The sequence below is a fragment of the Pseudochaenichthys georgianus genome, chromosome 23, assembly GCF_902827115.2.
Source record: "Pseudochaenichthys georgianus chromosome 23, fPseGeo1.2, whole genome shotgun sequence".
Lineage (NCBI taxonomy): Eukaryota > Metazoa > Chordata > Actinopteri > Perciformes > Channichthyidae > Pseudochaenichthys > Pseudochaenichthys georgianus.
Window position 1 is genome coordinate 22449422 of NC_047525.1, and position 72089 is coordinate 22521510.

At 40.9% G+C, this 72089-nt stretch overlaps 4 protein-coding genes across 6 annotated transcripts in view; 1 reads left to right on the forward strand and 3 right to left on the reverse strand.

Moving 5' to 3' along the window:
• pus7l (pseudouridine synthase 7 like) overlaps window positions 1-883 on the reverse strand; it is a 9747-nt gene extending 8864 nt beyond the window's left edge. Inside the window, exon 1 of one of the 3 annotated variants that reach the window (XM_034075308.1) lies at window positions 794-883. The gene's annotated coding sequence lies outside the window, so the exon portion shown is untranslated. Of the gene's footprint in view, window positions 1-673 lie in introns of all 3 variants that reach the window. The other 2 variants (XM_034075309.1, XM_034075310.1) reach the window with 2 other exon arrangements.
• An 11278-nt stretch (window positions 884-12161) lies between these two features.
• LOC117439377 (tetraspanin-8-like) lies at window positions 12162-20218 on the reverse strand. The gene is made up of 9 exons (XM_034075289.2): window positions 20005-20218; window positions 18887-18952; window positions 17722-17835; window positions 17514-17588; window positions 17288-17386; window positions 16455-16541; window positions 16250-16309; window positions 15932-16015; window positions 12162-15174 (listed from the first exon to the last, which is right to left on the reverse strand). Exons 1-9 carry the CDS (start codon window positions 20083-20085, stop codon window positions 15070-15072), a joined length of 771 nt encoding a protein of 256 aa, XP_033931180.1. The 5' UTR covers window positions 20086-20218; the 3' UTR covers window positions 12162-15069.
• A 2038-nt stretch (window positions 20219-22256) lies between these two features.
• Window positions 22257-26456, forward strand: LOC117439250 (ras-related protein Rab-19-like). Its single transcript, XM_034075097.2, has 4 exons — window positions 22257-23076; window positions 24368-24551; window positions 24922-25025; window positions 25115-26456. Exons 1-4 carry the CDS (start codon window positions 22882-22884, stop codon window positions 25298-25300), a joined length of 669 nt encoding a protein of 222 aa, XP_033930988.1. The 5' UTR covers window positions 22257-22881; the 3' UTR covers window positions 25301-26456.
• A 205-nt stretch (window positions 26457-26661) lies between these two features.
• On the reverse strand, window positions 26662-58333 carry lrrc17 (leucine rich repeat containing 17). Its single transcript, XM_034075096.2, has 5 exons — window positions 58039-58333; window positions 46112-46472; window positions 43458-43953; window positions 32501-32656; window positions 26662-27591 (listed from the first exon to the last, which is right to left on the reverse strand). The coding sequence occupies exons 2-5, from the start codon at window positions 46382-46384 to the stop codon at window positions 27158-27160; spliced, it is 1359 nt and encodes a 452-aa protein (XP_033930987.1). The 5' UTR covers window positions 46385-46472; window positions 58039-58333; the 3' UTR covers window positions 26662-27157.
• Window positions 58334-72089: the final 13756 nt, after the last annotated feature.

The following is a 72089-nucleotide window of genomic DNA, read 5'->3' on the forward strand; positions in this document are numbered from 1 at the left end:
GGATTTAGAAGAGAATCTACAAATGTATACAAAAAATAGAGAGAAAGCCTTGAGAGAGGACCAACGCTTTTTAAATTGGCTTTAATTTGACTTTCTTTTCATTCTTGTCTTATTTAGTCCTGGTTTGACTTCTGTTGCTTTTAGAATCAACCCATTAGGTTTACACATACAAATAATTGAATTTAGTATATACATAACACAGTACGAGGAACTAAGTCGTAACAAGAAGAGCAAAAAAAGAACTATAATAAAAAGGAAACATCTTAAAAAACGATTTAGCGTACAAAAAACAAAGATAAATATCATTTCGGAATATACAAAAAATACAATATTAAAGTGGAGAGCTGTGTAGATTTTAAACAGGGAAGTGTGCAACATACTCGGAGGATTCCAATAATCTAGTTATTGATGTAGAATTAAGAAGAGAAAGTAAAAATATATACAAAACACACACAACGTAATGAGAATCTTGTAAATGAATATGATACATATAAGGCTGAAACGCATTAGACCGGAGCAGATAATAATATGAATATAACCCTGCCTTATTAAAGCTGTCAGGTGTTTAAAAAGATAACATATATGCTTTATTTCTGCTTAAACCTCGTTTATACATGCAAAACAGCCAGCCAATTTACAGTAATAACCCTATTTTCCTACAAACAAACCCTACCTCTGAGAGCTGTAACGTGACCTGCTACAACAAAGGAAGCAGAGCACCTACCTGTCTTTAAAACGGACATAAACATGTATCGTACAAGATGAATGATAGCTGTTTGTTTACTACACTAACCTGCACGCGGTATGTAAACGAGGAGCTGTTGATGTAAACACAACACCGCCGAAACAATTCGGTGTACTTCCGCGTCATGTGACCGTCATGTGACGTTTCTTAAAGGGACCGTAGGCACACTGTGGTTCAGGACCATCGACTGTATTTGTAGCTTACCTTTTTACACAAGTATTCTACAAATACAGAGTAAAAAATGTAAAGAAAATAAAATAAATATAAAGAAAATTGTGATTAAAAACAAAAGGAAACATTTCAAGTCAAACTTTTTACCAAAATACACATTTGGTTTTGATTGCTTTCTTATTTTTAATAGTGGTTCCATAATGTTGTAATTGTTCAGGACACGCCACAAAATCGACTACAATGTTACTAAATGAGCATAACACATGTGTGCGCTCTTAAGAAAATCTAAATTATAATTTTGTGGTTATTTACCTAATAATTTAAATGATGTTGGATTACTATTTTACTATGCTCTTAGCAAAACTACAAGACTGCAGATAGGAACTGAAATTACACAAAGGGGTAAACACTTATTTGTGTATGATTTACTGGTAATGGATATTTCACATACTTTAACCCGCTTAGTGTTCAACACCACTTACAATAATAAGTTGTTTGTGTTACAGCACTTACATTTTGTCTCATGTCTTACCATCATGTACTGCATCAAATAGTTGTCTAGTTGATTGTGAAAACAATTTGAAACTTGAGGGCAGGAAACAGCACTCGTACACAGTTCCTGATCTCCTGAATTTGTAATATGCTTCCTAGTGTACAATGTATCCACATCTTCTGGCTGATGTTGGGTAAGGAAGAAAGGAAATGTCACTTTTTGAAACAAATATGTCATTACTTATATTTTCCTTTGTGTTAAAGACAGATATTATGCATTTGATGTGTATTTTTCCATATATACCTCATTCCGTAACATTTGACTACTGTAAGTAAGACATTAGTGATCACAGATACCCAAAAGAGACTAATTTATTGTGGTATGTGAGTTGTGAGTGGAATGGAAGAATGGTAAGAGTGTTTCTCAGAAGAGAGGGTCCGTTTCCTGTTAAAATAAGTTGAAATAAAAATACTGTAGTATGGACCATTTCAGAATCATACTGTACAGTAGTTGTTGATGCATTATCGTTGTAATGATGCATCTGATAAAGGTGTGATTCATTTGTATTACTTTCTTTACTGCTTGGGGCCCTATTATGCTAATTTTTCGGTTTCATATTTTGTGCCTTTACTGTGACATGTCTCCATGCTTTTTTGTTCAAAAAGGTCTTTCTCATACTGCCTGTGCTGCAGCATCTCTTGTCACCCTCTGTCTGAAACCAGATCCCAGTCTGCTCTGATTGGTTAGCTGTCCGACTCTGTTGTGATTGGTCAACCGCTTAGAGATGTCCCGCCCCTTAGATGGGGAGGGCCTGCCTCCCCCTCTCAGCCTGTGATCAAAAACAACAGTGCTGTGGTAACTTGACCACTAAAGCTTACATCTCTGTGAAGCCTATACTGTGGAGTTATAGAACTTTAGGCTACATACAGTATATTGGCCATTAACAGCAACAAAATGAGGAGAGTGAACGCGTGGTTGAAATGGAGTTTCATCTGTGTCATCAGTTTGAATGTGGTAAGTGGTTTTCATTTGTTCAGTGTCAACTAAAACCAGGGGCTCTTATGGTTTATAAGAGCAAACTATTTGGTAAAATGTTACTGTTATCAGAAGCTTAAATCAAGTCGTTTATTTCAAATCAATTGAACAATTCCATATGTCATGTTTAAGCCCAAATGTAATACATTTTCAGGCATTATTACAGTAATTTCAGGACAATATTACACCAGCTGATGCTACTAGAAAGTCATTTAATGGATTGTGTTTCTGCCGTTGCAGATTGTTAGTGTCCTGCTGTTAACATTCAACAGTCTGACAATGCACAGATCCCTTCAAGATAAGAAGGTAACACATATTAACTATATGGATAGATATAATAGATTTCAAGGATTCTTTGAGTTTGACATTTTTTTGAAAAAATTACAAACTTTACCGTTAGAAATTACTAAAGGCAACAATCCAGAGAGTATCGCTGCTTGAATGCATGACGACACAGGACAAGTTGCTCAATGTGTTTGTGCTTGTTTTCTCCACAGACAGACCGTGAAGTCATTCATTTTATATATTCTCTGACCATCCTTTATCTGATCTTTGCCATTTTTGGTTTGTATGGGGCCTGCACAATGAAGAAATGGGCACTTATAGTGGTGGGTAAAGAAAAATACAAGTTTGTATTGTCATTGGAAGTAGAAGTAATACACGTGTGTGTGTGTGTGTGTGTGTGTGTGTGTGTGTGTGTGTGTGTGTGTGTGTGTGTGTGTGTGTGTGTGTGTGTGTGTGTGTGTGTGTGTGTGTGTGTGTGTGTGTGTGTGTGTGTGTGTGTGTGTTGTGTGTGTGTGGGTGTGTGTGTGTGTGTGTGTGTGTGTGTGTGTGTGTGTGTGTGTGTGTGTGTGTGTGTGTGTGTGTGTGTGTGTGTTTCTCAGTCTGCAGTTGGAATGTACCTGGGCAGTTTGGTTAGCGTGGTTTTCGGAATTGAAGGACTGGCTCTGCGATCATGGGTATTACAAAGATTACTTTGAAATGTTTTGGCTTTTAGTGATCTTTCTTTAAAACCCAGTGCAAAACTGACTATATATGGATATTAGGTAGCATGCTGCATCAAAACCATATAACAAAATAGGAAATTCTCTAGATATGATTTCATATTAAGTCTCTGTGCTACCACATAATATATAGACAGAGATAGAGGCAAAGTGCCGCCCCATCTACTTCCGACCCATGGGACCTTATTTCGGAAAAATTATGTATTGTAGTCAATGGGGAGAGTAAACGTATCTTTCGATCCCGTTTGAATTGTGCCACGAATAACACATATGATGTTTGTCAATCTTAAAAAATAATGTCCGTGTCAAAAAAGTCACAGTTTGTCGTAAAACTGTTGAAATATAAGACTATGAAAAATACGCAACTAGAAAGACTACAAATCCCAGAATCCCGGTACCGCATGCTGGCTCTCACGGAACCGACTAACTCCCCTTGTGTGTATGCACAGCTCTCAACACGCCCAGACTTGCAGTGATTTTCATCTCTTTTAATACTTTCCGCCTCATTCTGAAAGAAAGAAGTGAAATGTGCCAACGGGACGGCCGTCTTGGTGTGTGGTGCGTGACGGGAGATGTAGTCCATTGAGCGGTTTCACACAACAAAAAGTGTTACTTCACAGTTTTACGACACATTTAAAAAAATTTGACTTGCAAAATTATCTTATAAATTGACAAACATGTGTAATTCGTGGCACAATTCAAACGGACTTAAATACATAATTTTTCCGAAATAATGTCCCATGGAGCTCCCCCGGAAAGGGAGGGACTTCGCCTCTCTATAGCAGTAGAGGGTAAAAACTATGGTGGCAGACAGGTGAAAATGCACTATAATGGCCCAAAACATAAATAATAGTGTAATTGAAATTGCGAGTTGTCTAATTTATATATATTGCTTTGTTTTGTTGTCCAGTCGGTTGAAGACTATGGAGCTCCTCAGTTTGCTTCCGCTGAATAATGGGAGTGAGGATGATATAAAGGACTTCAGTTCTGTACATATATTTGTAAGTACACTGTAAAATATTACCATGATTTCACAATATTTAGCTGTAATATTTTACAATAAATTACTGTTTTACCACTTTACAGTCTTTATCTGTAATGTTCACAATATAATACTGTAATTTTGAATTTCACAGTGAAATCAATGCAGGCACAGTTAATTACTGTGAATGTACAGGATCAATGATTACCAGGATTTCACAACATGTTACTGTATTATTTAACAGTAAAATACTGTATTCAGACCATCCACACTCTTGTCTTGCCTGTTTTATGCTTTTACGCTGCTATATTGCCTTGTCGGTTCGATTCAATTGTGTTCCGTTTTTGTTTTAGCTGTTTTAACTTTTAAATGCACTGTAAGGCGACCTTGGGTGTCCTGAAAGGCGCCTCGAAATAAAATGTATTATTATTATTATCCTCTGTGATAACACAACAAATTAGGTGATTTTCTTGCTTTTATCGCTCTTGCTTGACTTTAAATACAAATGTCTTTCTTTGGTGCAGGTTTCACTTAAATTGAAAGGGTTCACCGCTGCATGTGCCTTAAAATAAACAATGCAACATATAAATCTATGTAAAATTGAAATTGTTGTCTTGGCTTATTGTTTTCAGGTGCTTCCTGGGCATTAATCCTGAGACGGGCTCGAAAGCCAAAAAGAGGCATGGCAATTTAAACCCCCATGTCAGCACATTCTTCAGAAAAATTCTTGATTGAGGCCCATTCCCAAACCGCCCCCTACACCCTACCCCTACACCCTACCCCTCCGTTTGCGCGTTCACGCGGAGGGTCCGCCATATTGAGGGCTGTTCCAAAGCAACGAGTGTGGAGGGGGTGTGGGCTATCAAGCCCTCAAACAGCGAGTCTGCAGCGGTGCAGACTTGAGACCGGTCTCTACCTGACCGGAGTCACGCTGTGTGTGTCCGTCAGGAAACACGCTGTTTACAAGTAGTTCCAGCAAACATCCACTGATAAATTGCGATGTTAACAACCTCATGATAACCTCATATGTTTTTAACTTAGGATCATACCTGTGTTTAGTCTAGAAAAGGTAAATGTGTGCATTTTATTATAAAGTTGTGTATATTTACAGACCGTTGCAAAAAACTAAGAAGCTTATAAACATCAGGTTTAAAACTAAAAGAGCTTTGAAACACAATGAAAGATGTTTGGAGTTTTATTTGAGTTATTCATTTAAACTTTTTGTCTAAGAGATGCTGCTTTGAAACCGTTGTTACATATAGTTATGGCATTTCCTGTTTCTGCCGGAGAGAGGGGAGGCCGTCCCAAAGCTTGCTGCTGTATTTACTCCCTCCATCTGACAGGAGGGAGCCTCGTTGAGCTGCGAGTGTGGCTACAGACGGAGTTCACTCCATCACGGAGGGGTAGGGTCGAGGGAGTGGTTTGGGATTGGGCCTTAGAGTGGTGCACCTGGTCTGCCCCTGGCTCCACCTCTGCCCAGGTGTTCCAAATTCCACTCAGCCGTGTGTATATAAAGAGAAGCTGGAGGAGAAGGATGTCTCGCCTATCCTAATGCCGGGAGACACTCTCCTTAGAATACCTCTTTGCCATTCTGAGCTGTCGGCCATATTTTTGCAGATGTGTTTATGTTTAGCCTGGAGGACCAGGGGGGTATACTGCGAAGCAGGATTTTCGCTTAGCCGGCTAAATTCAGGGAAAACTCCAGCTTTCCGGTCCTACGAAGCTGGTTCTCTTTTTAGCAGGCTAGATCTCCATGGTAATATATGCTAAGCAGCTAACCTGGTCGGGACCAGGTTAGGTTGCAGGCTAAGAGCTCAACTCAGTGAAAGCACCGCCTGCTGACCAATCAGAGCTCAGTGTGCGGAGTTTAAAGCGATCAAGTCATATTACAGGAGAAAGGAAATACAGAAAAGCTGCCGTCGCAGGAAAGACGGCCGGCAAAAATCACCGACTGTGTGAACGTGAACATTAATAGAATATCACCTCCCATCTTCAGAGCAATCTGACTATTATAACATTAGCGTTAAGAAAGCTTACTTAAATATCGGCCACAACATAAGTAACCGGATCAGAGTACATTAAGTACAGTCCGCGGCATATCACTTCATAATGTATCATATATTTTATTATCTGAGTCAGCTGAGCCGTATCTGGCCGTGCAACACTCACAGTGTCACATACTGTATGCAGAAGTATTATTTTAAGCAACACATAAGTTGACGAAACACTCGAGACAAATGTAATTGAAGTCAGATCGTGTTTTAGACGGTGCAGTGATATCATAAACCTGTTAATGTACGCATTCAAACACTTGTTCTGTTACCAGCTGTATTCACCTTGCAGGTGCAGCTATGTGGCTTTTATCCTGGATAAAGTGTTTAAGTCATGGATGTTTAAAGTTTAACTTCTTCATTTTTGTCTAGTATTAAAGTTCACTTTTCATTCAGGAAGTATGACGCTGCGCTGTCAGTGCGCTTCTCCATGGTTGTGATTGGTCGAATGCTCCAAATACCACCCCTTTCATGTGAACGCGCACCTAACTAGATAGGACACGGCTGGCTTGAGCGATCCACTTGATAACCAGCGTCGTAGTACAGTTTAGCGAGAGCGCGTATGTTTTGGATTAGGCCAACCGGCTAACTCAAACATATCCAGGTTAGGTTGAACCAGCTTCGTAGCATAGGCCCCTGGTAGTCCAGTTTTCGGCTTTATTTTGTTTCCCATTGGGTTTATAATTGAATTCTGGTTGGGGGGGAGAGCTCTGGGTCCTACGGCCCGTGGTGTGGCTGGCTCGGGTTCCCTCCTTCTGTTTGTTCCTTTTGGCCACTCCAGACCTCTTCTTGTTTCCCGTTTCGCTTGTGTGAGCAAACGGCTGATTATCAATAAATGCTCATTACCAATAACCGGTTATTGCGTGTATTCTTTCATGTTGCGGGTCTCAGCACGAGCCACTACCGCGGAGTAGAGGTTGGGGCCGTAAAAACAACATGTCCAAGACACTATGAAATGTACTTTGCACTTCAATGGAGTAATAAAAAGTTAAAATGGGCATTTTCTTTGTTGATTGAGCTGATTCATGGTAAAATCCCAGTGAACTAGTCAAATTTACAATATATTATCGTATGTTTACATTTTTATATTTACAGTAAATTACTGGCTACTGTGTTGCATTACTTCTACAGTAATAGTGTGAAAATACAGGTAATTACTGTAATTTATGTACAGCAAGGTACCATAATACCACAGCTCTGTACTGCTATATCACAGTAATTCCATGGGCATGGCAACTGTAAAGTCACAGTCCCCTCTGTTTCAGCCCTGTTTCCAAAGTGAATGAAAATAAGGAGCCCCTCCCCACGCCCCTCTGAGAGAGATTTGGTTAAAAAGAACTCAATGGTGCTCTAGGAGGAGATTCAGGTGATAAGGTGGGGGGGGTGGTTGCTGATTGGCTAATGGTTACTCAACCCAAAACATCGTTATGACATCATAAAGAGGCCAAAATCTGATCAGTTCATTTTCAGACAGGTTTTTATAGAAATGGATCAGGACAAAAAGTGAGAGAATCCTTTTTTCTGAATCTTTCAGAGTCTCTTTCCACAGAGGGGACACATGTTGATGTATAAAAGAAAAAGTGGATTTTGCATAATAGGTGACCTTTAACTTGTTGTGAAGCTTTTCATATGATATTGGATAACACAAAAAGTCTTCCAGTTGAACATAGATAAAGCTGATATTCTGGTTAATTGCAGTGACCCGCCTTTTTGTCATTCCTTCTTAGTTAGAGTGCTGTGGGCTGGACCAGGGCTACCAGGATTGGGGCTACAACACCCCAGACTCCTGCCTCTGCACTGAAGAGTCCACTAATCCATGTGTGAGTGTAAAGACCCATTTATGGCTGCATATTCTGCTTTATGGGGATTTCCCTTTCCTGTAGCATAGGTTTTGGTGCATGCTAATGGTCTGCAAAGGCTAAAATCCCAAAGGGAGTTTCTCTTCAACACACTCTAAATGCGCCCCACCTCTTCAAAACCAGTGACATTACAGCTCACAGTAAAGATGTTTTATGGATGCAAAGAAACAAGCAACTTGGCCATAGAAAGTGTCTGTGTCTTTCATAACCCTTTCCTTCCACTTCCTCCTTTGTCTTTTTCAAAAGTAATATATCACTGTATATCAATGGTAATCGTCGCTCATAACCCTTGACTCAAGACTTTTCATGGCATTGAAAACAATATATTTTAAATAACCAACTTGATTTAAGCATCTGAACAGTTGTGTAATGGCAATTTCGTTGTTCCAATGTCCTATATTCTTGTTGCCTTTACTTCACAGGAGATGGAGTGTTCCAGACGCAGACACAACAGATGATTTCCGGTCTTGAGTGCAGTTTAGAATTATGTTTATTGATCGTTTACATTACCAAGGTTTAATTATTCAGTCAATGGTTGTATCAGAGCATCTGCCGGGCTGGTGGAATCGGTGTGCTCTTCCTCCTGTGTCCTCGCTCTTCTGGTCGCCTATGACCCCTTTTATACACCCAGTGCAGCTAACCCCCGCTACCAAGTGTTCAAAAATAGTATTGCACTCTAAGTATAAATTAAATAAACTGACATGAACACCCATAAAATGGCTCGACAAGTTGTATTGAGTAATATTTCACGGAATATCTTGCTTTTACAAACCGTAAAATGAAACTCCATTTCAACCACATGTTCACTTCCCCCATTTTGTTGCTGTTAATGGCCAATATATGTAACCTAAAGTTCTCCTATGATAGAAATCCAAAGTAGAGGCTACACGGAGATGTAAGCTTTACTGTAGTCAAGTTATCACAGCACTGTTGTTTTTATACACAGGCAGAGAGGGGGCGGGACATCTCTAAGCGGTTGACCAATCACAACAGCTAACCAATCAGAGCAGACTGGGCTCTGGTTTCAGACAGAGGGTGAAAAGAGGTGCTGCAGTACAGGCAATATGAGAATGATTTCATCTTTGATTCTAAAATGTCTCAATATAGCCTAAGCTATCAACTGGGGAAGCTAGATTGTTGATAGCTCCAAAACAATATTTGCACCGGGGCCAATCACAACCTTGTTACGCCACTGATACCTTCAGTTACTTTACAGATCTGGATGAACGATGTGAAATATAATCAAGTGTTGAATCAGACTTTAGTTCCACCTGGAGTAAATTCACAAGCTACTCTGCAGTCTACAAAGTGATTCAAACTAGCTGCACCTTCACCAGCTTTGAGAACACTTTAATGATCAATCATTATAAAACATATATATTATTCTGAAACGGACCAATCTGCACAACGACTACTTTTACTGTCTTTAACTATATTTTGATGAGAATACTTTTCTACTTTTACTTAAGTAACATTCTGATTGCAGGACTTTTACTGTAACAGAGTATTCCTACACTCTGGGACTTGTACTTTTACTGAAGTACAGCATCTGAGTACTTCTCCCTCCTCTGTGTCTTTGTATTGTAGGTGGCGGTTCCTAGAAACAGCAGTCTGTTTGAGTACAACGACGATGACAAGCCCATCAAGATTTATCAGGAAGTAATACAAATATTTGTATTCAAATGATAACTTTTACATTTACAGGTTGAAAACTGTTAATGTGTTGATGGGTGTCGCCATTTAATCACCATTACAAATACAATGCAAGAAAAAGCTTGTCTCCATTTAAAGAGACAGCATATATGGAAATGCGAGGATGCAATATGCCACAATAGCTACATTGTAGAATTTCACAAGACCACTTTTAAAATCAAGATGAAACATTTAAAATGTTTGCACATTGTAAAAGATATTTTTCAAGTTGTTATAAAAGTTTCACACTGTTTTGGAATATATCTATGGAGACCAGTGGCGGTTCTAGACCAATTTGACTGGGGGGGCCAGTTATTTTCTGAGGGGGGCACAATAAATGCAGGACGAAAAAAAAAGGGGACTAGACAGTATGAAGTAATTGCGCATAAGAAAACAATGCAATACAGTTATTGGTATTTATTTCAATACACTTATTTATTTCAGATATATATTTATGTTATTATTACGGTTAGCTTCAGCTTAAGTTATAGTACAATTTTTGCACTAACACCATATCATATTTCTATCAAAATAAAGGCAATGAACAGTTACATCTCTACTTCACATCTACAATTACACGGATACAATAGTTTAACTCACCTTCAATTATCGTGGTAGTCTCTCGAAACGTAGGTTTCAATCAGTCTATCTTGGATGCAACAGCCTCTGATGATCCGAGACGAAAAGTGTTTCAGCCGGACAGTGAAAGTGAGTGCACCGCTCTAATGGGTCCTGAGTGCACCGCTCTAATGGGTCCGACTAGAATGACGAATAACGTTAGTTCCGCCTATTCCGTCATTCAATAAATCGTGTAATAAATCATACATTTTTTTCACTTTTAGGGGGGCCACAGGTCAGTGTTAGGGGCACTTGCCCCCCTGGCCCCCCTAGAACCGCCCCTGATGGAGACCCACACAATCAAACCCGCTACAACGGCCCAAAACACTTCCATTGGGAGAAACGTGCCACACTTTCAAAAACAAAACAAATATAAACACACAAATGTGCTAATTTCGTAGGGGAAAAAAGTAAGATATTTACACAACAAATTAGTTCTGTAATCTAAAACCTTTTCTTTCGTTTACTATATTATGAAGCAACGTACACGTTACTGATTGATCTGCTCAGTTTCTGCCATACCTTTCATACATTATGGAAGAATTCATGATGAGACTAAATCTTTCAATAGGCTTCGTGATGGGAATCGGAGTTTCCTTGTATAACCATCTGTATGCATTTATAATAAATATACACCACCTACATTTAACTTTGCTACGTTCTTTGTTTATTAACATATTGTCCTATGAAGCAGCTTTTTAGGGGCTATTTATCATATTGACTTTGCTTGCCCAGATGTTATGAAACTAAAAATGTTCATATTTAATTTTTGATCTCCGAAACCGACAAAACAATTTCACCTCTATGTTGTTTAGAAGCTGTTCTAGAGCTTTTTAACATTTGAACATAGAGCTGTCTCTTTGTTCTCCGTCTTGCAGATCTTTTCCACCGTGTTGTGTCTTCTCGTTTTGTGTCAGCTGAACAACAAGGAAGATGTTCCTGCTGTCGTCTACGGTCCAGAGGCAAGAAACGTCGACATCCCGGGATACGCTGCATATTACACTTGATGGGATTGAAAAAGATTACCTCGTTTTTTTTGTTTGATAATTTGCTATAAACAAGTTTATTGCATGTTGTACAGTATATGTATTATTTAGCCTTTGAAACTATTTTATCTGGTACAGCACAGGACATTTTGTAATGTATTGTCAGCGAAAGGGATCAATAGCCATTTTCTGTTTTAAGATGAAAGGATGAATAACTTAAAATTAAAAACATGTAATGCTGAGATAATTTTAGTAGACTCATAGATGATATCAAATGTATCCAACCTTCCATTTTTGGGAGACAAATTAACCCACCTATTGTGTTTTCCTTGTATAAACTGATCATTTATTGTAGAATTAGCAAAGGTTCCATATCAAAATGCTCAATAAAGAACATTTGAGTAAAAAGTACAATATTTTGGTCTAAAATAGCATAATATGGAAGCACAAGTACCACAAAACTATACAGCACTTGTGTCTAAATGTACGTTTTCAGCTTGAAGAAACATTTTTGAAATAAAAACGTCAAGAATCACATATTTTATTCCTGCTATTTACAAAATATATTACATGAGTTCATTCCATAAATAAAACACAATAAGAAAAAAAAACAGTTTATGACAGAAATAAAAAATACCATACTTTGCAAGAACATACTGATATTAGGCATTATGGTTAAAGTGCACAGGTAGACATTGGATCTGCTGTTTCAGAGGAAAATCATTCGACAGTTTATTTATTCAATGATGACATTTCCACCGCAGGCAGCTCATGCAGTCATGTTAGGAGTGATGTGGCGTAAAGGCTTCTTCGGTGAGAGCGGCATCAGTTGGGACACAAGAATCTTGGTGATGCGTTTTTCTTACAGGAGCCTCTCACAACCTTTCTGCAGCGGCCTCGCCAAAAAAAATCATATTTTGGGCGCAAAATATTTGAGGATTTACTGCATGTCTACTGAATGTGCAACCAAACAGAATCCATTTTCCTCTTAGGGGGGGTAATCCTACGGTGGCCGACAGGTGCGAACACGCGCTAACGACCCAAAACACTTTCATTCGGATAAAGAGCTGCAGCTTCAGAAACAAATGTAAAAACACAAATGTGCCAACACACATGCAAATGAAGAATCATCTTTACCAACACATGTGCAACATTTAGAAGATATTCACCAAGTTGACGAAACATGCTAGACCAGCGGTTCTCAACCTGTGGGTCGCCAAATAATTTGCAAAACATTATGATTTGTGTGGAAACATTTTCATTATTACGATTTTTTTTATTTCAACCTCCTTTCCTTTCTCTTTCTTAATCCTCCTTAGCAACGGTCATTACAGTCTTTGACAGCGATCGATCTGTACCACCGGATTAACAACGTGTCACATGTTGTGAATCGACCAATCAGAACTTTATTTAGCCTCCGTATTGCATATGGTTGTGGCCACGAATTTTTTTTAGGTTCTTACAGTAAGTAGGCCTTAAAAAGTGCAACATAAACAAAACGCTGCAAATAAAAAATGCTGCAAGGAACTCAAAACACAACGAAAACATGGGGACACTAAAGAGTGATGCACCCAGCTGGGACCGGAGCGCTTGTTGACGTTCGGAGATTATAAAGTAGGCCAACTTTCACGGTTGTCATTAAGTTACATAAAATGTGAGTTTTATCGGCTTATTTAAACAATGTGATCGCTTGATTCCTTCAGATATTATTGCTGACTGAGCAGCTGTAATATAGCTTACCTAGTAATAGAATCATCATGCAAACCACTAAAACGTACATTTATAATCCCCGAACGCCAACAAGCGCTCCAGTCCCAGCTGTGTGCATCACTTATTAGTGTCCCCCCTTTTGATTTTGCCAAATCTGTAGCGTTTTGTATTTGCAGTGCAGTACAATTCCCATATCTGTTTGTATCATAAGTGTAATACTGTGTGGAGGTTTTAACTGTCTTCCTCTTGTCAGACAGGTGCTGTGGGCCCGAGGCGGGAACCCCAATCCCTGGTGGTGGTGTTCTTCACGAGTCCTTTTGTTTGGTGTGCGGTGACACGGGTGGTTTCGAGTCAGACCCTTCCCCCTTTTTTATGTATTGCCGCCTGTTAAGCCCCAGCCCTGCCTTGTACCTCCTATGCCCCCGTATTCACTTTTAGCTGATTGTATAAATGTGTATATGGTGTTTTTTGAATAATCAATAGATTGTTATAAATAAAGTAATTGTGTTAACTCAAACTGAAACTGTCTCTGGCCGGTTATGTAAAACGAACCTGTGCTCCTTGTGGGTTAAAATCTTTTATTATTAATAGTTAGTTCCTGGGGGTGAAACTCCCTTACTGTAGGTGGCAACAAAACTTTACCTACCAAACTTGACCGACCCCACCCCGTTTTGTATTTGCAGTGCTTCGTTTAAATAGGGCTTTTAGTAAATTAGTTTTTTTTCAAGTTTGTGAAGATGGTTCTTCATTTTTCATGTATTTTTTGACACATTTGTCTTTCTATATTTCGTTTCTGAAGCTGCAGTGCATTTCTCCTAATGGTAAATATTTGTGGGCTGTTGAAGCGCGTTTGCATCTCTCGGCCACCGTACGATACACCCGGCTTAATGTGCTTTAAGAAACAGCTAAATGGAGGGATGAAGAGTCAAATATACATTGTGCATAACAAGGCATCGAGACATTCCGAGAGCTGATGCTCATTGCATTGTCTAACCTGATTATTCACCCAAGAAAATACATTGCTTGATAATAAATAAATGATTATATTTCAATCAAAGCACTTTGTAAACACTGTTGAAGAAAGGTGCTACATAAGGGTTATTAATATTATAATTTGTTCAAAGATTATTACTTGTTCTAATGCTGGAAATGTAATGTAATGTAATGACTAATAATGCAATGTAAAGACTTCTATGAATATTGAAATAGTTGGTCCAGGTGTTGAATTAAACCTAATAATTGATTAAGTTGTAGGTTCTGTAGATGCAATTAGATTATTATCTGTTCTCCGAAATGTATCCAGGTATAAAGGAAATGGAGGTAAATATCATCTCATTATCATCCAGATAAGACGTCACTTACTGTTCATGAAAAACGCTGTGGTCAACTCCAGCTACTCAAAGAAAACAAATGGCTGGTTAATGCTTGGTAAGATATTCATTTCAATTAATAACTTCAGAGATAGGACAAAAGCTTTTGAAAATGTGCTGATTATTAAATACTTCATTAAATTGCAATGTGTTTACAGCAGTAAGGCCAAATAATTGCATGTTGGTTACTTTTCAATATCAGTCACATGCATTAACAGAACATTTTAATGTCAACATATGCCTATAGCACAGCTAGGATATGGTATACAGCGTAGTGTGTTATATGTATGTGCAAATACAAATTAGGTATGCTTGATTATAGTTTGAGGTGTGTATCAAAACATACGAGGTGACTAGAAGGCCCCGGGGACATATCTGTTGGACTGGAGAAGAGCCATGAACTCCTGTTTCCTCCGAATCTGCCCCATCAGCTTGATGCTCATCACCAGTAACACCACCTGGGAGGGATGCACAGGAACCAGCATGTTATTATATTGACTTTATTAAAGAGGGACCATGCATTGAATATATTTATCTCAAAGAGAAGACATTATTTATGCAGGATTTAGCTGTTAGCTTATTTCCATCTGCAGAGCCTTTGCAGGTACACACACCAACAATTATGAAGACGGACAACTATAACATTACAATCAATTCAAAAATCAAAACTCGGTCAAGTTTATGTTAATGGCTGCCATCTGATTCTTCTCCGACTAAAACTATTGTATATTTGTATGTATTTTTTCATGAAATCAAGTAAATTATTCAACATATATGGGGAATTTCCCCCCACAAACATTTCCCATTGATATGAAATAATAATAAATATTATATATATTATTATGTATTTCTTATATTCTTGTTAAACTTTTTTTTCATTTTGGAACAGTTTAAAAAATAAGCTAATTTAAAAAGGGAAAATAGCGTTTTTGTAGTGATGAGGTTAAATAAAAACTGACAAAGAATAAGTGGATAAAATAAATGTATATATATTGTCTGTATAATTAACACATGTGTTTAGAATTAATATAAGAATGATATAAGATATGTAGTGTGACGGCCCAAGAGCCTTTGTAACAGTAGATCATTAATAAAAGTACAATCAACTAAATCGGAAAATCGAAAAATAATTGATTGATTTGTACCTTTATTACCTACTTTCTGTTTTCTCATACAAACGATTTGCCTTTAAATGTCAAATCAAAGAACACATACCCAAAATACTCCACTTCCAAATTGTACAGCCATCGCCAACGAGAACGCGAGCTTCAGTTCAGAAACATAAACGGGAAGGCAAGGCTGAAAAATAAAAACAGGTGGGGTTACAATGTAAATTAAGAACATATTGATCTGGTTATACTGGTGGCGTATACTTCCAGTGTGTCAGATTACATCTACTTATGCAAAATGTTAAACATTGGCCTCTGGGACCCCTCCAAAAAGCACACAGTGATTTAAAAAGAGAAGTCCTCATGGCTGTGATTCCAAATTAATTTAGATATAAAATCTGTGAGAAAATAAGAAATCTTTTACCTTTTGATAAACATACTGGTTCTTTGGAGCCCCGAGTGTGGCGATGCCTCGTAGTCGAATCTGGAGAGGAGAGAATAACCCCGTTACATCACGTTACATTAGTCGTATCTGACTGGACTAAGAAACAAATCTGAGACTACAGGAGCAGAAAGAGCCACCTTCAAAGCCCATATAGTGTAGTGCGTACATTAAGGGAGAGACTTACACATTTCCCTGGATAGTGACAGTTACAGGAGGCAGGGATGGTAGGGCCCCAGTCTTTGTAGCCTTCAATAAGACCACAGCACTCAAACTGGAGGCAACACACACACACACACACACACACACACACACACACACACACACACACACACACACACACACACACACACACACACACACACACACACACACACACACACACACACACACACACACACACACACACACACACACACACACACACACACACACACACACACACACACACGCACACACAAGCCAAGTAAGAAGTTAATCCGAAACACGTAAACCAGAACATAATGCCCAATACTGTAAATCTAATCACACTAATGATACAGCCCTTTTAATCCCATTACTTTTTGTGGCAAGACCCGCCCTGCATAGCGTTCAAATGATAGGATTGGCCCGAAATCAATGCTTGCACGAGGTACCTGTAACCAGATTTGTTAAAGTCCTATTTCCAGACCAATAGGTATTCCTGACATCACACCGTGAGGACAAGGCCTAACCTCAAGCAGCTAAAGGAACCCGTATGGCACACAGTCTTGTGTGGATCTGATCTAGTTGAGAGTGTGTCGTGCTTCAGGCTGTGAGGCACACCACACCACACAGGGGAGCGTTCTCTGAGTCATCTGGACACACTTCTTTTTATATATGGTGTGACTTGCACTTTCTGAGGACATCATGGGGAGATTTAGTTCCCTAGAAGTTTTTTTGTGTTTTTCAACATCCACTGCACAAGAGCAATGTTTTGGATTGTATATCATTCAACTAGGCCCACTGAAGGTTAAAATAATAATTTAAATTGCTCCTTACTTCTTGTTGAATACTGTACAGCAGGGTCCTGTTGGCTTTGTTGGTTGAACTGAGTGGCATCATGGACAATAACTTGGCCTCTTCACGGACCACGCGTTTCTGAGGAGGGAGGAATCACATTGAAAACGGTTCTTTAGATACCAAGACATACTGTTGTTGAAGTTTTGAATACTATAGGATTACAATAAATGTTGTAAAAATATAAACGTATACCGTAGTAACATACCTCATACACATCTTGGTAGCTTAGCGCTGTTCTCACAATAATCGTTTGACTGGCTGCTGCCAATCCAGTTGCATACTGCACACACAAAAACAACAAATAGTAAGTCAACGAGAAAGCTATTTTCAGAAAGAAATGTGAGACATTGTCCTACACAGGTAAATAGAAAAATCGTATAAACACAGTGATAGTATACGAAGCAGGTTTTTACCAGAATTAAACACCATCTCTTCCCTTTACAGGCTCCGATTACACCGAGCACTGAGAGCAGCAGACAGCCGATCTCCACCACGTACATTATCACCACGGAAACATTTGACACCAGCTGCGGAGAAAGAAAGCGTTGTGGCGATACATTAAATGGCAAAAAATATCATTTGATGAATTATAAAAGTCCAGTGTGTGTGATTTAGTGACATCTAGTGGTGATATTGCAGACTGCAATTAACTGAGCAACCCTCCGCTCACCCTTCCCTTTCCAACTAGCGGATACAATGTATTTTCTTGTGTTATGCACAAAGTTTTATCACAGGATCATTTGTGTTTTTTCGCAATCCTGCACACAGCTGAATGTATCTGGTTTACTGCGTTGGTTTGATCCCAAAAAACGGATTTCATTGCAGTAATCAAATTTAAAACGATGCCGAATTAACAACAACATGGTGCCTATTTGTAAAAAGTTTGATTTCATTCATAATAAGATCTGTACGCAAGACTAAATGCAAAAAATCCTTATTTTCTGAAGGGAGTTTGGCTACATGCTTTCTAGCTGCCTCAACACTCAAAATAACATTGACTAAATTAGGCATAAACATTGTGCCATTACTGTATGACTTTGAAATTATATAAACTCACAGGAATTTTAAGATAATTGTTTCGTGACACGATAGATGATATAGTGAATTTACCATTATGGAAATATAATACTGCATATTATATTCCATTTCTCTCAATACATCCCCCTAAATCCTACACACTGGTCCCACTAACGTTGATATTATTTTGTTGTCACAGATGTATTCCCAAGCTAGCCCGGCTTCAAAAGAAGTCAAAGGTCAGGGTCAGCTAGCACCTGAAGATAATTCACTGTCCTGCCCAAGGACACTTCACCGGGCAGATGCTTGCCAACATGAAGGCTTGAACTCAGGCCTCACGGTGAGGAGACAATATTTATAAAGACGCTGATGTGTTGTGTGCAGGCAATATTGATGGACCACTAACTAAATAATCCACTGATTGTCCTTGGATAACCCGGGAACTATTGTGCTCCTTTTGAAGCCTGACAGGGCGAGAGGTATTCCTGCTTTTGATAAATCATGTTATCTGCTTCGGGAGTATTTCCATCCGCTCAGAAGGTAGTCTGAAGTCTGTCTTACTTTGCCAGTCAGAAGGAGGTCTCTGTGCCAAGCTACTGTCATCGTCAGCATGAAGAAGCACAGCGCCTGTGGAGAGGGAGATAACAATGTGTGAAGATTGTGAAGTGCACAAGACATGAAAAGCGTAGATGGTGATAAAGAAAATAAAGAGGATAAGCATTTCGGTTTTATAATCAAAGTATCACCTAAAATGTTTTAATATTATTTAATCATATAAACTGAAAGTTATATTGAAGGGTTAGGGTTAGAGTTAGGGTCAGGCTAGGGTTAGGCTAACCCTATCCACGATATACACACACTCAAATTAGGATACACACAAAGAAAGTGACAAAATACAATAGTAAACAAATAGTTATAATCTTATCTTTTTAATTAAAATAAATAAATAATACCTTCCTTTTTAATATTTTAGTTTGTTTCATCGTTTTTGTTTTACATTTTAATCCACATTGAGTCTATATCTGTCATATTAAATGTGTTATATAAGAAATTGCTTCAATGCACATTCATTTTAAAATGTCCTGATCCTTTTTTTGCTTATCTTTATTATTATTATTATTATTATTATTATTATTATTATTATTATTATTATTATTATTATAGTATCAATACATTCCTATTTTTTTTTTTGTCATCCTTTTAGTTTTTTTTTTGGAAGCACATTAAGTCTGTCTTGTCATATTACATTTAGTTATATAAACACATATCCTTGAATGTACATGACTGCATACTCACAGCTGAGACAGCACATTGTAAACAGTAGCATTTATACAGACTGACAGATTTGGGGTGGAGATTACAGAGGATTATTATTCTAATGCTTTCATAAATCATTTATAACCACTATGGCGTCTTCTTCGTACAACTACCAGTTATGATAAATTCCTCATCACTTTATTTGTATATAACATTCCTTCATTCAATCTACTGCAGGAATGGCACACACTAATGTTGATGGATGGGCTTCGCTGCAGTTGTGAGACAGACAGTGTTATTCTGTTTATGCTGATCTGGGTCAAATCGCAGCACATAACAAACATTTAATCAGAGAAATAACCCATATAAGGAAATCAGGCCTCTCAGCTTAAATCCCATGCAAAGCGGTGAGAAGTACCTACCATATGCACAGCGTTTGCGAAAATAAACGGCCTTTTCAGGCTCGTTTTATCCGCCATCACGAACACGGCGCTCCGCTGCATGCTGCTGATTCTCCCAGGCTCCAGACGCCCTTTTCACATCCAGGAAATATTATTGCTATGGATCTATTATTGCAACTGTAAGGGCATCTATCTGTCTATCCGCACAGGACGTCACTGTGATGCACTGGGTGAGGGGTCTGTGACGCATTCAAGTGCAGTCGGAAATATCGGAATCGAGGTGTTTAAACGCCCAGGAATGATGTTGTTCTAACGATTATGAATAACATATATGAAAGAATGATATGCAAGAGGAAGGGTTGGGAGGGTTACTTTAAACATGTATTCCCTTACAATTACTTATAAACTGGGGGGGGGGGGGGGGGGGATCTAATCAGTTTTATCAATCAATCAATCAATGTTTATGTATATAGCCCAATATCACAAATGTTACATTTGTCTCAGTGGTCTTCACAGTGTGTACAGAATATCAGTATGACAATACGACACCCCCTGTCCTTAGACCCTCTGTCCTTAGACCCTCTGTCCTTAGACCCTCACATCCTACAAGGAAAAACTTTCGGAGAAAACCCACAGTTTAAAGGGGAATATGGGAGAAACCTCAGGGAGAGCAACAGAGGAGGGATCCCTCTCCCAGGACGTCTTATATATATTTTTATTTATATTTAATTTAATATGCCAATCATTGCACACCTAATGTAAATAATATCTTACTCTTGTATAGTGTTAGCTGTAATTTGGCCCTTCAATAGTGTTTATTTGTCAGATAGTTTACATTTTAGTTGTATCTTTCACGGTCAACTTGTATATTTTTACTCTTTTTTTCTATTTTGAGATGTCAATATGATATCTGTTTATTTTCTACTCTTTTTAATTTCTAAGTATGTGCATTGCCTTGTATGACATGCTGCTGTCACGAAAGAATGTCCAATTTGGGATCAATAAAGATATTATCCTACTGTATATATCGGTGACCTCAATTTGAAATGCAATGCAAATAAACACAAGAGAAAAAAACATCTTGCATATCAAGCATCCACTGTATTTTAGTTTCCTCTTACTGCATTAATAAAGAAGATATTTTTAAAACAAAGAATGAAATGTATAATGATATGCTAAGTAAACCTGTTCCAGGCAGTGGACTACAAAATAAAAGTTAGTGTAACAGATATAAGTTTACATATTTCAATGTAACTTTAAGGGATGCAGTTCCCTTTTTTGCATCCTGATTACGTAATTCCATCACATGTTTTCCATTAATCCCCAAGCCTGGCAATGAGTTTGTGCTTTATAAAAACGTACAAAAAATACTTATCCTCCAAACATATTGACCAGAATCCAAAAATACCTTCCTGTTTAAATCCCATCTAAAAGTACTTGACTCTCACAGTGTTGACAGATGTGCCCTACATCATTAAACACAAACTATGCTGAATGTGTAATTATTCTTTTATTTTCTTGACATTTTAAACACCTTTCCTGGTTTTTACATATATTTGTATACAAAATGTATTATTGTGCCTATGAGGTTTGATTGACCCATACATCTGTTATGAACATATTAGACGTCATATAATTTAAAGACCTCAGTGACCTCAGTTGGTACTTAATTTAAAATCTATTGGTTGGTTTATACAGCCCCTATTACAGTGGGAGGCCCAGTTCTTTCATCCATTGCTTATTCATTTAGATTCACCCACGATGTCTCTCACAATAACAACATAATGTCCCAGCTAAAAACTCACCTCTTTGCACTGGCTTTTAATACTAGTTGAGCATTACATTTTTATATTTGTATGTGTTTTTTATTTATTTATTTTTTATATGTTTCTAGTTATTGTGCTTTTTATTATGTTTTTAATTATTGTTTTTATTATCGTACTCCCATTGGGTTATTCACTATTGTCGTTACTGCCTGCCCTATACAGCACTTTGGTCAGCCGAAAGTTGTTTTAAATGCGCTATATAAATAAATAAAGATTGAGATTGAGATAATGTAAGCTAGGCATTGTTAGAATTGACATACTTCATTTTCTCGTTCTCTCAAAGCATCAAAACATCGCAAAATGTGTTTATAAGTGTGTTCATGCATTCTAATTGGCTGAATGACTGCATTTCCCAAGATCCCACAGTGCTAATGGGGCTGGGCTACACTCCAGGAACAGGTAAGGCGGGTTCCTCCTTTTGTTTCCACACACAGGTGCATTGTAGAGAGAGAGACGCAGGAGGCTAAAAGGGAGTAAGAACTGGAATAACTGATGACAGGAAGAGAACAGCAGGTGGACTGGACAGGAACCTGCATCACACACAAGGATATAACTGTTTTAATTTAAAAGGAAGTACCTGTGACAGGCAACTAACCAGAAGGAAAAAGGATGTGTACGTGTTGTTTCTTATCCTGCGGGCCACAAAGTGGGTCAACACCTGAGAGGAGCAGCAGGGACTGAGGCAGTGTGTCCTGCTGAGAGAGCTCATGAGAGAGGGGAGAGAAACTGAATTGCTGGAGAAACAAGACACAGAGAATGCAGGATTAGAAAGAAAGCACTTTTTAATTGTTAGCCACTTTGAAACAGGCCTCCAGATTGCTGTTTGTGTGCCTTACAATTAATTTTTAACTTACTGGTGTGGTAAATGGATTATCATTAACTTATGAACAGCAACTAACTTAAAACTGGTTTTACAGGCTGAATAATGTAACTAAACTAAACCGTGGAGTAACATGTTTTTGGGTGACAATATTTAACAGAAATTGATAACCCATCACCTCTTCACCTTCCAAGTGGTCTACAGTATAGGAGCGAGCACATCCACAGTTAAATACTCTACTGTGCTTCCACAATGGAGACCTCAGGACCTGAACACGATGAGTCCTTTGACTTCCTGTTTAAGATCATCCTGATTGGAGACTCTAATGTAGGGAAGACCTGCTTGGTTCAGAATTTTAAGTCTGGGATCTTCTCAGAGAGACAGCAGAACACCATCGGAGTGGATTTCACCGTGCGGACCGTGGATATCGAGGGGAAGAAAGTTAAGGTTTGTACTAAACAGAATGTGGAGTGTTTAGGGACACACATATGACAAATAATGTGATACAGGTATCATAGGTAGGTATTTCTAGGCCATGTCATCCCTACTGTAATTCAAACGTTGTCCCTGTGTGACCCCTGTATGATACCAGTATTACATTTCATTCTATGTGGGATAAAGAGTCTTACATTTAACAAGGTCAACACTGCACCAACCCTGATTATGCTCCAGGAATGGTGGCTAAATGCCTTGATCCTTATCATGGGTGTTGTAGAGCCAACTGGCTCCGACAATAACAGTACAGGCTATTGTTTTGGTAACAATATTCAATGAAAAGAAGCCGATGGCAGGATCTAGAAAATGCAACTCATATGCGGTGTGATGGACTTTTCTCAGGTTTGGGGATAAATGACACCACAGTGACAGTTGTCCTTCGGTTACAGTTGGACAGAAAAACTAGTCGGACCAGATGCTTACATGAAGGACTGGTTTTTCAGGTAGCTCTGCTCAAGCTTTGTGCAGACAAAAATACTTCTCACTGCACTGTAGGTTAGGGTGCCTAGAATGATCAAAGTTGCTACCATTTCTCCTTTGTGTATCTGTTGCTTTAGGTTTATCTGTAAATGTGCCACACACAAGGCGAAGAACAGCCTTGAATCACAACATACTGTAAGGTCACAATAAGGTCGTAAAAGTAAAGATGTCAGGGTTAAAATGAATTCAAACAATGATAGGTTTCTGTTTCCGTGTTAACTTCATCCCTCCCCCACCAACAATCCAAAGGAGGTTAAACCAAAGTGTATTTTATAGGATCATATTCAGCTTTTATTATATACAAATGATGCTGTGATTCAAAAGCAGAAGTAGGCCGTTGAAACCATAAACACTGGCATTGCAAAGGCTGTGCCAGAGAGCTCAGATTGGTTGCTATGACAGCTGTAACCGCGTAAACATGGTCTGTCAGATGCTCAGGGAATATTCTGTCGAGGGACACAACAAATCTGACACTGTTTTTTTGGTGTGTGTGTGTGTGTACGCATGTTTTACTCATGTTGTGGGGACATACGTATACACAATCACAATGTGGGGACCCGCCTTTCTTTTGGGCACACATGCACGTTAATTGTCACATTTAAGAATGACGATTTATTTTAAGTTACGGTTAAGGTTAGGTTAAGGGTAAAGTAAGGGTTATGTGAGTTGTAATTAGGATTAGGGTTATCTAAAAAAAAAACGACTGTCAGTCAATGTAGCCTAAGGTCCCCTAAAGGGATGTTAACATGTGTGTGTGTTACAGATGCAGGTGTGGGACACGGCTGGTCAAGAGAGGTTTCGGACGATCACTCAGAGCTACTACCGCAGCGCACACGGCGCCATCATCGCCTATGACATCACTCGACAGGGGACCTTTGACTCGGTGACCCACTGGATCAAAGAGGTGGAGATCTATGGAGCAAACAACGTGGTGCTGGTTCTCATAGGTGAGTGTTAGTATGTGAAGTGAATAATATGAATTCAAAAATATGGCAGCATCAAGTAAGTGGATGGTTATACGGTGAAAGTTATTGAGTTTATTTATTTTTAATTATTGAACTGCGTGATGTTGTTTGAGAAGATGGACACATTGCAATTTATAGTTTCAAATAAGCATCCTTTGTGTCAAAATGTAAGAGCGCTAACACAAAGGTACTTTACAACCCTGTTAAGTGGGTCATCCCCACTTACGTGTGTTGAAATGTTAGCCTTAGCAGACTGCAGTAATTGGGTACATTGTTAATAACATTATCAGGACTTGCTACAGACTCCTATTGGGTATTTGTATCTCTCATCTCCCTGATTGTCTCCATGTAGGTAACAAATGTGACCTGGAGAAGGAAAGGCAGGTTCAGTTCGAGGATGCCTGCAATCTATCAAAGGAGAAAGACATACTAGCTGCTCTGGAAACATCAGCCAAGGTAACGAGTGCACACATACAGTACATGTAACGATGATAAGTTGGTTACAATTGTTATCTCAACTTCTCTATCTCCTTCTTCGTTTCCAGGAGAGTCAGAATGTGGATGAAGCGTTCATCATGATGGCCAGAGAGCTGCTGTCTCGTAACGGCCTCGACGTCCAGCAGGAGGACTCGGAGAGGAACAACACGCCTCGAGTCCTCCTCCGGTCCAACTCTAGGCCGATAAATGGTTTTCATGCTCACACTCCACCAGAGAAGAAGACATGTTGCTGATCACAACGTGGAGAGGACAGGGAAGTGGGCAAGGACACTTATGGAGAGAGAAGAACAGATGCATAGATGGAATAAGGCTGGCCTCAAGAACCCTTGGATTCAGGACGTTTTTAATAACTATGGACAAATTATTTATGCTTACTTTTTGTGTAGCTTACCTAGGCATACATTATTGTTCAACTGATGCTACAGGAAAATAGTTGGCATGTTAAGCAATGGGGAATTAAGAAACAGCGGGTACAGTTACAGCAAGCCAATCTTATTTATATCAGCTATACTTGGATTGTTTCATTGTTAATCCAATGATTTTAAACAATATTGATGCAGATATCAACAAACAAACTATTCCAAGCATCCTAACAATCCGGGATAGACTATAACATGTAATAACTGCATATATGAGTGAGTATTTCACCCAAGTGACCTCTTGTGGTGCCGGTATGACGAGATGTGATCCTCTGCTGCTGCTGAGCTCCAGACGAAAACGTCCCGGAGAAGCTGCTGCGAGCCAAAAGACTGTGAATTATCAATATGTGTGACATCATGATGTCTTAAATTGTCATGGATTCATATAAAAGGCTGTGAATGTCTTCTTTAACTCTACCTGTGTACTACTAAATAGTAAACACTAGATGGCAGTGTGCTGTAACACATAGCTCCTTGCTCTAGTCTGGACAATATATAACATGTAATTTCAAACATCTGTGACTGCACTCAGAAACAATTAACTGCGTTTAAATGCAGCCCAGTAAACAGGAAGTCTTTTTAAATTACCGTTACATTTAAACGTCGCCAAAATTACTTCCTGCTAACCTTAAAGTCAAGCTTAGCTGAGGTGACAAAGGCGGACATCCAGGAAGGATTATGTGGTTGTGTCAGATGCCAAATTAGCAGGCCTGATTTATATACCAATCCAGAATTTGGTACTCATTTTTCCCCCCACTAATTTGCTTTAAGACTTTTTTTTATTAAATTGTGAGTGAAATAAGTGTAGTCACAAGCAACACATAATATCGTTTTATATTCTCAGTTTGGGTCATTAAAAGTGTGATGTATTATTCCGTATTATGATTTGAGTATTTCTACACCGTGGTATTACTGCTTTTACTTCCAGACTTCCAAAATTAAACAAAGTTGTCTGGTGTGTTTGGTCTCCAGCACACTGGGTGGCGCTAGTCGATAATCAGTGAGACGTTGTTTCCCGCCTTTATCTAGATTATTTTCATAGGTGTTAGTTATTTGTCTATGTTGGCAGTTTCAGGAGTAAGTTATTGTTATGTCAAATGCAAACAATCTTCCATCATAATGTTAAGGTCTGATATCAGGCCATAAGACTTATATTCAGAAAAAATAAACCCAATTTTATTTCCAGAAACAGGTGAACAATGCCGTACATTAATTAATACAAAAAGGTTTTCTTTTAAAAAGAGAGAAAAAAGTATATCCTAAACTCATTATTAAAATGATTGTAACAGAATAAAAAGGAGGGCTCCGATAGTCCATTGTGTGGGAAATTCAAAAAGATGTCCTGGTTGGGAGTTTTAGATCTGATACAGACTGGTTTGAAAATGTTTTGCAAAAAGATTAAACAAAAGCTCAAAGAGCATCTCCTAACTTTTGTTTAAAAGTAAACTTAGTACTTCGTTAAAGGAAATGTCGAAAGTGTCCTAAAATAAGATGGAAAAAGCTGACTACTAACAAGACAATGGATGTTATCCCAAGATTGTACTTTTACACATCATGTTTAAACATCAAATCACTGAGTCTACCTTTAATTATTAACTATTTAGCCTCTCAAAGACTGCATTTTAATCAAACACCCCTATAGCCTCCACCAGTCCGCGATCACCCTCCATTCTAACTTAGCCTGATTATCTCAATCCCTTTTTGCTTCCTCTCCTGCAGAGGCTGAGGCTGACCTTCCTCCTGCCCCTCCCCCATCTCCCCCACTGCCTCATTGTTTGTCCCCCCTTGTCCTCCCTGTTCTGTATCCCCCCCTCCAGTTTGTCTATCCTTGGGACATTCACTGTAGTAGGTCTTGACGTAATCCTCGACGCGCCATCCCCTGAACTCCGGCGGCTCAGAGCAGATCAGGCCAGAGTGGAAGACGTTGGGGTGGTGCTTGAGCCAGTAGTTCAAGTAGTGGATGTTGTAGTCGCAGATCCAGGGGTTGTTGTCCAACGACAGCTTCCGTATAAAGTAGAGGTCCTCCAGGACACCGTACTGGAAGTAGTGGAGGCTATTGTTGGAGAGGTCCAGCTCACGGAGGTGCAGCAGGCCAGAAAATGCAGCTGTGAGGGGAGGAAAAGTTCAACAAAATGAATTGACGTTACAAACGGCTCCCTGAATACTAAAAAGTCCATCCGGTCTTCCCAGACCATTCAACAGTTGTTTGAGTGAAGGATCCTGCAGACTCCTTGGAATAATGTCCCTGGTCGCCTTGCCCAATTTTCACTTAACATTCAAATGCTCCAATATATGCACAAGCTAGTTGCTAACTTTGTCATCTTGCTTTTTTGTGCTGGGCCGGGGGCGTGTCGTCTGTTTATAAGAGCTTTTCTTGTGTCAGGAAAGCCTGATCTAAAATTAGACTTTATTTGTAATTGCGTTTTAGGGATGGCTTTAGTTTTTGGCAAATCATTTCTAACCAAAGACAAGTCAACAATGACTTGTTAGGTAGTTGTTTTCAACGTTTACAAGGACGTGTTATGCTTTTGGGGGTTTTCCCTTTCCTGTAGTGTGTTATACAGGTTTCCGTGGACGTACATGGTCTGCAAAGGCTGCCGTCTCAAGGATGTAACAAGGAAACTCAACACCCTTTGATTTTAATTGTCACCTTGATAAATGATCCTTATTTCTAATTTGTCTTATAAATCTCCACAGGTGAATCTATTCAAGTCCAGTTAAAAAGGTGACTGTGCACATCCATAAAAGGTTCCAGACAACCGGCTCGAGGTACACTTTTTGTTATATTCCATGGAGTGCTCTTAACATCCCGATAGCAATGAATATCTGAAGTGCTTTGACAAAAAATCCATAAAAAAAGTCATCTGTGGAAGCCGTTGCGCTGTAAAAAGCATGACCAATCATCTGAGCCGGCCCGGCTAAACGGGTTGGATGGCCTACCTGCCTGTCAGCCTTCCATCGGGGCACAAACTTATCTCGTGCCCTCATTGGTCACGTGCGCGTTTGTGTGTGTTGGGGGAGGGGCTCTGTGAGGAAGTGGCAGATGTCTTCCGGCTGTGTATTTTCAAATTCTAGCACTCGAGCCGGTTTCTCCAAAACGACCTACCCCACCTTTAAATGAGTGTGTGTAATGGGACAGTGGAGACGGTTTCACGCTGTCCACTAGCCTTGAGCCTAGCTTTGATCTCAACAGAGCGGAAGAGAGGGGCGGGAGGAAGAAGAGGAGGAGTGTGTGGAGCATATCAATGTTGAAGAATATAGTGATGATATATAACTGAGTCAGAGACATGAAAGAAGAAGGAACATGGGCACTGGGGAGTTTATTAAATCCATTTCCCATCATGGTAACAGATGAGTTACAGTAACTGCAGCTTCATCATTCAACCATAAAGATGACGGATATGGAGGGTCCTTTAATGGAGGAAGGAAGAGCATAGAGGGATGAGGGAGGTTTTTTTGCTTACAGGAAACGCAGTGTGGTCTACTTAAGGTATTTTCAGGCAGTGAAATGTCCGAAAGTAAGTCTCACAAGTTCATCATGAGAGGAGGGACAAAAAAATGTATCTTGTGTTATTGATTTTTTTAAGTAACATTCTAACCCTGCAGTTATCCCCAATCTTTTGAAATGTAACAGCAATATTATTACATGTACCGTACTTTTCGGACTATAAACCGCGACTTTTCCCCCCATTTGTTTTGTACAGCTAACGGCCACTAGGGAACCTCCTACATCTATGGATTTTACAGGTAAAATTAACCACCTTTAACTCTATGGGCTCTATGACCGGTCCGCGCCCGCCACCTTTAAGCGGCGGGCTCCAGCAGGAAAAGCTGGAGGCCGGAAAAGAGTGAGACAGGTAGCGCGCCAAAGTAAAAGTGGAACCGAGAGACATTACGAGAGCAAGACAGACGGACAATTTAGCTGCTGCGGCTTATATGCTTTATAGTCCGAAAAGTACGGTATATACAATACAGCACACAGTTTTTTTGTATGCTGATGACATAATCCTGTTACATTTAATCCCCTACTCCTCAACATGATTGCTAAACCAACTAGATCTGTTCTTCGTTTCAGTGCATCCTTATCTCGCCAACCTTTGAGACTCGTTGTCACGGAAACCCCCTCTCCATAACTCATCTCCAAGCATTTTAATCACCCGTGAGTGATCCATGCACCACAACACCCGTTCACCCCAAAGCTCTAAAGCCTGTCATCAATTTTTCCAGCTTTGTAATGCCCATGCGTTAACATTCTTAGGACTGACAAATGAGCAGGCGGTATGGAACAAAAACACATCCAACTTCAGCAGAGGTTATCAATTATGGATTACCCCCCCCGGCTTGCCCCGCTCTCGACTGAAGTTGGCAATAAGTCTCAATAACCTACAAACACAATTTCAAAGTCTGTGGTTACCATAACGACAGATATCATGGTTACACAAGCCCCACTTTTACATATCTGTCTGCTGAGTCATTGTTGCTTCATTTACAGAGAAGAGAGGATGGTGTGAATAATCTTCTACGGGGGATTTCTTATTGCAGAGTTTTGTACGGTGGCTGACCCGTGCACGACGACCCAAAGCAGCGCTGAACTTTCGAAAACAATGCAAATGTAAAAATGGACCAAAACACACGCAAATTCAACTTCACCAACTTGACGAAACATGCGCAGCATTTAGCGACATAGCTGCATAAATCAAACGCTGCAAACACAATGGAAACGGGGACGATAAAAAGTGAAACCACGGCTGTCACTGTCACTAGAAAACGTACGTAAAATATACGTTTTATCGGCTAATTTTAACAATTTCATCACATGATTCCTTCTGATAGTATTGCAGATCTGCTGTAAGCTAGCTAACGTATAGCTAACCTAGTCATTTCAAATATACTGATACAACTTTACAATTATGAAACAGACTTACTCTACCAACAGTGATAGTTTGTTATCTTAATAATCCCATGACGTCAACAAGCGATCCAGTCCCCGCTTTTTTCGCATTTTAGTGTCCCCCCTTTCTGTTGTGTTTTAGGCTTCTTGCAGCGTTTTGAATTTGCAGCATTTTTTTTATGCAGTGCTTTAACACATGGTGCGCATGTTTCATCAAGATGGTGAAGATATTTCTTCACCTGCATGTGTTTTGGCACATTTGTGTTTTTATATTTTCATTATTTTCGAAAGTGTGTTTCACCCGTCGGCCACCGTGGTTTTCGGTTCAAGATTGAGAATTTCTAAAATGTCGTAGAAGGAAAATGGCTTCAATTGAGCTTCAAATATACCGTATTCTCTTGTGACAGTCTACTCTAAATGATTGTTTTGTCTATTTCGGGATTAGGAAAACCGCAGCAATCTGGCACAAAAATCGGCCAAAACCAACAATGAAAGACAAATGCAAATATCTATTACAAACACCCCACTCTGCCAGACAATGAGACAAGTGAAAAGGAAGCATGAGTGAAAGATAAACAACCTCTTGAAAACGATTGTAAGCTCTTTTTATTTCACTCGCATAGCTACAGTAAGGAGCAACCATGATGAAGGCCACATGTCATCACAAGCTCTCAGCATTACACAGAGTTTCTCATTCACTTTCCAAATAGTCTTGGACACACGGGGGTAGCTCCAGCAGAGTGTTTACATGTGTTGCAGGGTAATGAAGGAAACAAGGATTTAAAAAAGGATGTCCCTGGGCAGGAAGACATGAGCCAGACATCATTAGCCTGCGGAGAGTAACGAGTCTGCACTTTTTAATAGGGGTAGAGCTGAGGCAGAATCACTAATCAGAGTAGATATTCTGCTTCAGTGTGACAGATCTCTTAAACAATTATGTTCCTCGAATGAAATTCTCGCATACCTTGTCTAAATCAACCCAGCTGTTCCCAGTCTCTTTGTCTGGTGACAAAGGAAAGTCTGTGTGTTGCTCTCCATCACCAGTAGCATTTTAACTAGAAGGGCACTGCTCCTGAATTGGATCAGCTCAAAGATGTAATGGAGTCTTTCTTGGCCCATGACATTCTTAATCACGCTGACAAACAAACTAAAACCGAATCAACAGAACCAAAAACATTGTGTACTTGGCAGAAGAGAAAGGTTGGGAGTTGTATGGTGAAAAGAAGTGCTGCAGCAGGCAGTATGAAAAATACCTTTTTCAACATTAAAGCATGTACACATTTCACAGTAGAGGCACAACATACATTATGAGCCTGGAAAGGAGCAGAATGTCCTCTTTAGGTGTGTCATGCAATTTAGTTTTACTTGTGAAAAGTGAAAATAAGTCAATGGTTCACACGGCAACATCTCACTTTCTTTTACTTCACATAAGCTTCCTCCTTAGCACCTGTCATTAAAACTACAGCCACTTAAGTTGCCAGCTAGGAATACAGGTAAATATGGACGTGAAATTAAATACGGTTTATTACGGTATGACCATGGCATAATGCGTGTGTATGTGTGTGTGTGTGTGTGTGTGTGTGTGTGTGTGTGTGTGTGTGTGTGTGTGTGTGTGTGTGTGTGTGTGTGTGTGTCTGCGTGTGTGTGTGTGTGTGTGTGTGTGTGTGTGTGTGTGTGTGTGTGTGTGTGTGTGTGTGTGTGTGTGTGTGTGTGTGTGTGTGTGTGTGTGTGTGTGTGTGTGTGTGTGTGTGTGTGTGTGTGTGTGTGTGTGTGTGTGGCCTAGCATTACTATACTTGTGGGGACCTAAATCTGTTTACACTTTCACGTGTGGGGACTCGCCTCCCTTAAGGGGACAACATGGAGGTCCTCATGAGGGTTAGAGTAAGGTTAAGGGTTAGGCATGTGTTGGTTATGGTTAAGGTTAGGATAAGTCTCCAGGAAATGTGTGTGTGTGTGTGTGTGTGTGTGTGTGTGTGTGTGTGTGTGTGTGTGTGTGTGTGTGTGTGTGTGTGTGTGTGTGCGTGCGTGTGCGTGTGCGCGTGCGTGTGCGTGTGTGTGTGTGTGTGTGTGTGTGTGTGTGTGTGTGTGTGTGTGTGTGTGTGTGTGAGGTCGGTTGTGTTACCTTTGTCGATACGTTGCAGGCTGTTGCTGCTCAGGTTGAGCAGCTTGAGGTCTTTGGACAGCAGGAACTGTTTGGGCCTGAGATGTTTGATGGTGTTTCGGGACAGATCCATCTTCACCAGGTCGGACGGCAGGTCAGATGGGATGTTATTCAAATCTGCAAAGAAGAAAAAAAAGCCAGACTTAGATAAGTTCTCGTGAACTGTAAAATCAACTTTATCGCCGTGTTTTTGCAAAGATTTTGAAGTCCTGCTGCTTCACAGGATCGAGGCAGATGTGCACCACTAAGGTGCAAAACTCCAGAACCTACACAAAAGCTGAAAATCCTATTATTTTACATCATTTTCAAGATGTTGTGTGGGTTGTGTGCAACATTTAACTTGTTCAAGATGGAGTCGAGTGCGACAGCATGCATTACAGTATGTCTCTCCTGTGCCTGGGCGAGTGTGTGTTTCTAATAGCTTCCAGTGTTTTCAGCCTCACAAATATTTCCCAACATCTCACCCTAATGTATGTAACAGCCATTTCTACATGTTCCCGTGTCGATAACAGATCCTCTCTGGCGTCCCAGACTGGAACACATTTCCCAAATGCTATTCAATCATCCTGTTGAGACGGCTGGAATAAAGATTCTGTCAACACATTTGTCTCAAAGATAAAACAGAACTTGAATCTACATTATTTGGGGACAAATCGATCCAGATTCAAGCTACGACCCATCATTCCACAATTCCACTTTTGGCAGTAGCGATAAACCTTTTCAAGTAAGAAACAATAAGAGAAAAAGAAACATTTTTATGGATTTTAAATTGCCTCCCACAGTCTTTAAACTCGTTTCACCTGCAGTGTCCGTTTGTCTGAATCGGAGCCCACTTCTGTTTAAAACTGAGGATGAAAATAAACATATGGCGATCGTTTTTTAAGCGTTTCGTAGGGGTTGCAGATGAGAGGAAACACACGTGGGTGGCATGCGCTGAGGTGTTTATTTTGATGGAAAATCACTGATTTGTCTTCTAAATGAAGAAGACTGTGTGATATGTAAGTGACTGAGCTTCCATGCGTACAAGGGTTACAACGAGTTTCCTGCATGTGTTTTTTTACACAGACTGTACCACTAAGGATTCTCGTGGCACTTTTATAGCGCAGATGTCGCCGTCTTTATGCAGTTTACTGCCGCAGATGTAGTTAGTTACAAAGGAGGAGGCATGGTGCCATTAATCAACACTGACTGGAAGATAATATAATTGCACTCAGAGGACACACAGCGTGAACAGATGTAGCAATGCGCTGAGGAAATGTACTTATTGTTGTAGTCATGTAATGCCTACAAAAGCCCTTAATGGTGAGCCATCTTAAAGACCTCATACCCTACTGCGAATTGCGTTCCCAGAATGCAGCACGGTTATTAGTGGTTCTACATGGACAGTATGTCCGGATCATGAGTTGTTGTTTTTAGATAGATTGTTGACATCCACTTGGACTGTTTATCTTTTCTAACATTTGGACTGTCTTTATTGTAAGTTTATTATCTTTTCAAATCTTCACACTGGCCACCTATTGCATATCTGTATGTCTTTGGAGAGGGATCCATCCTCTTCTCACATTTCTTCCCTGTTATTTGTGGGGTTTCTTGGGAGTTTTTCCTTTTACGCCGCTGGGGTCTTGAGGCCAGAGGGTGTTGTATTCTGTACACACTGTAAAGCTGTCACGGTCGGTTTATTCTTTGTTTTCGTTTGAATTGTCACAGTCAGTCTGTTTTCCTGTTACTTTGAAAGGTGTTCACCCCCTGGCTGCAGTCGAATAGTCCAAAGATCAGCTCCTAAGTGCTAACCCTATCGTCTATTCCTTGACCTCTGAGTGAAACGTCACGGGGTTATTTCACTCCTTTAGGAAGGTTCCTGAGCTAAATGGACTATTCGACTTCAGCCCCTGTCTCAAGTCTCATTTCCCTGATTATCTGATTGTGTTCACCTGGCCCCTCGCCTTCCCAGTTGCGTCTTGCCTTTTGATTGGTCTTGTATGTATTTGAGTTCTGGTTTGCTGTTGGTGTCGATGGGTTCTTTTGTGTTTAATAATAGGGAGAGAGTTATTGTCTGTATATCAAGTCACAAATGTGTAATCTGTGATATCGGGTTAAATAATTACAATGCGATTGATTACTTGACGGAGATGGCGGATCGCTGTGCAGCAGGTAGAGACATTTGGACTTTCGAGACACTTCTTTCAAAGGTCTTCCACTATGAGAGGTCTAAAGGGATTCCCACCCTTCCCATGTGTACATGCCGGTCTACATGTGTCCGCAGCTTTGTCCAAGATTAGAAAAATGCTGGCTCTCTTTCATAAGACTGACATTTCCAGGCTCCCATGTGAGAAATCAACCAAAGACAGATCCTCTCTGTCCAAGAGAAACACATCTGTGGTCTTCTGTGTTTTACACTGATCAGGATAATCTCCTACGCTGTGTTTTCAGTGATGATGACACAAGTATCTGTGGCAGTAGTGGTGACAAAAAGTCTGGTTTGTGACTATTGTTTCTTAAATCTAAGCCACACACGGGATAAGACTTAAATCTGTGTTTTTATTCATTGCTTCCTGTAGCTTAAACGTGTGTTCAGGACGGTTTTTTAGGGGTCTTTTGGGCATCTTGTGATTTTTAACGGGGCAAATCCTTAAGATAAAGCGTTAGGCTCTTTCCTGCTTCAAGAGAGAGAGAGAGAACATGTCAGGAAAAGAGATTTATTCAAGTCATTTATTCAAAACGTGGCTTTTTTTTTCACTGAATCTGGCAGAATCATTATTGGAACATCTGTCCTCAAATATTCTGTCCAACAAAGAAGTACTTTTCTACTACCTGAGGAAATCCGTGTGTTTCGTCTAACAACACATCTGCTTTAAATGTAGTTTGGACTATATGCAGTCCCAACCATAGGCCTAACTAAATGTAGGCTGTGCATTAGTAGAACATAAGGTTTAAGCGTTGCAGTAAATGTAAAGCAAAACGTGCAAAACATTATTCTAGACATACAGTATATCTATTTATGCTTTTTTTGAAAGGGTGAACAATGCTTTTTAATCGCACGTACCCAAAATGTGTGTTTCTTTTCACCATATTTTCTATGTGACGCTCAGCTGTATAAGATATATTTCCTTTGTGCAATTGTACTGTTCTTCTGGAGCAGGTGGTGCAATATGCTTTATTCAGTTTTGACAGTGGAAAGGGAAGCAGTTAATTATTTTACTGTGCTGACATGATCACTTTATAGTGCCGTGACATTTAGTTTTAGACACACAGCTTAAAGGTGGGGTAGGTAAGTTTGAGAAACCGGCTCGAGATACACTTTTTGTTATATTCCATGGAATGCTCTTAACATCCCGATAGCAACGAATATCTGAAGTGCTTTGACAAAAAATACATAAAAAAATGTCATCTGTAGAAGCCGTAGTACTGTAAAAAGCACGACCAATCATCTGAGCCGGCCTGGCTAAAGTAACGACAACAACAACAATGGCCGATTGTATTGAAGCGCTGTTCGCTTTGGTCATCCTCTTACGAAACGAAATGGAAGGCATCGGACGACTTTACAAGGGACGACTTTACTTGGAACTTTACAAACATCACATGCGAAATGCAAGACTTCTTTGTGGTCTTCAGCATCTACTTCAACCCGCCTCGACGTAAGAGAGACGTAAGCGACGCCGCCTCTTAGCTCCGAAGCTCTTGCCTCTCGACCGACAATTAGTTGGAGCTGGAAGTGAACCGGACTCCGGAGCTAAGAGATGGCGCCTCTGCGGTGTGAACAGGAAAAACCTGTACTTTTCAGACTCCAGCTCTATATTTTCTAATTCTAACGCACTGGAACTGGTTTCTCCAAAATCACCTACCCCACCTTTAAGGTTTAAAATTATTTTCTGTTTTCTTAACAATTTAAGCCACCAGATGTGCTGCAATTAATACGTTCATATTGAATGTGTTACCCTTCTCATCCACGTTTTCTTGTGAGAGCCACTGTCCTCTTTCTCATTTCACACTCTCTACCTTTGCCACCCACTGAAATGATGGAGGATTATTATTTTTCTGCTGACTAACTGCCCGCTGGGGCCAGGGACTAACAGTAATATCAAGGGTGTTGTTTTGTGTGACTGGGAAGCAGCCAACTCACCATATACATGAGTCACTTTACTGCTGCAAGCTGGAGTTTATAGGGAGGATTTATGTTACATCGGAAACCAAGGATTTCATGACCTCCTGAACAGAGAGGCTTTTTTCAGTCATTTCATACACTAATATGACTTTATACTTTATACATTAATGTGACTTGTGTTTTAGCCTGTTTTGGCAAGTCTAGCGCTGTACAATAGCTGCCCACTGCTCCTAGTACTAGACTCCTGGTACTAGGATGGGTTAAATGCCGAGGCCACATTTCACTGTGTGTGCTGTGTGCTCTGCATGTGTGACCATTAAAGAGGGTTTCATCTTTCCCAATTCTATTTTTCTATGTTGCCTGTGATGGCGTATGGTAGTCAATATAGAAGTGGTGCAAGAATAAGTCTAAGTATTTCGGTCATAACATCTAACGTAACCCACTCCTGAACGTCTGAAGCTTCTATGTAGGTTAAAAAAAGCAGTTGCAAACGAGTGTCTTAGTGAGAATACTAAACGTCATCGGTGTTTGTATAACAGAGATTTGAACAGAAGTCATTTGAAGGCACATGTTGCCACAGCACTAAAGTCCACGTCCCATCTTTGAGTAACACAGCCCTTAAATATTCCCATATTAACTCCAGCCACTTTGTGTAGCATTGAATTCCAGTGAAAATGAGTTGGAGCTTGAAATCTGCTGTGGTTCACCTCTAATGAAAGCTTTCAAACCAGAGTGAGGGAGACGTAGGGTATGGAGACGGAGGGATAAGAATATGTTTCCACTCGGGTTTTTCATACGCCCCCCCACCCCCGTTTGTTTTTCAATCCCATCTGAAAGAGAACCATGTTTGTTCCACTCATCCTCATTGACCTTACAGATTCGTTGTGGTTTTGACCAGTGACATTCAGATGATTTTGTCAGGTTCCTTGGTGGATTTATAATCCAATCAGGTTTTACGAGCTTAATTATTTTAGTTGATATTTTGCCACCATAATAATTAGCAATCATGCTGATGATGAAGCTATATTTAATGACATTACCATCAATTAAACACAAATTATAGGTACCCTATGGAGTTTTTGACCTTTACTGTTCATGTTGTACACGCTCACATGATCAGCCATGCACATGAATGAGCTTGTGGGCAGTAGAAATGGACGTAGAATTATACCAAAGTGACAACTAATGCAAAGCAGAAGAAGTGGGATGCAAGCTATCAAATATGGATGTCACATTTGAGATCATAAGCATATTAAAGAATCCCATTTGCAAATGATTTATGCTTTCAAGTTCATGGGAACTTGGAGGCAGCAGGGTCACGCTCCATATAGTCTGAGAGAGGTGGGTGGTCTTACGAAATATTGAATAATGAAAGTTAACTAAGAGAAGGCAATTTAATATCCATTTAGATGTTATTATAAGCGATTTTAAAAGGCTATACCGTGCCAAAGCTTGGCAAACTGCTAGCATTTCTGCAAGTGGAGGAGAATGCTGAATGTGTAGGGCAATTATATAATATACCTGTGATTAGATTTCACTCTGACAGCTAAACTAAGCTGAAGTGAGCTAATGAAAACATTGGAGCTGTAAGGCAGCGCAGTGAAAACAACAAAATGGAAATACTCAACGGGCCCCGGCTTACAATGTATGTGCGAATCAAAAGCACAAAACAACACTTATCTAATGTCATGTGTAACAGCTGCAGTATGTTGAGGAAAACCCACACATCGCATATCACTTTCATGGTGGGGCATGGTTTAGGGGGCAGGATGTGGAGAGTTATTATCGTGCAAAAGAATCTCAGGGAAAGAGGTGGATGAGTTCATCAGCCTGTGTGAAAAACAGAGAAACCCTATAGTGGTTCAGATAAAGAATCGATTCAAAAGCATTACTGTAGAGAAAAATAAACTAGGAAAATATGTTAAAAGCTTCCTCGAGCATTTGCACAACACAGATGCTGCATTGTGTGTTGTTTTGGCCCTGTGGCGGATTTCTTTCAATGAAAGGCATAAGCTCTCCATTTATACGTTCATTCAATTGGTCTTTTAATCCGGGTAGCCCACTTACTCTAAAACAGGAGTTCTCAAACTTTTTGTTTATGCGGACCACTATTTATTATCAAGGGTTTTCGCGGACCACCTCATATGCAAACCATATAAATAAGTACATATATAAACGTAGTGTTAAAACGCCGATATTTTTTTATAGTTAATTATTACGGTGGCCCTGAAGTGCAAAACGCCACAGCATTTCACATTGGACGGAAAGGGTATTCCTTTAGGGAGAACACTTCTTGTTTGTGATTGGACAGAGCCAGCCAGAGAAGCACTGCTGTGATTGGTTGTTTTTGCTGCCAGTCAAGAAATGACGCTTCGTGATTGGTCAACGCCCGACAGCGCAATATGTTCCAACACATCAGCCGTTAGCACACACTCAGAGCTCACAGCTCCTCATATCTGTTCAGAAACTGGACAAAAGTTAAACATGTACACACCACAAACTGTCTATGTCATGGCGAATACAGTCACTGCTTTATTTATGTCTGTATGACGTTGTTGTGAGTGTGGACGGAGCAGCTACAGCTTAGTTTAGCCTGATGGATCCGATTCCATTCTGAAAACACGCATTTTAAAAGCTTTTCGCCTGCCGCCTGTCTGCAGACTTGTCAAAGCGTTAATTCATGGTTTTTACTAACTGTTATCAGTATGTAGTTACTTCGGCATCACTTTGAAACGTGTATTACAATTAAATCACGGTCAAATATGTTCATTTTGTTGTAGTTGGTATCTCCCATAGGATTTACATGGAGATACGCCCCGCCCCCTCTCCAGGGCCTCTTGTTTGAATGACAGGAGTAAACACAGCTGACAGTCGCGGTGAAACTCGAGCGATTAGAGCGATGCGAATATTGGGTGGTCTACCATAGTATTTACATGGAGATAAGCCCCTTAAAAACCATGAATGAATAAAGCATGAATTCTGTGTTTACTCCTGTCATTCAAACAAGACGCTGGAGAGGGGGCGGATCCATCAGGAATCGGATCCATCAGGCTAAACTAACCTGTAGCTGCTCCGTCCACGCTCACAACAACGTCATACAGACATAAATAAAGCAGCGACTGTATTCACCATGACATAGACAGTCTGTGGTTTGTACATGTTTAACTTTTGTCCAGTTTCTGAACAGATATGAGGAGCTGTGAGCTCTGAGTGTGTGCTAACGGCTAACGGCTGATGTGTTAGGCCAATCACGAAGCGTAATTTCTTGACTGGCAGCAAAAACAACCAATCACAGCAGTGCTTCTCTGGCTGGCTCTGTCCAATCACAAACAAGAAGTGTTCTCCGTAAGGAATACCCTTTCCGTCCAATGTGAAATGCTGTGGTGTTTTCTGAATTGCTGCGGTGTTTTGTGAAATGCTGTGGTGTCTTGCACTTCAGGGCCACCGTAAATTATAGACAATCAAAAGTAAATTGAAGCCTATCTGATACTTTTGTGACCGGTGTCTGTCTGCGTTGTGTATGTTTCTCAAAGAGGACGGCGGACGGTATTTTAATTAGGTCATCCCAAACAATGCCACAAGTGCGCACACGCGCAGTGCACTCACAAAACGGACAGACAGGTCTACAAAAAACTACCGGTATGCTTTAGTTACTGTGCTGCAAAAAGCAGACGGCGCTGCGTTCAACACACACAGACTCAAAACCATGGACACTAGGGCTGAACGATATACCGTGTCATGGCGATAACCGCGATATGCGCATGCGCGATATTCACACCGCAGGGACGTGTTGTTTTATTCATTATTTTTTTAAATCAGTAAAGCCTTAAATATAAATATATAAGATGGCAGACATAATTGAATGCATTTTAACTGGACAATAACTGAATTAGTTTGTTTCACTCTTAGACCAGGGGTATCAAATGTATACAGACTGCTGCAATAAGTACATTAATTAACTGTCTCATCGATGTTTGTCTCTGTCATTGTAGACCACAAATACCTTGTTCCTTCCGTCTACTTGGGTCCGGATGCTTCTCGTTTTGCGCCGTCCTGTTCAAATTATTTTGAACAGGACGGGGGAGGGGTTACAAGGCTCGTGTCTTGTGGTGCATTCACTTGCACTCGGACATTAGAGATTTTCTCTCATAAATGTCCGATGAGCCCAACGACCACTACCCCACTGCCTGATATCATTAGAAAGCTAGGAATCTCCTCTTTCCGACAGTGTATACAGCTCAAAATGTGTCTTCGGGTCAATGCGACCGAAAATCCTTAATAATAAAAAGTGGATTTTATTTAGCTTTTTTCCACGGACCACCTGCAGTACCCTCGCGGACCACCAGTGGTCCGCGGACCACAGTTTGAGAACCACTCCTCTAAAACATGGACATAGGCAATCATTCAGTTCGGTGTTGACACGGGATGCTATTTGGGTGTCAACGAAAGAAGAAGAGATGAAAGGGAGAAGATGAGAGAGCAACCAAGAATGAAAGACCCCACATTGTACCCAAGTACCCAAAAAATGATCCGTGTGCAAAAAATCAGAAACTGTCATTCATCCCTCCAGCCTGTATTTGAAAACAACACTGACACAAAGTTGTATGGAGCTCTGAGCTACAGCTGAGTTACAGCTTTTATGCTAGAAGTCACATAGAGGTATTTTTACACAATGGGAACCAGATGTGAAAACTGGAAGAGCTGCTCCCTCCTTCCCCTGACTGACTATTCCCATCTTTTCTGAAGCATTCTAGTCATACTGACTCCTTGTTAAACTGAACTAACGAACAAGTTAAGTTGCTGGTGGTAATAACTGGTGGTCAACAGTTATTCACGACAACTCACTACAACGGCCAGAAACACTCACATAACATTGTTAAAATAAACCAATAAAACTTACATTTTAGGTACGTTTCCAGTGATAATGATTCTCGGCCAACTTTATAATCGTTGTGTTTTTTTATTTGCAGCACTTTTAGTGAAGTTGGTGAAGATGTGTTTTGGTACATTTGGGCTGTTGGCCACCATAAATAACTGCCCTATTGAACACAAGAAAACCCTAACCCTAACCCTAACCCTAAAGGCCCGGACACACCAAGCTGACACCAAAGAACTGACACAGACGGACCCCGACTGTCGCGTCGCGTCTCTGCGTCCTGGCCATGTGTCGCACTGGAACACACCGTAAAGACTTCAGCCGACGGCCAAGTTGCACGTACGAACTGCGCATGCGTGAGTGGCAATACCTCTCCTAACCAGCAGGCGGCGGTAGTGTGTATTCGTCATTCAAAAGAGGCAACAACCGGAAGACAGACTGCGTGATAACCGAGAGAAGAAGAACAGACTGCGTGATATAAACAAACAACAAATAGCGTGTGCGTTCCATTTTCACTCTACAGCGAGAAGCTCACGGGGCTTTCCCGAACCTGAGTCGAGAGCTGGAGTTAAAGGAAATCTCAGATGTGCGTTCTTAATAGTTTGTTTGGGTCCCTCACTTCCGTTTTGCTTCTCATGCACTGACTCGCTAGCTGAACAGCCAATCAGAGTGATTTATTTTGACGACAGCCTCTTACCGACTTGCCCACCGATTCGACTTGTTGAATTCGGCCGAAAAGGCGTCGGCACGGCTGAAACGGTACGACGGTGCAGGACACACCAATCTGAGTAGGGCATGTCGACGCTCATTGTCGGCCTGATGCCCATCGACGGCCAACATCGGCTTGGTGTGTCCGGGGCTTAAGTAAAGGAAATGTGAGGGGTACTGAACCCCATTCCTGACTGTCTAAACATTAACTCAAATGCTTCAAAATGCTACTTATCAAACCGCCAAACAATGCAAAACAGAAGGTAGGAGATGATAGCTTTTAACTTGAAAGGACAGGCTAAGACTATGAGACCTTCTCTCTCACACACCACGTGGCAAACACACACACATCTCGCTCACTGTTGCTGTAACCAAAACATCTGACAGAATCTAATTCTCGTTCCCAATTTCACTTGAAAAGCAAGCAAGACTCTCCACGACAGAGTGCTGAGCAAACCTAACAAATGTACCTTTTATCCAAGGTATTCCTCTGCCAGGGCAGTCTAGCTGTTATTGAAATGTTTGCCAGGAAACCTGTCACACATGGTAACCATCGAAAAAGACAAGCTACAGTTTACCACAAAGTGACACTGGTTGATCTCACATGGGTTTGGCTGCAAATGAAAAATGCAGGAAAAATAGAAGTGGGTCTTTGTGTGAGTTTACCTCACCTCATATTTAAGTTGTTTCAAAGGTCCCCTATTATACTGTTTTTCATTAATATATTAAGTCTCAGATATATACAGAACATGTCTCTGAAGTGTTTGGCTCCAAACATCGAACAGATCATTGCAGCATTACCCATAATCCCCTCTGTTTCAGCCATGTTTCCAAAGTGCTGATTCTCTGTCTGTTACTTTAGATGAAAATAAGGAGCCCCTCCCCACGCCCCTCTGAGAGACATTTGGTTAGAAAGAACTCAAAGGTGCTCTAGAGGAGATTCAGGTGATAAGGGGGGGGGGGGGGGGGGTTACCTTGGTTCCTGATTGGCTAATGGTTACACAAGCCAACACATCGTTATGACATCATAAAGTGGCCAAAATCTGATCAGCTCATTTTCAGACAGGTTTTTATAGAAATGGATCAGGACAAAAAGAGAGAGAATCTTTGTTCCTGAAACTTTCAGAATCTCTTTAGGGGACACATGTTGATATAATAGGTGACCCTTAATATGATTGCTTTCAACTAACCTAATACAGTTATGTGAATGTGTGATACAGTGACAGTCTCACCTTTGTTGCCGCAGTCCAGCAGAGGTTTGGGGAACATGTAGGTGTGGCACATGGACGTGGCCTCTGTCTTTTTGGTTGGCTTAGGCCTTAGTCCCGCCCCCTGTCTGCCGTCCTGGTTCCTGTCCACCTGGTTGTCTCCGGAGCACAACGTCTCCACCTTCAGCCCCTTCAGCTTCTTGCCCATCAGCGACAGGGGCTGCGCGCACTTGCCGTAGTTGCCCAGGTTGCGGTTGCTAGGCACCTGAATGTTCCTGACCAGGCTGTCCAATTGGCAGTTGCAGCTCCAGGGGTTGTCGTAGAGACGGAGGTAGGTGAGGCGGGGCAGAGGCAGCAGGACCTCCTCGGTGGCGGTCTTCAGACGGTTGTGCTGGAGGAGCAGGGTGGTGAGCGCTGAGAGGCCGGAGAACGCTCCGTCCTCCACCATCGAGATGTGGTTCTGCTGCAGGTCCAGGCTTTTCAGCTGGGAGAACTGGGAGAACATGTTGTCCCGCAAAACCTAAGGGGAGACGAGAATGATTGTGATTTACAATAGGTGCAATCAACTATGATGATACAAACTCAGAATAGCAAGGACCCTGCAACGACATTAGATTCAAATCACCCAAAACATGGACTGTTGCTAGCAGAGGTCGCGTTAACCGAATATTTTCCATCAATGACAGATTTGTTCTAACAATGACGGATTTGAACACAACTCGGAACAGCGCCCAAATGTCCACCAGCGGCCCACATTATATTACATCCTTAGTGGCCAGGTCGACTGAGGGCGATCTACTGTACTCTACTGTAGTCTGTAACTATTATTTAGTCATTCACACCCCTGTCCAGTTGGTGGCGAGTGTGTGTATATTAAGTAGCTATTGTCTATTCTTGATTTTGACCTCATTGATTACCTCGTTGTTTATCCGGCTTTAGCAATCGCAAAATGTCACGGCAGCTGATCGTCCGAAGCTTTTCTAATAAGCCCAGTAGTTGTGATGGTGTGGATAAACGAGGTGAAAAGAGGGATTGATGCGGTGGAGGATGAAGGACAAGCCAGTAAGACTAAAACTGATGACGTTCAGCCAGCGGCAGAGGGGCAAGCAAGTGGCAAGGAGTTCAAGCGGGAGTGCCGGGTTCAGTGGGAGCAAGAGTTGAAGTGGCCGAGGAGGGAAGATGGCAAAATGTTCTGCGACATCTGTAGAGAAGCTAAGATGAGTAACGGATTTGTCCCAGGGTGCACGACGATGCAGAAATCAGCGTTCATGCTACAGCAGGTCAATTGAGTTGTTCTTGTACATTTTTTGTTCATATTTTGATTGTAATTGTCTCGTTTAAAACGATGGCATTGTTCATATGTGCCTGTTTAGGCACAATGGTCGCGGTGTTTTTAGCGGCCTCAGCCCCCCTCTGCTGTGCTGTCAGTGCAGGATAAAATAAATCATTCATATTCGTGTTGACATGAAAAGTGACCACACGGTCGGTGTCTCTGTTCATCTTTTCTTTCTCCATGCCCTTAAAAGTTCTGTATGAATCATTAAAACATGAATGAATGAACATTTGCTGCTCAGTACTCAAACATAAATAGGTCTCATCTCATCATAAAAACATGAAAAACAAAATGACGGATAATAATGAATTATGACGGAAATTTTACGATCCTGTCCGTCAAAATGATGGACAACGAAAAAGTCTAACGCAACCACTGGTTGCTAGTGTATCAGCTTCAAGTAACCCAAAACATCGACTCCTGCTAGTGCATTAGCTTCTAATAAACCAAAACCTTTTCAGTGCTGCAAAGAGAAATGAGAATTAGATTGACCGATAAATTAGATACATTTGTTTTCAATCAATATATATGACATTCGGCTCCTTTGCTGCTCGATTTTCAAAATGTGTCTGCACTGGGCAGCTGTCTGCGACATTTCAAATGAGAATCATGAGAACGGTGACACTCAACCAAAAGTTGGTTGTCAAACACTGTCCAAGACATCGTTGTTCGCTAACTTTTTATAGGCAAAGGCCGGATTTATTCCGCAATTGAAAGTGTAGGGCGCCCCTAGGCCTATTGCAAAAGCATAAATACAATGCACCTAATTACAATGAGTTGGCTTTAACAATCAGATTGTTGTTTTGCAATAATGTTTTATAGTTCTTGGCAAAATCCAACAAAAAAGTTATAAAGACCTAGCTCGAAATACAATAACATCCATTGTTTTTTCATTTGTTCCTTCACTACTCTTTCATTCAACAACCAGCTCTTTGAAATCGACCATTAACCGTAATTGAGGGATTTTTGTAAGTGATTGGTCTACTCTCTGTTTATTACCTCGCAGGCAAAGCGGTTTGTTTTGTTCCTCTCAACACCTGTGACACATATCCTGTGTCATAAACAAACCACACACACACACACACACACACACACACACACACACACACACACACACTCACACAGCAGGAAAATATGTCTTTGATCTCTGCTCCAAATAAATGGTGTGCAGATGCTCATGCTAGCAACCAGCTAGGGTCGGCTTATTTACGAACTGGTTATATAAAACTGTACTAGACTTTCTCAGAACCTGCTAATTATTGTAAGTTGTGTCTCCCTGCTACAGTCAATGCACACATGTCATGCCTCTTTAAATGTCCATGAGGAAGTAGAAAGCGCACTATACCTGAATCTTATTTCTTGCCAGCAGCAGGTGGTGAATATCTGTAGGCCAGTGTTGCATCACGGCCGTCAGCTGCCTGTCCTGGCAGTCCAGGTACTTCTCTCCGGCCTCAATGTATTCCTTACACTCCTGAGTTTGACGTCTCATCACTCCGGCCCTGTCTCTGCCCCGCACCCGGCTCCTCGCGCCCCTCTCCACAGCCCCTGAGCGAGGGCCTCTCCGGGGCTCAGCTGACCGGAGGAGCAGCAAGAGGAGGAGGGTGATGAGGAGACGCATTATGGGAGAGGAGACGAGGTAATCGGGTCAACCTCGGAAGACTGTCGTCGGAAGATTGGTGTGACGGGACACGGGAGGCCCGTCACAGCTGTGTGCAGAGAGAAAAACAGAGGTGAGGTTTGGCCCCTTGGTCACTTCAATCCCTGCTGGTGACTTGTTTTGGGTTTCGGAGGATTTTTTCCTGGCACTGGCTAACTCTGTTTGACTAATTACACTGGAGCTAACGTAGACATACAAATTGTGTTATTAAAGTTTTTCGTTGTATTCGTCCTGTGTTCCAAATCTATGGAAGAACTTTCACTTAACCCAGTAAGACATGAACCAAAGTGACTTTCACCGTTGGTCATTTTTGTCACCCAAGTACTTCTGATGGCAGGCAATGCAAGACTGACAAACGACACAATAACAACGGCAGGTGTCAGAAATGAATACATATTTAACTTGGTTGAATGATAGATAACATTCGTGTTGAGGCTCTGGAGTGATTTGCCATAAAAGTAAGTCAGGAAGTTTGACCTGACGAACTCTTTATCGATTTTTGATAAATGTCCATAGTTTCCGTACTTCCTCTTTTGACCAAACCTTGCCCTAAAACTACAGATGAAAACCAAAGAAAAGTTCTGCCCACGTCATTTCTTAGAGATAGTAATATGTGTACACGTTTGCTCACGTCCGAGCTACTATAGCTAGCAAGCAATGATAATGGCAAAGTAGCTATGGGGTACAATGCAAACATTTTTTACCCCTTTCACCATTTTCACCAGTTTACAGTTCATTTTGAATCTACAAACGACCATATTGTACGTAATAACAATTGCAGAAAATGGAACAGAAAACAGTCTAATAGTAAATGATTTATCGATTGGTGAAAATAAAAAGCTGGACAGAGTGTTATATTGTGAGGGAAATATTTGAAAGGTTCAACGGTAAAGAAAAGGAATATAATTGTGTTTACAAATGTAATCAGACGTACAGGCAATTCTCATGGTGGCATGTTGAGACTTGCCGACATCTAAATGGTAACACTGCACATGTTGAAGGAATTAGCGGAGAGGTGGAGCGTGAGGAAACAGGATAGGGGGTTTGAAGGAAAAGAAAAAAGCGACATTTGTTACGTGTTAACATATTATGGGCTAGAGTGTGGTCGTTGTAAAGTTGCAGTTTTCTTTCATGGATATCCAATGAACTTCTTCAATCAGCTAATCAGACCCCAAGGTTTCGCTTTCCATCTTTTCCCTCAAGATTATTTTCAAGCCTCTTCTCTCTCTCTTCCTTGAACCCCTGCTGTCCTATCATCTGTACTGGCAAATGGTGGGAATATGGTAACTCTAAGACTTGAGTTATTGATACGTATGGATACAAGGGGTTAAATTGTGAGTCATGGGTCCCTTGTGCGATCAGGAGCAGAAAGTCAAGGTCCACATGCTTGCCAGAACACTGTACACACACACACACACACACACACACACACACACACACACACACACACACACACACACACACACACACACACACACACACACACACACACACACACACACACACACACACACACACACACACACACACACACACACATGCTGACTCAGTCCAACTGTACCAAACCGCAGCCTCCTCACAGTCTTCCAGACTCTCACACAGTGGAACAAGCCCGTCAATGCAGATGGTCTCGTTCCATTATGAATAACAGACTGGGCATGTTAGCGAGCGACAGACAGAGACAGCTGAGAATGTGCCAGGGGAGACCCTTTCCAGTCCATTGACAGTACAGTCCAACTTGCAATCGTCTCAAATGAAGCGAACATGAAAGTTTGATTCCCCTCCACTGCAGCCGTCCATGGAATAATACACTTCTAGTGAGCTGCTACCCCAAACCCATCGGGACCAGAATTCATTTGTTCATGTGTTCATGTGCATGGGTCCCATACATCAACACCAAGCACATGTTCTTGCATGATTGTGCGGCTGATGAGAGACAGGTGAGACTTGTGCCAGTCCAAACTCTGGACCAGACTGAGGTGGAAAGCATGGACATGGGTCTTGAACCCAGACACATCCTCTGAGTAAAAGCTTTCAGGTCAATTCATTTGGTTTGGTCCAAGTTGTTTATAAACAGTACTGTGATGTAACGAGTGCAGGTTAGTGGGTAAAGTGTGGCATGAATTGCATTACAATTCATAAACAATCTTAGACGATAAAACAAACAAGAACAACAACAAATAATATTTTTGGGGGTTTTGCTGTATCCGTTCGATATCTGGACTTTCTTTTCCAAAGTCATTGTTTTTCAGTGTGATTAGTAACTTTGAGTTCAGAGAAAACCTTTTAGGACTTAATTGTTAAACAAGAATTCAGTCTACGAACTAATAAAAAGTTAAATAATTAGGAAACAACATTCTATTTTGGTCAATGCTTCCGCCTGTTTTTCTCTCTGCACAGACTGTTAATATGTATTATTTTAGCAACGCCTGCTGGAACGTAATAGGTTAATATAAACTTGGACTCCAAACCAGGACGCTTTTCATACCAAACTGTTGTCCTGTTGCTAATAGATTCTGCATTGATATACAGTCATCTGTTGGAACAATTAATTTGTGTATAAACCATGTAACTGTGAGCAAGGACATGCAGGACTGCCTCTAAAGACATTGCATTGTTATGGTGTATGGATGGATGGCCAAGAAACAGCTGTTGACATTGACTTGTGACATCCTTCAGTTATGTAACATACCTACTTAACCCTAACCTAACCCTAGGAAAAGATTGTTGTTTGGGTTGGTTATGTAACATAGCTACTTAACTAACCCAATAACCCAAACAACCATCTTTTCCTAAACCTAATTGAGTAGTTTTGTTGCCTAAAAAAGGTTTTGCACTGCAGGGGTTTGTCCACAGAAGTCAATCAAACTTAAAATATTGAATTGTACATTTAATGGAACTGTTCACTTTTATTGCACATTATATGTTTATTTTGAGATCAATCAACTTGCCTTTTAAGTCACTGAACCCTCCCTAACCCTGTTGAACTATTGCTGGCACTGCTCACCAGGAAAAGTCTAGCCCTTCTTAGAAATATCTAACAACGGTCAGCCTGAAGGTCCAAGACACATTCCAGCTGGGAACAACCAACAAGTCCAATCCTATTCCTGTGGGTGACATCGTGCCCCTACCAGCTCGAAATTAGCCATTACTAGTATTATTACCCACCCCAGCTCCTTCTGGCAAGTCTTTGCCAACCCAAAGAAACCCGTCTCCGTGCCTGTAGACATTGACCAGAAAGCCCTCAGGGTTCCAGTTACTTCCCCCAGGGGAGTTGCTCTAAATGCTAGGCAGACTGTTGTTTTACTGCCACTGTCATCTGTACTGAACCAGCATGAAGTTTGGTCTGGGCATGACATATGGTAGCAATCTGTCTCTTATTTTAGAACATGGAAAAATAAGCATTTGGGAAGAATCAGAAAAAGATAGAAAGTGATTTGTCTGCTTTTTATGTGCATGTAAGTATATACGGTTAGCATTTGGCTAAAGCAATGCTGTATGTACGGCGTCAAAAAGTGGCTAGTTTTGTTATTTACAATGCACTCAAGTGCCTTACAAAGCTCCAGATAGCATCAGATATTTAACAAGTTCTCTAACGTAGTCAATCAGACTCTTATTTCACTATTTTACTATTTTTTATTTTTTATTTACTTGCACTATTTCTTCTGTGTTTCTGTTTTATTGCATTGCACTGTTGGAGGAGCTTGTGACCTAAGATTTTCATCGTCATAACTACACTGTAGCTATGTATGTATGACTAATAAAAGCCTTGAACCTTGATTAACATGTACAATTCTTTAGTTAACATTAGATATATTACATTGCATGTTACTTGGACGCTTTTATCCACAGCGACTTACATACTCAATACTGTGGGCAATCCCCACAGGAGCCATTTGGGGTGAAGTGTCTCAGGGACACAACGACATGCTGACTGCAGTGTGGTTTGAACCTGTGCTCCCCTGATCCGAACACCAACACACTAGCCTACTGCGCCACACGCCTACATATATATACATTTGACAAATGTTATGTTCTTATTGTTCAATGTTCTTAATCCCAGACAGAAAAAAGGAGTAACTTCAGTGAGTCCAAGTGGTCATCTCATCAATCTTAGTCTAGCCTTCAGCACTTTATGTAGTGCTGTATTTGGCTGACAGTTTTATCAGTCTGTTCACAGTTTAGCAGAGGTGGGAGTAAGTCCTACATGTGCAAGTCATGAGCAAGTCTCAAGTCTTGACCTACAAGTATCAAGCAAGTCCCAAGTCACTGTGATGAGAGTCAATCAAGTCAAGTCATTGCTCAGGTCAAGCAAGTCAAGTCAAGTCATATGAAATTCTGATGAATAAGCCCAGTTTCCGCATTTAAATCAGTTAAAAGACAGTGGTTATGAAAATGGATTCAACCCACACTATGATCTTCATTACATACACAGCTAATCATTTGAAATCTAATTTAGACCGATGACAATCATATTAGATTAATATGCATCCTAGCTATATTGTCTGCTAGAACTGCATTTGCCATTACACATATTTAATTACAATTTCTGTTAACACTAGAACCGCCAACAGTGTCAGCACCTACATAGATATCATTTTTAAATCATTTAATTGGTTCCTCTTCATAATTTCCTTATAAACTAATCCCTTGGCGGTTCTAGTGTTAATTTACCGTTTTGTCTTCTCTTTGCAATGCTTAATCGATTTGAAACCAAGTCTAACGTAGCTTAAACTTAACGTTAGCTTTCTAGACGACGCTGAAGTTGGCTTCCGATTCAGAGCATCCGATTAGGCAGTTAAGGGGAAAGTTAAGGGACATTTAATTTACAGCGCTGAGCGAACAATCCTCCGTGTTTGAACCTCTTAAATCGCTGCATAGCCGATTTATTTGGACTGGATTATCCCAGAGGGTCTAAAGATTCTTTACAACACAGTTTGAGATTTGTGAAATCTTTATTCTATTTGTGAAAATACAAAAACAGGTGGAAGGCTGAGGTTGCTGAAGCAAGCCAGAATCAGAGAGTGAACCTCCCAGCTGGGCAAGCCTTTATGCCTTCTTGAGGCTCCGGCTAACTTTCCCCTTAACTGCCGAATCGGATGCTCTGAATCGGAAGCCAACTTCAGCGTCGTGCTTTCTAGCTAACACACGCACCTTTCTCTGTATTTTTTTTTGTAGTGACGATGACGAATGAAGTTGGATGTAGTGGTGGTCGTGTAACTGATCTTTATGCTGCAGAGCCTGCATACCGCTGTTCTCTTCTTATTACCGTCATCGACAAAATAATCGTTGAATCCAAACTTCACTATTTTTGGAGTAAAGCTAGCCGCCGCTGCCATGTTAACTGAGCCTTCTAGTGGGTTGCCAGGTTTGCGCGCATGGCGCTATAATCACGTTTTTCGAAAAAACTAAATGTAATAAAACAAACGCAAATATTTAATTTTAAACAGTCAAGTCCTTTCAAGTCATCTATCTCAAGCTTAAGTCAAGTCTCAAGTCATGAATACCAAGTCAAGTCAAGCAAGTCTCAAGTAAAAAAATATGCGACTCGAGTCAAGTCATGTGACTCGAGTCCAGTCATGTGACTCGAGTCCAGTCATGTGACTCGAGTCCCCACCTCTGCAGTTTAGTGATGCGAAGAGTAAAGGCCTCAGGGTGAGTCTGTTAACAGTATGTTGTTTGGCTCTTATATTGGGTGCTAATTATGAGAAAATGTATGTTTTTCTTTTGAATGACTGGCTCCACATTAGGTGGATTTCATAGAGAGACCACAATCAGTGCAGCAAGTAAACCCTGTCAGACAAAACTGCAGTGTGTGTGTGACAATGCCATCAGCTATGATAGAGATGGAATTACGGGCGCGCACCAAACACACTCTTACTGTTCTTTGTAGGGATGCACGATATTGGTTTTTTGAAACCGATACCGATAACTTCCTGCTTCTCAAGACCGATACCGATACCGACAACCGATAATAACAAAAAATGTACGCCACTAATTATTTTAACACGATTAACGCATGTGTATTTTTTTCCTCGGCCGCCCCGTAGTTTCAGAGCGCATCGAGTTTAAAATACCATCTACAAGCTGATGCTGATAGCCCCGCTCCTGCCGCCCGCTTGTGGCAGACCACACTGCCACGCTCACCGGCAGGCACCGACTGGCCATCGGGAGGACCGGGAGGGTGTGTGTGGCCCGAGCAAGCGAGAGAGAGACCTTACGTGCATTGTTGTTGTTAGCATCTGGTGCTAGCTAGCTGCGCTAACGGATACAAGGAGCTGTTTAAATGAAAACAGAGGAGCGACATTTCGCCACAACTGCGCCGAGCACTTGACTTTATGCAGGAAGCCAGACAGCGGGACATTGTACGAGAAGTCAGCACACTCAGCACGGATAGTGCGCAACATGATTGCAGCGTCCAGGCAGCTCCGGTTCGAGCATATGCCTTGAGTTGCAAAACTGGCAAACGTCTTGCCTTTTTCAAAAGCCTCGTCGATAGGTGAAAGCCCCGGTGCCTTCGCAGCTGGCTTTGGATTCGCCGCTAGTTTAGCAGCGCAGGCGTCTTCGTACGCTTTTAACACACCATCGTAGCGATGGCGATGTTTCAGGTGACTGATCAGGTTCGAAGTATTATAGCTCGTTGCCTTTTTCCTTCCTCGTGGAACTTCTGCATTACTTTTGTTACAAATAGCAAGCGAATTTTCCAACTCTGAAACTTTGAGATAGTCCCATACTACCGACGACTTTGTTTACTGTCCTGGCTTCACGGCCGCACACCATTTACGTCACAGCCAGGCATGAGTTAGGGAGCGCTGGATTTGGGAAAAATTCCCATCTTCCTAAACCACTAACACCACAGTACTGGCAAAACGGGAGAAGCCGAGTGAAAAACAAGCGCCCCTCATCCCAATCCACCCACATGGATGTTTTGGGGTTTTTTTAACCAAAAAATATATTGTATTTTATCGGGGCTATTAATACTTGTATCGGTTTTATCGGGATGATAATTATCGGACCGATAATTATCGTGCATCCCTAGTTCTTTGTATCTGAAAGTGCTGAGCAAATGGAATATTCAATGTGGGAATTTGTGTTAAATCTATCTAATGGCTTTTCAAACCAAAACAATTTACGAGTCAGTCTTTTAGACAGTTTACGGGATAGCAAGTACTCAGCTTAAGTGTGCTCTCTATCATAACAAACCACTGAATACATGCTTAGGTGTTACCCTGTGGGGAATTTGTTATGGGCAAAATTGTGCATGGAAAGAAGACTTATCTCCAACTGAACTTCATGTGTCTCCTGCTTTACAAGTTTCACTGCACCGTATTTTGAAATGAAACTACTTATTTTGTCGCAGTCTTTACACAAAGTGAACTCCTCTTAATGGCGTTAGTTTAAGATAAGATAAGTTACAGTAGAACACCACATACATTTCATACACATAATGCAGGGTAGTGTTCCAGAAAGAAGTAAATTAAACCCGGTTGTTTGGCAGGATGTGAGTGGTGACATTGGCCAAGGCAAGAGGAAGTTACAAACACCGCTTTGCCAAAGAACCAAGGATCAAAGCACAAATAATAAGGCTATTCATCGAAAGCAGACTTCTCTCAATGTCGTTCTAATGATTGAAAAGCAACGTGTGTCTGGCCCTTGATCCGGATCTGCTGCAAACTTCAGTGAGTTCTTCCTTGACCCTTTCTCCACCCTTCCACTAAGTTAGGAGCGTTAGCTTTCCGGAATCCTGCAGAAGAACAATTATCCAAAACCGAAAACATACCCTCCCTGGCGGATGTTATGAGTGTGAATGAAGCGGAGTTAACTTCCAAATGGCCAACACATACAAAACTGTATATTTATGCAGATGTACACAGTGATATACATTACAAAGGAAAGCCCTGTCCGTGTATATTTTCAGAACTGTCTGTGGGCTCAAATGGTTCATTTGGTCTCTGCAGACCGATGAAAACAAAGACAGTTGGCCTCTAACACCATCCCAACCCACCAGGAAGAGGGGGTGGGAGAAAATATTGCATGCCATTAAGAGAAATACAGATGGAGGAAGCACACTTATTTGAAAACCACATCTTAGAATGAAAATAACCCCTGAAGGAGAAAGTGAACACAAGGGAAGCCCGAAAGACAACATTCACAGCAGAAGCTAAACTGGGATTTCCACTCGATTGGGAACCATTTTCCAAGATAGGCCTTTCTTCTTGAAGGGCCTTTCGTCCTGATAATATCGAGAGATCAAATATATTAAGATGGTGTCATATCATTTGTGGAATTCGGGAACTACCAACAATGTCTAACTTCGATGACTGGTTCCAATCGGTGTGAACTCAAACCCTGAACTAGGTTGAGCTTGGCAGGCTTGCACCAAAAGATGAACTGTCCACAAGACACGATACAGGGGCATTACATAATCGAGCCAAAACACATGGCTTGAAACTGCTCCAATAAATAATTGTATATCAAACAAACGGCGGAGGGAAACCACACACAACAAGCGAAGTATGAAAGCGGCCCCCCATTAGGAACAACAAAGAAACAGAACACTGTAAATCCCCTAGGCTTTACGGTGCATTTAAGTTCCTTTCAGCTCATTGTTTTGAACTTACTGTATAGCCATTTCCTTGCGTATCTTATCAAATCACTTTTAAATGTGCAACCTTATCTCAGACTGAGTGAGCACGTCATACAAATAGCTACCTGCAATAGCTGCCTGTAGAGGCTCTCCATGCCCAAGTAACGTTGGATTGGCAACTTGGGATGGAAGAAGGTCAGACCTCCTGAGAAAACAGTTCAGAGACACAAGGGGCCACTGTGTTGAGGAGGGGGAGCGAGAACAAGCAGGAGAGCTTAGCTGCTAGCAGAAAAATGCCAACAATTCAGCTGCAGAGTCAGTCAGTGAGGCAGTTCATTACAGAGACAGAGTTGGAGGGCGAGATGGAGAAAGCTTAAAGGTAAGGGTTTCTTCCTCTGCGAGCCAACCTCCCAGAAAGCTTCCCTGACTTTATGTTTCTTTGGTTCCCTTTGTGTGGTGTGCATGCATGCCCACAGGTCTGAGGTGTGTTACCAGTTAACATACATCCAGCTGTAACAAAGAGAAGGAGAGGAACACAAGGAAAGATTGACAGTACAGTCTGTGAGAATGTGAAGAGAAGAAGAGGGGAACAGTCTAACCACAAGCACAGAGGATGATAAATCGACACAGACAGACGAACTGTGGGGAGAACAAGCGACAGAGAAATGCCTCACACATCCCTGAGAGCCTAATTGAAACCAGACGCAATCAGGTCTGCAGGAAAGGAGAGGAGAGAGGGCAAACAGCTTAGTACATTTTCAGAGAGGGTCAGAGGTGGTGAACTCACAAGAAGGATGGAAAATAAGCCAAAACTGTGCCTTTGTGTGTTCCTTACTCCCTTGAGAAATCACTTTCTGCCATTCTCTGGATTCCAAACTACAAGAATAGCAGCTTCAACCCTTGGAAGAGGTCACCATCCCATGTACACACACGTGTCAGAGTCCATACTCCCGTGTGTGTGTGTGTGTGTGTGTGTGTGTGTGTGTGTGTGTGTGTGTGTGTGTGTGTGTGTGTGTGTGTGTGTGTGTGTGTGTGTGTGTGTGTGTGTGTGTGTGTGTGTGTGTGTGTGTGTGTGTGTGTGTGTGTGTGTGTGTGTGTGTGTGTGTGTGTGTGTGTGTGTGTGTGTGTGTGTGTGTGTGTGTGTGTGTGTGTGTGTGTGTGTGTGTGTGTGTGTGTGTGTGTGTGTGTGTGTGTGTGTGTGTGTGTGTGTGTGTGTGTGTGTGTGTGTGTGTGTGTGTGTGTGTGTGTGTGTGTGTGTGTGTGTGTGTGTGTGTGTGTGTGTGTGTGTGTGTGTGTGTGTGTGTGCTTGTGACAACCGGACAGTTTTCAGCTGACGTTATGCAGGCATCAGTGTGGTCTCCCCCGTGTTTCGTGGCTTGGTCTAATCATGTTCTGAAACGGGATTACTGTAGAGCCCAAATGTGTCAAAAGGTTTATACATTTTGTGCCATTTTACTACATGTATTTTTTCCTTTATGTCATATTTTACTGTCGTTATTTTTATTCTTTTCTATCACAAACCTCGAGTGCTTTGCAAACTGCTTCATCAGAATGAGGGAGAACAAAAACTGTCATGAGATGTTCAACAGAGCTCACATACACAAACACTAACTGCTAACGAACCAGCTACAATGCTTTGTATTGGTGCCAGACACATCTGCAGCTAACCCTAACACACACACACACACACACACACACACACACACACACACACACACACACACACACACACACACACACTCTTCTCTCACTTCCTCCTACTACAAAGTGTTCCACTTAAACCTAACTGCGGCAAGCTGAAACAGCAGAAATTGAAGTAAAAGGGACTATCGCACTTTGTAATCAGAGTAAACTTGCAAGTCAAGCTTTTTCTCTTCCCCCCCGTATGTTTTGTTGTTGTGCAGGATTCCAGGGGGAAACCGCACAGCCTGGATTTTTACTGAAGCTTACATAATTGCATTTAACTCCATGTGCAGATGGACATTATAGCAGCGCTCACACGCATAGGCTATCGACCCGCAGAACACGCAAACTCTGCATGAAGCTTTACAGCACTTCAAGTTTTAGTGTGGTATCCGTGCAAAAAGAAGAAAGTTCACTATGTATTCAATAGACAGGAGTCATGAGAGTCTGGATCCAAGAGGTCCAATGAAGCCCACAGTCTGGCAAAAGTGGAGCTTCTCAGGGAACTGAATGCCTGAGTGCTTTTCAGTTATGGTGCATGGGACCACCAGCCATGTACATAACAAAAGCCGCAATGGGGCATCTAAAATTAGCCATTGAATATTCCATTTGCTGCAGAATTTATCTACGATTCGTCAACTCCAGCATGCAGTGACCGTCCGGGAACTTGGCACAACTTCCACAACTTCCACAACTCCAAACAAAAAGTACTTTAGCAGTCCCTTTAATGCGGATCTTGAACAACCTACATGTAATGAATCCATTCATTGCTTGTTTGAAGGTTTTTTGGGAGGTTTTGTCTTTTCATATCTTCACCCATGTAGTTTCATCCTTGGCACAGAAGCCTTCCAAGCTGCAAATAGTTTAGTGAATGTCTGGCGCTGAGCAAGGGTTCTCGTCGTGCTGCTGCAATTTATCTTTAAATAACTTATAATTATTAAACGCTTAGTGAGCTCTCAAAATCACCAAGTTGGGTATGTTTTTCATCAGGGCATGCCTCTAATGTCTTAAGAACAAAATAGTAGAGGGGGTGCTTTGCCTTTTCTTATATCATTGTTCTCTTCTTGTAAAACGTTCAAAAAAGCCTGTCAAATAAGAGGCAGAAATAATCCTTTGGAGAGTTGTATTACAAATCTGCAACCTTATAACAATTTCACATACAGATTATAATAATATGCTTTTGCAAGATCTCAGTAAATTCAATGTTGTCACCAAGAACTGAACAGTGGTGCTAAACAGTACTTGCCAAAATATGGCTCTTGACTATTGTATCAGGAAGAATTGGGGAGCTCTGAACAGACTTTTGTAAGTCAGATGTGATGCAGCATGAAGGTGATAGTCCTACCTGTGCAGGGAGAGAATCTGGCCCAGGCTCGTCCACTCGGACCTGCAGATCTCCGGTTGATCCCGCGTCCCCGGCTCCTAATCCTGTCATGAGCGCTGCGTCTGAGCCAAGAAAATCTGCCGGGCTGCCTATAAATTTAGAGCCAATAGTGAGGGACGAGCGACCGGCTGCTCCTCCAATCTCTCTCTCTCTCTCTCTCTCTCTGGTCTGTTGAGTGATTGACTACTGCCTTATACAAGCTGCACTCTCTCTCTCTTTCTCTCCTTCACTCCTTTGCTGTTCACCCACTCAGCTGGATCGCAGCACAGAGAATGTGAGGGGAGAGAGACTTAGAGGAAAGTAAAGCTGATTCTCCAAGGAGCAACAAGGCTGTGTCTGGTGTAGCATTACACACACACACACACACACACACACACACACACACACACACACACACACACACACACACACACACGTGTAGGAGGGCTGCAACCCTGTTTTGGTTCCCGTTTGTGAAACAAATGGACGCCTTCCAGAATATGCTGCTTACGAGCAGAGGAATTGGGCATTGGGTGGCAAAACCCTCACCCCTGGGTCTGGTGTGATGCTTCCAGCCCTGGAGATGTAACTCCGGGCAGCTTTCCATAGCCTCGGTCTACGTCCAACATCTGCCTTTGATCGCAGCTTTAGAGGAGAACCTCTTCTTTGTCATTAGGCCCTGAGTGATGTTAGCATAATTGTGGTTTCTGGATTGTATCACTTTGCAATATAGTGCAAGAGGTGGAACCAACCACTTACACAGTGATGTGTTCTGTCCTACTTCCTTTAACCATGCTATGGTCCATTGCTTTGAACCGGACGGAAACATCTCAATAACTATCGGATGGATGGAGATATCATTTTGTCCAGACATTATTATAGGTTTCTCTGCATTTAAATGGTCTGCAAAGGCTAAACACCCAAAGTTCTATAAAGCCTTGTTGGACCATTAAAGCCTGCAAACATGAAAATAAGCATAAAAGGGCCCCTTTAAACAACAAGCTCACTGTAAAATAATCTTAATAACACGATGATGTCACAGTCGAGGCACACACCTGAAAACGAGCATAATTTCCTCTTTAAGTCCGTCAATAAGAATGCTGGTTTATTTATAATGTGTCCATGAGAACCATTTAAACTACATGTATGAAGCGCCCCTGACTTTTCCTCAAGCACCATCATCAGAATGTCATTTGTTTGTTGTGTGACTTTAGCCATTTTACAGTAACAAGTTCCAACTTTTGACCAAACACTTTGATCTGTTTTACATTTCTGTGATGAATTATATTCAAGCTTCTGGTGGTGAGCTAACAGTCTATTGTTTTGCACAGGAGTACATCTGTATATTCACAAGCAGTGAAGATAAAAAGATTCCCACAGTGGCTGACACACTCTCTACCACTTGTTTCAGACAGGCACCAGTTGGCCTCTTTGACACAAAACATCTCCCACACGAATGCTTTCATCTTTTAATAAGGGGCATTCTGTGTAATTGTATAGAGCCAGAGTTCGGTAATCCTTGCTAATCGACATTCTGCTGCCTGCTCTTGTCTTCTCGTCTCGTCTCCTCTCTAGATCAACACTGAGTGGAACAGCTCCATATTTGGGCGACCGTTTTGCCCTGGCTCAGATGGATTGTTTACTGCCAAACACTTCAAATGGCTTACGGGCAACTGCTGCAAGTAAGCACTGGAGCTGGGATGAAGACCTTGGGCTTTTCTGCTAAATCTATAAAACAGTCAACCTGTCGGTTTAGCAGCGGGGTGCGGACATACAGTAATCCATCCCTCTAACATGCAAGCACCTACAGTAATGGCGCGTTTCCACTGCAGCGGGTAGCTCGCTTTAAGCGTGCCAAGCTGTGCGGGGCCCGTTTTTGGTTGCGTTTCCACTTGGCCTAGTTTTGGCCCGGGGCTACTTTTTGACCTTTTTTCTGGCCCGACTAAATCGTGGTTCTAGGGCCAGGAACAACCAGGCTGAGTCGGGCTGAGTATGCTAAACTAGAGAGAGAATCGCTGGCAAGGGGGCAACAACTACAACAAGATTAACATATTTGACCGTGATTTAATTGTAATACACGTTTCAAAATGATGCCGAAGTAACAACATACTGATACCGGTTAGTAAAAACCATGAATTAATGCTTTGACAAGTCTGCAGACAGACGGCAGGCGAAACACCCTTTAAAATGCGTGTTTTCTAAATGGAGCTTGGCTAAGCTAACGTTATATATGCTCCGACCGTCCACACTCACAAGCAACGGCCTACAGACATAAATAAACCAGCGACTGTATTCGCCATGACACAGGCAGTCTGTGGTTTGTACTTGTTTAACTTTTGTCTAGTTTCTGAACAGATATGAGGAGCTGTGAGCTCTGAGTGCTAAGAGCTAACGGCTGTGTTGTTTTTTGGGGCGCTCATTGAAGATGACGTCACGGCTCCGCCTACACTGCGTTACTATAGTAACTACCCCAGTTCCTAAACTGTAATGGAAGCGCAGCATTAAAGTGAGCCTAACCAAACCGAGCGAGGTCGAGCGAGGCCTGCAGTGGAAACGCGCCATAACAGTATACTGCAAAAGCACATCAGGAAACTCAACAATAATACAGAATACAATCCAAGTACACTGCTTCAACAATGGATCTATCTATTACACCTAACCTCATGCATGTGGGTATGTGTGCATTCATGCCCAGATATGAGGTTTAACGAAGGCTTGTTCATGTGCCAGGCCAGCTGTGGTGCCAGTGGGAGATGAAGGAGGAGCGCCTTGTTAAAATGCTTCAAACACATTCTTCAAAGAGCCAGGTCGAATTTTGAACCCAATGCATCCCTTTAAGACATTTCCCTAGCCTCTGTGTACTAAATGCCTAAATGAATCTTTGATGGAAGCACAGTGTGTGAACAAGTCTAATTTTGTCAGGCAACGCAGTTTACGACTTGTGAGAAATCCACTCTCCGTGATAGATAACATCAAAAAGAAAGCAAACCAGATGAAACGGGGTTCAGGTCTCCACAGGGTTCTAGACTTAAATGAGAAACACAATGGCTCTCTGGGTGGTAGGGAATCCATCTCAATGTCATTATAACGTATCCTAATTGTTTGCTTTGGAGACTGGTTGGCAGTTACATAATGTAAACTGACCTCTAATTTGGCCAGAGCTGCATTTCCTGATTCCCATCCTTTGCCACAGGGAAAGCATTTTGTAAATTGTGGCTGCAGTGCTTTCCTGTCCTAAGAGTAAAACAAGCTCCCTATATCTGGTGGGAGAAACTGCACACTTCTTCTTGTCCTTCATCTTTCAACCCAGTCTCACGGCATTTCGTGTTCACCAACACGATTTTTAATCTATTGATTCGTGTTCACCATCACGATTTGCCCCTTTTTTTCATGTTGCACAGCACGATTTTAAAAGCAATGTATTTCTACTGGTAACGTGTTTTGTGCCTGCAGGCTGCAGCACGTCTTTTTCTCCGGTCGGGTCGTGGAAGACCGGAAGCTGTGTGGTTCATAAAAACATGTTCTTACTCAATATCAAGCCACAGTTATTGCTTTTATTTTAAATCGTATAATTTCGGACTTTTGTTGCCGTCTGTGAGGAAAATAAATGGGGCTCAGAGCCTCAGGATACTGAAATCTGTATTTTTAAATATTTTTTTCCTTCTAATTTGTTATTCTTTTCAAAATAACAAAATAACACACTGTTATTTACTCACCAATAACACACAATTATCCTTGCTTTTATTTATTGGTTTAATTCCATAATCTCTGGCTTTTTTGGTGTCCGTCAGGAACTGAATTTCAAAATAAAAATAACCGGAAACAGACGTAGGCCTATAAGGGACATTTCGAGCATCATTGCGATTGTCAACATTTCTGAGTTTAGGATGGCCGAAGACACTACACTACCCATAATCCCCAGCTATCGTTTAGGACTACAGTTCCCGTAAGGTTACGCAGAGCGTCAAACAGCTGTGTGAAATGGAACGAAACCACGCCAGACTATCCAAAACTGGAATCGAACACCCCTCCAGAACTACACATGCTGGCTATTGTGTTTCGCAAAATGTTCTATGGGACGTCTCTACTGAACGTTTTCGTTTTTCCCACAATTAGAAGTTGTCATTATTAAACACATTGGTGTTATCAAATGTAAAACATATAATTGATAAATGGGTGAAAATCGCTTGTGTCCATAATGCGCAGCATTAATATATACCCACATGACAGCTCATTGCTACTTTGTAATTCTACTCCACTACAATTCAGAGGTTAACCTGGTATTTTTACTCCACTGCATTTATTTTAGTTACTTTGCAGATTCTGATTAATTATGTGAAATATAAACAACCCTTAAATCAGACTTTAGTTACACCTGAGTAAAATTCAGATAAGGTGATTGTCAAGTGCCAACAATCAGGAGAGATATTTGATAGTTGGTGCTTGAGAAGACTAAACATGTATCTGCAATTGACATGAATGGAAACGAGTAATACAGTATATTCATTACACGTTATTCTCTACTAATAGTTAATTAAAGACTGTATATTATGGCTATTTTGCACATCCCATTCAAGATTTTCAAAGGTTTATTGACATATCATACACAACTACGGTGTAGTTATGCAATGAATGAAAAACTTGGGTCACAGGTTCCTCAACAGTGCATTACAAGACATCTATCGATATGTGTGTACCTCCACCATTAAACTGTCATATTCTGCACATGTCTTATTCTATCTACATACATAAGTGTATAATCCATATGTATAATATCAGTTAAAATAAGTGCTTCAACATAGTTAACATTGCAGGAAAGCAATATATTAGACGTTAATCACTTTGTCAGGCTTAATATTTAATATTTAATGTTTAAATAAAGGTTTTTCTGTTTTGCACCTCCTCCTATTAATATCTGTGTACATCCTGCACTAAACTGTTTTATTGTAGAGATCACTTATAGTATCTTCTTGATTTTTTATTTTCTATATTTCTATATTTATACTTTCCCCCTATGAAAGTAGTACTCTTAATATTTTTGTAATCAAATATTCACATAAAAACAATAATTCAATAACGTGCTTTAACCACTAGGAGGTGCACACAAGGTGCACACAGCCATAATAACTTTGTATTATTAGTGTGTATGTACAACATCTGAAGATATATAGTTTTATGCATGCTTTCACATCATTTTACAGCATATTGCTATACTATTTCAGACTCAGTATTTACATTCTTACATTCAAAGAAAATCAGTAATATCTTTGAAAACTACAGTCCTTTTCTATCAGCTGTGCATTACAATGCCGTTATGTGATGACTTTCAAAGAGAAAAGCAAGAGCACTTGGAATTAAGTATTATTTTATACTTTTAAAATGTTTTCCGGATTTCATATAATATAAACACCAAATCCCAGCATGCATTGCGGCTAACACATCCAATCAGCGAGCTTAAAACCATAGCTGAGGATCTTGGGTAATCGCTCGAAATGCCTACGTCTGTTTCCGGTTATATTTATTTTGAAATTCAGTTCCTGACGGACGCCAAAAAAGCCCGAGATTATGGAATTAAACCAATAAATAAAAGCAAGGATAATTGAGTGTTATTAGTGAGTAAATAACAGTGTGTTATTTTTGAAAAGAATAACAAATTAGAAAGAAAAAAGATTTTAAAAATACAGATGTCAGTATCCTGAGGCTCTGAGCCCCATTTATTTTCCTCACAGACGGCAACAAAAGTCCGAAATTATACGATTTAAAATAAAAGCAATAACTGTGGCTTGATATTGAGTAAGAACATGTTTTTATGAACAACACTGCTTCCGGTCTTCCACGACCCGACCGGAGAAAAAGACGTGCTGCAGCCTGCAGGCACGAAACACGTTACCAGTAGAAATACATTGCTTTTAAAATCGTGCTGTGCAACACGAAAAAAAGGGGCAAATCGTGATGGTGAACACGAATCAATAGATTAAAAATCGTGTTGGTGAACACAAAATGCCGTGAGACTGGGTTGCATCTTTAGAACTCAAAACCTGATAATAATAATAATAATAATAATAACTTGAATTTATATAGCGCCTTTCATAACCTCAAGGTCGCTTTACAAAGAAACATACAAGGACAAGACATACAGTGGGGCAAAAAAGTATTTAGTCAGCCACCAATAGTGCAAGTTCTCCCACTTAAAAAGATGAGAGTGGCCTGTAATTTTCATCTTAGGTATACCTCAACTATGAGAGACAAAATGAGAAAAAGAATCCAGAAAATAACTGTCTGATTTTTAAATAATTTATTTGCAAATTATGGTGGAAAATAAGTATTTGGTCAATAACAAAAGTTCATCTCAATACTTTGTTATATACCCTTTGTTGGCAATGACAGAGGTCAAACGTTTTCTGTAAGTCTTCACAAGGTTTTCACACACTGTTGCTGGTATTTTGGCCCATTCCTCCATGCAGATCCCCTCTAGAGCAGTGATGTTTTGGGTCTGTCGCTGGGCAACACGGACTTTCAACTCCCTCCAAAGATTTTCTATGGGGTTGAGATCTGGAGACTGGCTAGGCCACTCCAGGACCTTGAAATGCTTCTTTTACGAAGCCACTCCTTCGTTGCCCGGGCGGTGTGGTTGGGATCATTGTCATGCTGAAAGACCCAGCCACGTTTCATCTTCAATGCCCTTGCTGATGGAAGGAGGTTGTCACTCAAGATCTCACGATACATGGCTCCATTCATTCTTTCCTTTACACGGATCAGTCGTCCTGGTCCCTTTGCAGACAAACAGCCCCAAAGCATGATGTTTCCACCCCATGTTTCACAGTAGGTTTGGTGTTCTTTGGATGCAACTCAGCATTCTTTCTCCTCCAAACACGTCTAGTTTTTACCAAAAAGTTCTATTTTGGTTTCATCTGACCATATGACATTCTCCCAATCCTCTTCTGGATCATCTAAATCAGGGGTGTCAAACTCAATTTCATCACGGGCCACATTCGCATTATGGTTGCACTTAAAGGGCCGGTTGTAACTTTAAGACTATATAAAAAGACATATATAGATATTTAATATATATAAAATAATGTATTATATTACATTATTGCCTCTGCATTGGATTATTATCGGATAGGGTAATAACTTCATAATTAACTACATGTGAAAGCAGAAGATAGGGCAAATAATTGGAAGTCACTTCAGTGAGAATGTCACAAAATGATTGAAAAAGAAAAGAACATTCTGGAGAAAAAGACATTTTGAGAAAGAAGGCATATTTGAGATGCATTGTGGGACATGTAGTTTATGGGCAACGTGCTTCTGTAAATCGGCATGTAACCGTATAATAAACATATTATATTATTTGCAAGCTCTTGTGGGGCCGCAGAAAATGAAGTCGCGGGCCGGATTTGGCCCCCGGGCCTTGAGTTTGAGACCCCTGATCTAAATGCTCTCTAGCAAACTTCAGACGGGCCTGGACATGTACTGGCTTAAGCAGGGGGACACGTCTGGCACTGCAGGATTTGAGTCCCTGGCGGCGTAGTGTGTTACTGATGGTAGCCTTTGTTGCTTTGGTCCCAGCTCTCTGCAGGTCATTGACTAGGTCCCCCCGTGTGGTTCTGGGATTTTTGCTCACCGTTCTTGTGATCATTTTGACCCCACGGGGTGAGATCTTGAGTGGAGCCCCAGATCGAGGGAGATTATCAGTGGTCTTGTATGTCTTCCATTTTCTAATAATTGCTCCCACAGTTGATTTCTTCACACTAAGCTGCTTACCTATTGCAGATTCAGTCTTCCCAGCCTGGTGCAGGTCTACAATTTTGTTTCTGGTGTCCTTTGACAGCTCTTTGGTCTTGGCCATAGTGGAGTTTGGAGTGTGACTGTTTGAGGTTGTGGACAGGTGTCTTTTATACTGATAACGAGTTCAAACAGGTGCCATTAATACAGTTAACAAGTGGAGGACAGAGGAGGCTCTTAAAGAAGAAGTTACAGGTGTGTGAGAGCCAGACATCTTGTTTGTTTGTAGGTGACCAAATACTTATTTTACCGAGGAATTTACCAATTAATTCATTAAAAATCCTACCATGTGATTTCCTGGATTCGTTTCCCCCATTCTGTCTCTCATAGTTGAAGTGTACCTAGGATGAAAATTACAGGCCTCTCATCTTTTTAAGTGGGAGAACTTGCACAATTGGTGGCTGACTAAATACTTTTTTGCCCACTAAAACATAAAACAGGGGGCAGAAGTGTAAGTGGGGGGGGGGGAGTGAGTTATTGTTGGAAGGCGATGTTGAACAGATGAGTTTTAAGGGTTGATGTGAAGATGTTGAGAGAAGGGGCGTTGCGGATTTCTGCAGGGAGGGAGTTCCAGAGGAGGGGGGGGGGGCATCGACACTGAAGGTACGGTCCCCGAAGGTGCGGAGGCGTGAAGGTGGAATGGAGAGCAGGCCAGAGTCTGAGGATCGAAGGGTGCGGGATGGGATGTAAGGGTGGAGGAGATCTGTGAGGTACTGAGGGGAGAGGGCATGGAGGGACTTGTAGGTGACGAGGAGGAGTTGGTAGGTGATGGGGGACTTGACCGGGAGCCAGTAGAGGTTGAAGAGAGTGGGGGTGATGTGCTGCCAGGGCTTGGTGCGTGTTTGAACCCTGGCAGCTGAGTTCTGTATATACTGGAGCCTGTTCAGGGTTTTGCTGGGAACCCCGGACAGGAGTCCGTTACAATAGTCCAGGCGTGAGGTAATAAAACAATGAATCAGCCTGTCTGCAACAGAGAAGAAGGCAGTTCATTTCAACAAAACAAAAGTTCATAAACCTCACAGTAGGCAAACCAGCCCAGCCCTAAACAGCAGGCAAAGTTAGTTGTTGCGTTGAGCATTCGTCTGCTACACCCTCTGTAGTTGAAGGAGAAAATAAGTTATTGGAAGAGTGAATATTTGACTTAGATTCATCAAGTGTCCAGGAAAATACCTACCAATAAATGCTATTGTTGCCCTTTGTCTGCAGGTGTGCAATACTGTAGATGCAAAGTTAACAGGATACATTTTAAAGGTAATAATATGTATTTGATGTGTTTACAACTATCCTGCCCCAGTGGCCAAGAAAACTGCTGATTTCTTTGATTGTTATATGTCCCAATTTTTACTTAAATGTGTAACTTTTCACGTTGTTGCCCATCTTGTCCTAGACTCAGAGATATCCCTGACCTTACTGGTTAGATGAGAGGATAAAGTCACATTTAGGTGCTACTCCAAATGTGAAAAAAATGTGTTTAAAACCTTTTGTAGCAAGCATTTGAGCTTTGAAAAATGTTACGTCACTTGAGACAGCATCAGTTGAGACTGAAGACTACAAGTCAGTAAAATAAGTATTATGTCTTTGGTTATAGCTCGCTGCTACTAGCATAAAAAGCCAACTTTTTGACCAAAATGTAATAATTCCAGTTGCATTGTGGGTAATGTAGGCACCAGATTTAGACAAAAACAATGCATCGACGTACATTTTTTTTTGCTTGTCCTTTGCAAGTCCAACCATGTTAAGGATTGATGGAGAACTTGTTCCTGGACCTACATTTTTTGTCAATTACCTTGGCTCTATTTGTTTGGGAGCGATAGAGATGCAGACATTTCCCAATCTGTGTCCCATGCTTCTCTACCTGGCCACAATCCATGGCAGACTGGAAACGCATTTGAACAACACATGTACACACTAACGCAGCCGTACGGATACAACTATTTAGACAAACCAGATGACCCTGTGTCTCCATCTGCTGTGGCTATAAACTGAAATCCTATTTAATCAAAGCAGCATGCACTGAATCCCCCCGAATACCCCACTGGAGTCTGTCAGTCAGCAGCATTGAAACTCTACAGGTACTTTGAAGACATTAAAGGTCACCTATTATGCAAAATCCACTTGTTCCTGTCTTTTATCCATCAACATGTGTCCCCTCTGTGTAAAGACACTCTGAAAGTTCCAGGAAAAAAGATTCTGTCACTTTTTGTCCTGATCCATTTCTATAAAAACCTGTCTGAAAATGAGCTGATCAGATTTTGGCCACTTTATGATGTCATAATGATTTTTTTGCCCCCCCCCCACACCTTATCACCTGAATGTCCTCTTGGCACCTTGTGTTCTTTGTAACCAAATCTCTCTCAGAGGGGCGTGGGGAGGGGCTCCTTATTTTTCATCTAAAGTAACAGACAGAGAATCAGCACTTTTGAAACAGAGGGGATTATGGGTAATGCTGCATTGATCTGTTTGGTGTTTCGAGCCAAACACTTCAGAGACATGGTTTGTATATATCTGAGACCTGTAATATATTGATGAAAAACAGTATAATCGGGGACCTTCAAGCATTAATCACTCTTTAGATGAGAAAACAATGTAATCTGCTTGTCCTTTCTTTATTTTCTCAGTGTTCTTCTCACTATCATGTTCCCACTGTTTATCTCTCCCATTCTTCTCACTGTGTGGATGTCCTTTCCTCCTCTTTCCACTCTGTGGGATTTATTTGTTTTGCATAATTTCTTTCTCATCAATCTCTCCTTTTTCTCCCCCATTACTTTACTGCCAGAAGGATGGCTAGACGCTATGAAATGAGGACAAGAATTAAAGTTTATCTTCAGTGTCATGTTGCTCTGAATAATCACATTACGAATACAAATAATCTTGCAACTATGGGCTCTGCTGTAGAATATATGTCCGATAATAAACCTCAATGTCCGTTATAATATGTTTCTGGATTAAAGGATCATAACAATGGACTGCAGAGACTAATGTAGGTTGTAAATTAAAGGAATACATACTTAAGAAGGAGACATACATCTTGATATGTGTCAAAGTAGTTGATAATAACAAGTCTGTGTAGTTTATTGTGATATAATTATTGAAATATGACTTAACTGTTAGTATATGTTTAAAGTAGCTGCTGCCATTACTCCAGGCTAACAGGAGGAAGGAAAGGAGACTGTTTGGATACATTTGTATCATCTGCCGTGGTCAGACACGCCCGCCGGCAAGCGTCAACGCACGCCGCTGAGTGGACGGGCCGTTAGGGCCATATCTGATAAATAAATCCCATCATTCTCATATACTTATCTTCCTGTTGTGCAACAAACAAACAAACACATTTTTATCATTTCCAGTCTGCTGCAAGTCCTCTGCTTCAGTAGCAAAAGGCTTTCCTGACAGGTTAACCCTCCTGTTGTCTTCGGGTCAAATCTGACCGAGTTACTACTTTCATCAATCATAACTTTTTTGTTTTACATTCCATTGCATTAAGGCTTTATGATATCCTTCACAGAAGACATTTGAATATATAAAATGGCTGATCACCACTTTCATTGCATTGTGGATGATTTAGTCAACTTTGTAACACCCATGGTGTTCCCGGGCAAAACTGACCGCCATAAAGAAAAGGAATTAGTAACCATCCAGATCAGATAACACACACACACACACACACACACACACACACACACACACACACACACACACACACACACACACACAGGGCCGGCCCTCGGCATAGGCAGTATAGGCGAATGCTAAGGGCGCATCAACCCATAGGGGGCGCCGAAAATTGAAAAAAAAACAAAAGTTAGAAATAAAAAAAATATTTATTTTTTTATTTCATAACAACACAATTTCCCGATTTTGGATCAACAAAGTACATCTTATAATCTTATACTAACAGAACTACGCCTATATTGCGTACAGCACCCATACAAATAAAATAAATCAAACTCCCAAAAAACGTACACAGCTTCTGTGTGCTTTTATTAACATTGGAATTTACTGTGTAAGTGGCCGCGAGGGGGGGGGGGAGCTTTAGAGAGCTCTCTCCTGAAAGACTGAGAGGCTCTGATAACCTCAGCTCAGTGAGGTAAAGCCACACCTTTATATGATCATTATAGTTATAAAAAAATAAGAGAACAGGTGAAAAACAGGTATAAAATACTGACAGTACAAAAAAGTTGTTATTAATAAACAAGAATACAGTTTGAAAGGGGAGTGATTTGTAAAATATCCATAAAGAAAAAGAAAATCTGCTTACAGTTCTGTTTCATCTGGGTGTTGAGAGATGTATCCATAGATCTCCTAATGTTTCTCTCAAAGTGCACCAGATTGATGCTTTAAACTTCAATATAAAAAAAAATAAGTCTTCCCGGGGGTGCATGCCCCCGGACCCCTAGAGGAGCCCCCCCCCCCCCACTTAAATCATGTTCAAATGGATAGGAAACTAAATACAGTTGCACACATCTTGTGTCAATATCTTTGTTTTTGTGGTCATGCCACAACCATGCACGTGCGAATCATAGTAAAAACTAAAACTGTATGTATGTTCTTCACCAAAACCAAGTCCTCCTGCGTTGAGCCAGATGTGTGTGTGTCCGGGGAGAGGCTACAGGTGGTCTCACAGTACAAATACCTGGGGGTCTTAATTGATTCAAGACTCAATGTTAAGGCTCAGGTGAAAAAGGTTTGCAACAGGGTCAAATTCAGTCTGTTCAACTTGAGGTTTACCCGGAACTGCATGTCAACAGAGGCGGCTCTGATGTACATGCACTCTATGGTTCTATCTCATATCACATACTGCTTAACAACCTGTGGTCACATGCCTGTACAACCACTCTTAAACCCCTGGAATCATTATACAAACAAACACGTAAAATAGTAGATAAGAAGTCAGTTTATTCTCATCATTGCCCAATACTCACAAAATATATCTTGTTGAGCTGGGAAAATGTAATGAGATATGCAAATGCTTGCCTCATGTACAAAATAATACACGGACTTACCTCACCTCCGCTCAGACATTTTATCACCATACGCACACCTGTAACTAGGTCAACAAGAGCTGCAACAAGAGGAGACTGCGTTGTTCCATTAAGGAAGAGTTCATTCAGCCAATCTTCTTTTTCTTTTAAAGCTGCACAACAGTGGAACTCAATCCCAGTAAAGATTAGAGAACAAAACACCTGCAGTTTATTTAAATCTAATTTAAAAACATGGTTAGTGGAAAGTCAGCTCTGTCAACACTGACACAATCTGTACATGACAACGCTTTGTTTATATGCCTTGACCTGTATCTGTCTGCTTTGTGAATTTGTATTTTAGTTTAGTTTTTATGTATATGCTTGTATTTTTGTTTAGTTTTTATGTTTTTATATATGCTTGTATTTTAGTTTAGTTTTTATGTTTTTATATATGCTTTTATCATAATATAAGTATCTCTGTTGAATGTTGTTTTACTAATAGTATTTACCTGTTATTTGAAGTGAAATTTTGTTTTTAGGATGACTTTTAACATCTGTCCAGGGACTACAGACGAAAAATAGCCTGTTGGCTAACTCTGGCGCAGTTACAGAAATGTCAATTAATGTGCACTGTCCCTGTCAAATAAATATAAAAATAAAAAAATAAAAAATAGTGAGTGTCTGCATTTGGGGGGGGGGGGGGGGGGCGCCAGCTAAAATCTTGCCTAGGGCGGCAAATTGGTCAGGGCCGGCCCTGCACACACACACACACACACACACACACACACACACACACACACACACACACACACACACACACGCACACACTCTAGATGTGTGTGTCCCCTTATGTGCCCATCCCCCCATGTGATCACACCTGGCACACACAAACACACACAGAACAATTTGATACATTTCCCGCTCTTATGTGCCCATCCCCCCACTTAGATCAAACTTGGCACACGCAATACATGATCAGTGTCTATTCTTTGTAAATATTGACTGCAGTTATTCATGTGTACCAGTACTCTGATACAATATGTACAGTTTGAAAGGGTGTTAAATGAAATTTGGTGATGATTAATGGTTTTTGTGTTTATGTAATAGCAGTTAAAACAGGCCCGGTCAAATTTGACAGCGAACACCAAAGTAAGGGGGGGGGGGACGAAGACAATAGGAGGGTTAAACAAGTTGTACTTTTACTGTAGAGATGAATTCCATATCAATTATGTAATCACGGTACAAGATGACTTAATTCAATTGATTTGGTTATCTTCGCTCCAA

Excerpts from the sequence above, each read along its gene's own strand:
- LOC117439377 (XM_034075289.2), bottom strand. The coding sequence starts at position 20,085 with ATGCAGCGGAGCGCCGTGTTCGTGATGGCGGATAAAACGAGCCTGAAA. Across the intron at positions 17,836-18,886 it reads ACCTCCTTCTGACTGGCAAA|CTGGTGTCAAATGTTTCCGT; the intron begins GTAAGACAGACT and ends CTTTCTCCGCAG. Across the intron at positions 16,310-16,454 it reads GTCACTATCCAGGGAAATGT|ATTCGACTACGAGGCATCGC; the intron begins GTAAGTCTCTCC and ends TCTCCTCTCCAG.
- lrrc17 (XM_034075096.2), bottom strand. The coding sequence starts at position 46,384 with ATGCGTCTCCTCATCACCCTCCTCCTCTTGCTGCTCCTCCGGTCAGCT. Across the intron at positions 43,954-46,111 it reads TGGCAAGAAATAAGATTCAG|GTTTTGCGGGACAACATGTT; the intron begins GTATAGTGCGCT and ends GTCTCCCCTTAG. Across the intron at positions 27,592-32,500 it reads CCTGCAACGTATCGACAAAG|CTGCATTTTCTGGCCTGCTG; the intron begins GTAACACAACCG and ends CTCCCCTCACAG.
- LOC117439250 (XM_034075097.2), top strand. The coding sequence starts at position 22,882 with ATGGAGACCTCAGGACCTGAACACGATGAGTCCTTTGACTTCCTGTTT. Across the intron at positions 23,077-24,367 it reads TCGAGGGGAAGAAAGTTAAG|ATGCAGGTGTGGGACACGGC; the intron begins GTTTGTACTAAA and ends TGTGTGTTACAG. Across the intron at positions 24,552-24,921 it reads CGTGGTGCTGGTTCTCATAG|GTAACAAATGTGACCTGGAG; the intron begins GTGAGTGTTAGT and ends GTCTCCATGTAG.